This window comes from Apium graveolens, chromosome 9, assembly GCF_009905375.1.
Source record: "Apium graveolens cultivar Ventura chromosome 9, ASM990537v1, whole genome shotgun sequence".
Taxonomy (NCBI): Eukaryota; Viridiplantae; Streptophyta; class Magnoliopsida; order Apiales; family Apiaceae; genus Apium; species Apium graveolens.
In genome coordinates, this window is record NC_133655.1 from 26,477,488 (window position 1) to 26,549,576 (window position 72,089).

Genomic DNA, 72,089 nt, shown 5'->3' on the forward strand with positions numbered 1-72,089 from the left:
CATATGACACAATATATAAAATATAGGTTTGCATGTACATCTATAATGCTTATTTTGTATGCATAAATTTGTGCAATACTAGATGATCTTATTCTTGCTTTCTCTTTTTGCTAACTTTTTAATATGGGATTTATCTAGAAGGTCGTATTTAAGCTGTTATTTACATATACCAACTGAGAGAGTTGGAACATATGATACTCAGGTAATTATTTTTTATAGTATTTTTCAGTCTTTGCATAATATTTCCGGTATGACACTTCACATTAGGCAGGTATGAAATCATTTAGTTTTAGTATTAATCTTACCAAGATAAAAATGATGTTATAAATGAAGATATCACACTACACACATGTCAAGCTACATTAACAGAACCCCGTTTTAAGCTCATACATATTATGTTTAAATAGTTTAGTAATTTTAGGATAATGGTAGATGTGCAAGCCTATACACAAAGGTATTAGTAGTCATTAACTTGTCATCTACGAAATTGATATAAGATTACATGTACTTCTTCTCGCTGACGGTAGTAGGTTACTTAAAAAATGGCTTAAGTTAAGTTTTTATGATTCCGGACAGACTCCAGGACAGTACTATAAACAACACTTCTGCTTTGATTTTGCATGACCACTCCTTATATGTGATATGACCTTTTTATGAGATCAGCTATCTGGAAAAAAATTCTCACCATATTATTGAGGCAACCTTTAAGGCTTTTGCAAGAGCTCTTCGCCAAGCAACATAATATGATCCACGTCATTGTGGGACTGTGCCAAGGTTTGTTCAAACCTGCCTTTTGAAGAAATAATTTGTTAAAAGGACATGGTATGAAGTTGGAAAACCACAGGTTACACCTTTGATATTCGAATGGAATTTAAATTAACTGTCCTCCTTGCCTCTCTTGGAGTAATAAACCTTAACCTGATAAATGCGGGACAGTGGAGAAGTGGTGCTTTTCATTAACTAAAATAAAGTGTGGAGGGACATGTTTGCCAACTCTTTGTTTAAAATATTTGTTCAGTTGAAGGAAAAGCTAAATCTAGCTTATATGCAGACATGTCCGCTATATTTTTTAAATTCATTATCATACATTCTTCTATCTGAAATGGTATACATTATATCTCTTTGCAGCTCCAAAGGGGTTCTCTCACGTTCTTAATGCTTCATAATCATCGGGCAAAGGGGTTCTCGCTCTTCCTCTCTGCAATATTATATTTACTTGTTTACTCATGGAAGGTGTTAAGTGGCATTTATGTCCACTTAGAATGCTTCATAAAAAGGCTTGATTGGTATTTTGTACTCGAGTTGTTTATGTTTTGATACGTTTTTGTAGTGCTTTGCATTTCAGGCATAGATAAAGGAAGGATGAGATTTAACATTATTTTGGTGCTAAATTGGTGTTGAGAAGGTGCATCGGATGTTTACTTGTTGATCGCCATCAAAAAACCAGCAAATAAAATAGAAGTCAGAAGTTTTTCCAGAAAGGTCAGCGCGCCCGCGCTGTGTTAGTGCACGGTCGCGCCGGTTTGTCAGAGTTACAGCGCGCCCACGCTGGGATAGCGCGTGGCCGCGTCGGGTCGAAATCCTGGAATCCTGAATTGATTAGAAGATGGATTTTCTGGACTTCTATTCTGAATGGGCTTGTATATAAAAAATATCTGAAGACGTTTTTTCAGAAAAGAGACTAAGGAGAAGACGACGAGAAGACCTAGGAGCACAAATACAATGAAGGCGAAGAAGATCTAGTTTATTCTTGTGATTCTTTATTTAAGTTTTAATCTTGGATGCTAGTTTTCTTGTTTGTTGAACCTGCTACTCTTGATTGTGTAATTTGATTATTATTCAGTTTTGAAGACTTAGTTTATTATACCATGCTTTCATCGGAACCCGCGGTGATGATGAGTTCGGTTATGAACTATTCATTATCATGGGGTTCTAACAGATTTACTTATGGATTTCAATAGTTAATTTGTTTCGATACCTTAGTGTGTGGTGATTGTATGATTTCCTAATATTGGTTGTGCTTATTCGTCCTATGAGCGTCGCGAACTTGTAAGATAGCGTGTTAATCTCTATTGAAATGAAAGTGAATTTAAGGGTTTATAACTTTCCATGCTAGCATAGGTTCATGCATTTGTTATGCATGATTGGTAGGAAATTTTAACCATCTTACTTGCCCTATGTAATCACAATAAATAACTTGCACTTTAAACCTTTATGTTGTCAAATTCTATAGACATATAGGGTTTTAACACATTTGGTGTCTATTCAGCTTCTATCTCTTTTGTGGATGTCTTGTAGTAGGGTATTCGTACAACGGAAGTTGGCGTTTACTGATTTCATGTTATCTGATTAGTTATCATCACCATTACATGCTAAGGTTAGGAACAATGACTTTGAATGAAGTAGTAATGAAGTTAGAATCCCATGTTTGTCTCCTATAAGTAATTCAACCTTTTATTCTCTTAGTTATGTGCATGTTAGTTAATATCTTAGTTAATCAAAACCAAATTGTTATTCGTCTTAGCATTGTATAATAACCATACCATCGTTGCATAAGTACATTAATTGAAATTAACCTAAACCGGTCTCTGTGGGAAGGAACTAGAAAGAATTCTATATTACTTACGAGCGCGTATACTTGCATGAATATTAGCGCGTGTTTTCATCCTAACATGTTTTTGGCGCCGCTGCCGGAGACTCGGTGTTAATTTTTAATTTATGTGCTTATCATCAGTGATCATTAAATTCATTGACTCAGATATTTTACTTACTTGGGTACTTGTTGTGTTTCAGGTACTCTAGAGAGCGTGTATGCTAACGCGTTCTCGATCTCGCAAGGGAACACTGGATAAAGCGGAGGAAGTAGTTGAAGAAGTTTTTGTTGAGGAGAAAGTTGAAGAAGAAGCTCTTATCAAAATGGGAGAACCAGTTGCGAATCCAAAGGCTTTGTTGGATTACGCTCAACCGAAGATCAATGATATTTAGTCTAGCATTATCAGGCCACCCATCGCGGCTAACACCTTTGAAATCAAGTCGAGCATAATTTAGATGATACATAATTCAGTTCAGTTTGGGGGTTCTTTTATAGAAGATCCCAACATGCACATCAGAGATTTCATCAAGATCTGTGACACTTTCAAGTTTAATAGAGTTTCTAAAGATGCTATAAAGTTGAGGCTTTTCCCATTCTCTCTGAGGGATAAAGCTAAGTGTTGGTTGCATTCTCTACCACCAGGTTCTATCATCAAATGGGAGGATCTTGCTCAAAAGTTTCTAACTAAATTCTTCCCTATGGCGAAGACAGCTGCAATCAGAAACGCACTTACTCAATTTGCTCAACAATCGGGTGAGTCTTTGTGTGAGGCTTGGGATCATTACAAGGAGATGCTTAGGAAGTGTCGTCATTATGGGATGCCTGACTAGATGATAATAAACTGCTATTATAATGGGTTGGGTGCAACTTCTAGACCCATGCTTGATGCAGCATCAGATGGAGCCTTATGGGCTAAAAGCTACGATGAAGCTTATGAGTTGATTGAGCTGATGATTGCTAATGAATACCAGAACCCAATTCATGGAATGCCTCAAGGCAAGATAGCGGGAATTCTGGAAGTGGATACCGCTACCACTATAGCTGCTCAGCTTTAGGCTTTGACGATGAAGGTGGATTCTTTGGCTAATTATGGAGTTAATCAGATCACTAGTGTCTGTGAGCTTTGTGTTGATGCGCATGAGAAGGAGCAGTGTGCTATTTCTAGTGAATCAGATCAGTTCGTGAGCAATTTTGAGAAGTCGCAGCAGCCATTTCCAGCCACTTATCATCCCAATAACCGCAACCATCCTAATTTTAGCTGGAGCAACACTCAGAATGCGGTGCAACAGCCTTATCAGCAGTATGCAGCAAAGCAATACAACCCACCTGGTTTTCAACAACCGTAATATACACCAAGAAAATAACTCCAACTGTAACAATCTAATGAAAAATCTGAATTGGAGGAGTTGAGGCTCATGTGCAATAGCCAAGCGGTTTCTATTAAGACCTTGGAGAATCAAATTGGGCATATTGCCAATGCCTTGCTGAATCGACAACCTGGTACACTCCCTAGTGACACTGAAGTGCCAGGAAAGAGGGAAGCTAAGGAGCAGGTTAAGGCAATCACATTGAGGTCTGAGAAGGTTGCAAATCCTGAAAAATCTTTAGTTCCAGAATCTGAAGTTATGGCTGAAGAAAGCAGAGGTCGAACCAAGGAAGAAAGCTGTTGTCAACACTCATCCTGAGGGTAATACAGGGGAAAAACAAGTCTATCCTCCACCTCCTTTTCCTAAGAGGCTGCAGAAGCAAAAGCTGGATAAGCAATTTGCTAAGTTCTTGAAAGTTTTCAAGAAACTTCATATTAACATAACTTTCACTGAAGCTCTTGAACAAATGCCTAGTTATGTGAAGTTTATGAAAGATATTCTCTCTCGAAAGGTGAAGCTCGATGACTTAGAGACCATTTCTCTCATGGAGGAATGCAGTGTTGTGCTGCAACAGAAGTTGCCTCCGAAGTTTAAAGATCCTGGGAGTTTCACTATTCCTTGCACTATCGAAAACTTGTCATTCGACAAGGGTTTATGTGATTTGGGAGCTGGCATCAATCTGATGCCTTTGTCTGTCTTCAAGAAGTTGGATTTACCTTATCCAAAGCCTACTTATATATCCTTGCAGTTGGCTGATCGTTCTATTACATATCCACGAGGTATTTTGGATGATGTCTTAGTCAAGGTGGACAAACTCATTTTTCTGCCGACTTTGTAATTCTTGATTTCGAGGGGATAAGAAGATTTTCATAATCTTGGGAAGACCATTCTTGGCTACGGGCCGAACCTTGATTGATGTGCAGATGGGTAAGCTCACTATGCGAGTACTGGATTGGGATGTGACCTTTAATATTTTCAATGCCATGAAATTTTCTACTGATAACGAGGAATGCTTAAAAGTGGAGTTGGTCGATTCCGTGGTTACTTCAGAACTTGATCAAATGCTAAGGTCTGATGCAATAGAGAAGGCCTTGTTGGGGAATTCAGATAGTGAAGACAATAAAGGTGATGAGCAGTTGCAGTATTTGAATGCTTCTCATTGGAAGTGAATGCTAGATATACCTTTTGAATCTCTTGGATTGGAAGAGCTGACAAATTCTCCAAAGCGCCTCAAGCCATCTATTGAGGAAGCTCCTACACTCGAGCTTAAACCATTACCTGAACACTTAAGGTATGCTTTTTTAGGTGATACATCTACTTTGCTTGTTATTATTGCATCTGACCTTTTAGGTAGTGATGAGGAAAAGCTCTTGAGAATTCTGAAAGAGTTCAAATCGGCAATTGGATGGACTATAGCATATACCAAGGGAATCAGCCCTTCTAATTGCATGCATAAAATTCTGCTAGAGGAAGGAAGCAAGCCAACTATTGAGCAACATAGAAAGCTAAATCCGATAATGAAAGAGGTTGTGAAGAAGGAAATTCTCAAGTGGCTAGATGCAGGGATCATCTATCATATTTCTAACAGTTCTTGGGTGAGTCCAATACAGTATATGCCGAAGAAAGGAGGTATCACTGCGGTCTCTAATGAGAAGAATGAGCTCATTCCTACTCGAACAGTCACGGGGTGGAGAGTTTACATGGATTATAGAAAGTTGAATAAGGCCACGAGGATGGATCACTTCCCTCTTCCTTTCATTGATCAGATGCTTGACAGGTTGGCCGGGCATGAATACTATTATCTTTTGGATGGCTATTCAGACTATAATCAGATTTGTATTGCTCCAGAAGATCAGGAAAATACTACCTTCACTTGTCCGTTTGGTACTTTTGCCTTCAGAAGAGTTTCTTTTGGGTTATGTGATGCACCTGCTACATTTCAGAGATGTATGATGACCATTTTCACTGACATGATTGGTTAGAATATGGAGGTGTTCATGGATGATTTCTCTGTGTTTGGTGATTCTTTCAACGAGTGCTTTCAAAATCTTGGCGCAGTTCTTAAAAGGTGTGTTGAGACCAATCTGGTTCTCAACTGGGAGAAATGTCACTTTATGGTGCAACAGGGCATCATTTTTGTGCACAAGGTCTCTAGTAAAGGCCTAGAGGTGGACAAATCCAAGGTAAGGGTCATTGAAAATCTTCCTCCCCCAATTTCAGTTAAAGGAGTCCGCATCTTTCTTGGTCATGCGGGATTCTATCGGCGTTTCATCAAGAACTTCTCTAAATCTCTAAATTTTTATGCAATCTTCTAGAGAAAGATGTCGCTTTCAAGTTTAATGATGAGTGCCTAGCTGCTTCTGAGAGTTTAAAGAAGAGCTTGATCACGGCACATGTCATAACTGCACCTAATTGGGATGAACCTTTTGAAATGATGTGTGATGAAAGTGACTATGCAGTTGGAGTAGTTCTTGGGCAAAGGAAGAACAATATATTTCATGCGGTCTACTATGCTAGTAAGACCCTTAATGGTGCTCAACTGAACTATACTACTACTGAAAAGGAGCTATTGGCTATTGTCTACGGGTTTGAGAAGTTTCGATCTTATTTGCTTGGGATGAAAGTGACAGTTTTCACTGATCACGCTGCGATTCGCTATCTCATCTCGAAGAAGGACTTGAAGCCTAGACTAATTCGATGGGTTCTTTTATTTCAGGAATTTGAGTTTGAGATCAAGGATAGAAAAGGTATTGAGAATCAAGTTACCGATCATCTCTCTCATTTAGAAGATCCAAGTGCGTCTTCACAGGATAAGATATTGATAAATGAGTCTTTTCCCGATGAGCAGTTGTTTGGGGTGCAAGAGGAAGAATCGTGGTTCGCAGACATTGTGAACTACCTTGTGAGAAATATTATTCCTCCATACTTATTTTCTACTCAAAGGAAGAAGTTTCTTCATAAGGTGAAGTGGTACATTGGGATGAGCCATTTTTGTTTTAGCAAGGAGCTAACCAAATCATCAGGAGATGTATTCCGTACAGCGAGATGGAGGGTATCTTACAGACTATCATTCGACTATTTATGGAGGCCACTATGGTAGAGAAAAGACAGTAGCTCATATCCTTCAAGAAGGATTCTTCTGGCCTATATTGTTTAAGGATGCACATCAGTTCATTTTGCAGTGTGATCGATGTTAGAGTGTTGGTAATCTGTCCAAGAGGGATGAGATGCCTCTTAATGTGCTTCTCGAGGTAGAGGTCTTCGATGTTTGGGGATTTGACTTCATGGGGCCATTTGTCTCATCTTGCAATAATCGGTATATCTTGCTGGCGGTTGATTATGTCTCGAAATGGGTGGAAGTTAAATCTTTATCGACGAATGATGTGAAGGTAGTGCTTAATATTCTCCATAAGAAGATATTCACAAGATTTGGGACTCCGAGAGTCATAATCAGTGATGAGAGATCTCACTTTTACAATCGCAAGTTCACTTCGATGATGCAAAGATTTAATGTGAATCATTGCATTGCTACAACCTACAATCCTCAGGCTAATGGTCAAGCTGAGGTATCTAACAGAGAGATCAAGCGAATTCTAGAGAAAGTTGTATGTCCATCAAGGAAGGATTGGTCTTTGAAGCTTGATGAAGCTGTTTGGGCGTATCGAACAACATTCAAGACTCTGCTAGGCATGTCACCGTATCAATTGGTTTATGGTAAGGGGTGTCATTTGCCTGTGGAGCTCGAGCACAAAGCATATTGGGATTTGAAGTAATTGAACCTTGATTTGGATGTAGCTAGTAAGAAAAGGATGCTTTAATTGAATGAACTCGATGAGTTTCAACTTCAAGCGTATGAGAAGAACAAAATGTATAAGGAGAAAGTCAAGAGGGGGCATGATAGGGGTCTAGTGCTCAAATCATTTGTGTCGGGCAACAAGTTCTTTTGTTTAACTCTCGTCTCCGTTTTTTCCTGAGAAATTGAAGTCGAGGTGGTTAGGGCCGTTTGTTGTCAAAATTGTGTTTTCACATGGAGTTGTTGAGATTTTTAAGAATGATCCAAGCCAAGCATTCAAGGTGAATGGACAGCGTTTGAAGCATTACTATGGAGATACGGCAAACCGTGAGGTCGTTAGTGCCGTTTTATTGTCCACTTGATCTAGGGATTCTATGTCAAGCTAGCGACATAAACCAAGCACTTCTTGGAAGGCAACCCAAGCTTGTTGTACATTAGTAGAAGATAGAAGAAAGAAAAACCGGAAGAAAAGACAAAAAAAATCAGAAAATGAGAAAAATTCAGTGTCAACTATAGTAGCACGGTGCGCCCGCGCTGGGAAGCAGGGCGGCCGCGCTGAAAGTCCAGTAGTTGTGCGTGCCCGCGCTGGTATACGGGACGGCCGCGCTGGAATTCCAGTAATATGGCGCACCCACGCTACCAGGCGGGGCGGCCGCGCTACACCCCTGTAGTAGAAAAAAAATAGAAAATCAAAAATTCAATACAAAATCACATCAACAGCCGATTTTCCCTCCTCCACTTCCCATAATTCCTTCTCCAAATCAATTCCAATCACCCCATTACTCCCACTATTCTCATAATCAAATCCCACTTCTTTTCCAAAACTAATTCTCAAATCTCTATATATACACACCCTTATACACAATCCTCTCTACCACATTTTTCAATTCTCAAACATAAATCTCTCTTAACCCTTCTCTTTTCTCGAACTTATTCAAATCCAATGGCACCAAAGTGACAAAGGACTCAAGTTAGCAGCAACACCACTGATTCTTCAAGTATTGGGGGTATGAGGCTTAGGTTTGCTACTCCGGAGGCTGAAGCGGAGTATGCAAGGCTGTTGACGAAGCCGATAGTAAAGGAGAGGGATTTTCTGCCATCGGGTAAGGATGGTAAGCTTTTGGAGATGATTCTGGAGATGGGTTGGGTTTCTTTTTATGAAACACCCGTTGTTGTGCCCATTAGTGTTGTTCGCGAGTTTTACGCGAATGCAAAAGCGGATAAGAATGGGTACTCGGTAGTTCAGGGTTTGATTGTGGACTATAGTATGGAGGCTATTAGGAGGGTGATTAACTAGCCTGAGAGATAGCTGGGGCAAGATGATTGGGTGACTAAGATCGGGGAGGATTTTAAATTAGATTTTATTATTGTTATGCTCTGTGTTCCAAGCACTCATTGGAAATTCAAGAAGGGCACGAACGAGTATGCCACTTTCCCTGCCTTTTGCATGAACAGGTTTGCTCGTGCATGGAATTCTTTTATCTATGCGAACATCATGCCTTCTTCACATGTGCATGATGTTACCGTGGATCATGTATGGTTATTATGGGGGATTCTACAGGGAGATTATGTAGATCTCGGGTCTGTAATTTATCAGGGTATTTTGAGGTTTCTGCATGGGAGAACTATAGGGTCTATTCCCTATGCGTCGATTGTGATAAAGCTTTGTATGGAGGTTGGAGTTCATTGGCCCGCACACGAGCATCTTCAGTTGCCTAGTTCCCCCATCGACAGTTCTACAATCTTGAGCATGCAGGAGTGGTCTGGTGGGAAGGTAGATGAGAAGGGGCTTGGCTATACCTATGATCACTTGCTGGGTGGACAGCCATCACCTCAGGGATATGCTGGTGATACGACTCAGGCGAGCAGAGCGACATGGAGACATCAGTTGGGTGAAGCCGATTCTTCACAGCAGCAGTAGCAGGAAGCAGAGGACAGTGCTGGTTTGGGTTCAACATAGTATAGGCGCTTGATGAGGCGGATGGATACGATGCACAACATCCATAGTAGGTTTGCACATAACCTTACCCAGACATTGGGGACAGCTTTTAGAGCCACGGGATTTGATATTCAGTAGCTAGTCTTTGGTGAGGATTCTGTGTATCCGCCTCCAGAGTCTTGACACTCCACCCGCGGAGGGTGATGACCATCCCGATTCCGAGTAGGTTTTCCTGATTCCTTACTATTACCTTCACTGAGGCAGTGAAAATTTTAAGTTTGGGGGTGGTAGTTAAGGAATATATGTTTGTGTGAGTCCATTTAAATATTCATGATAGTTTAGTCCATATAGTTGCATATTTGTCATGTAGTTTTTTTTTAATTTTGCATATTAGTATGTTGCATATAGTTGCATGTGCATTTTAACATGATCCCTTAGGTTTACTTTTCCGATTAATTTGTGATATTAATGCGAGTGTAGTGATGTCGTATAGAGGGAAGTTAAGTCTTAACGAGTTGATTTGCATGCTAGAAACAAGAAAAATTTCACTAAGTCTTATAGGTTGCTTGAGTGCTAGATCATGATCATGCCTTGTTTATTTGTCAAGGTTTAATCACTTGTTTATGTCTAGAATTTATGATATTCTCTTAGTGGCGTAATAACATGGATTTTTAATATTGGAGAAAAATATTGGATTTTATTGCTAGTTGTTGTGGCTAGGTGTCAAATGGCTAGTAGCCGGCTCATATTTATATGAGTAGTATAGGGTTGAGCGAGATGGAGCGAAACACACTTGTTCAGAAATTATGGGAAAAAAATGGAAAAAGAAAAGAAGAAAAAGAAAAAAAAGAAAAAAAATATGTGTTATGCATAATTGATCATGAGTGGGCTCTTTAATACCCGAGTTATTAAGTTCTTAAGGGACTTCGTGCCTAGTGACCTAAGGCTTTTATAGTCTGGGATTCGCTAACCTAACGCTTGCTACATGGGTATTATTGCATAAGTCTTTTGTGGACCTCACTCATTACACGATAAAATAAGCATATTTGTTATGTGTTATAAATAAAAGCATGAATCCTTGTATAACTCCAATTACATTGAAGTGTTGTCAGTCATTTTGAGTTTAGCATTTATTCTATGTATAACCTTGTGATTGTCTTGATGAGTAGTGAGTAATGGTTTTTGATCTAGTTGCGATAGTATATCTGGTAAGCAATTGCACACACACACGTTTTTGGCTTGTAAGTTGAATTGTGGGATTTGATTGATCTTTGTGTGAATAATTGCATTTGTTGATATATTGCTCATTGGATGGTTTAGTTATTCTGAGGGAATCGCTGCATTAATGTTAGTTGCATTTATACATTTTTATTTCTTGTTCTTTGAGTCTGTTTATGCTTGAGGACAAGCATAGATTCAAGTTTGGGGCTGTGTTAAGTGGCATTTATGTCCACTTAGAATGCTTCATAAAAGGCTTGAATTGGTGTTTTGTACTCGAGTTGTTTGTGTTTTGATATGTTTTTGTAGTGTTTTGCATTTCAGGCATAGATAAAGGAATGATGAGATTTAGCATTATTTTGGTGCTAAATTGTTGTTGGGAAGGTGCCTCGGATGTTCGCTTGATGATCTCCATCAAAAACCAGCAAATAAAATAGAAGTCAGAAGTTTTTCCAGAAGGTCAGCGCGTCCACTCTGTGTTAGCGTGCGGCCGCGCCGGTTTGTCAGAGTTACAGCGCGCCCGCGCTGGAATAGCGTGCGCCCGCGTCGGGGCAAAATCCTGGAATCCTGAATTGATTAAAAGATGGATTTTCTGAACTTCTATTCTAAATGCAATGCTATATAAAGAATATCTAAAGACATTTTTTCAGAAAAGAGACTAAGGAGAAGACAGCGAGAAGACCTAGGGGCACAAATACAATGAAGGCGAAGAAGATCTAGTTTATTCTTGTGATTCTTTGTTTTAGTTGTAATTTTGGATGCTAGTTTTATAGTTTGTTGAACCCATTACTCTTGATTATTATGTACTTTAATTATTATTCAGTTATAAAGACTTAGTTTATTATACCATGCTTTCATCGGAACCCGCGGTGATGATGAGTTCGGTTATGAACTAATCGTTATCTTAGGGTTCTAACAGATTTACTTATGGATTTCAATACTTTATTTGTTTCGATACCTTAGTGTGTGGTGATTATATGATTTCCTAGTATTGGTTGTGCTTATTCGTCTTATGAGCGTCGCGAACTTGTAAGATAGCGTGTTAATCTCTATTGAAGCGAAAGTGAATATAGGGGATTAGAACTTGCCATGCTAGCATAGGTTCATGTATCTGTTATGCATGATTCATAGGTAATTTTCACCATCTTACTTGCCATATGTAATCACAATAGATATATTGCGCTTTAAACCTTTATGTTGTCAAATTTTATAGACATATAGGGTCTCAACATATTTGGTGTCTATTCAGCTTCTATCTCTTTTGTGAATGTTTGGTCGTAGGGTATTCGTACAACGAAAGTTGGCATTTACTAGTTTCGTGTTATCTGATTACTTGTCATCATCATTGCTTGCTAAGGTTAAGAACAATGACTTTGAATGAAGTAGTAATGAAGTTAGAATCCCATATTTGTCTCCTATAAGTAATTCAACCTTTTATTCTATTAGTTATGTGCATGTTAGTTAATATCTTAGTTAATCAAAATCAAATTGTTATTCGTCTTAGCATTTAATAATAACCATATCATCGTTGCATAAGTACATTAATTGAAATTAACCTAAACCAGTCTCTTTGGGAACGAACTAGAAAGAATTCTATATTACTTATGAACGCGTATACTTGCGTGAATATTAGTGCGTGTTTTCGTCCTAACAGAAGGTCTCTGTTTTATCAAAATTCGCTTTGATAACGCAAAGACACTGAATGGTTGGCGTGGAAAAGCACGAGTCAGCGGTTTGCTGTGATATTTGCTACAACAATGAAGAGGCAAAAGAAGTTGAAGCTTACTGTAGTCTGCTGCGTTGCGCTATGTCCTGAAAGTTGGTTTTTCCATGCACCGGGAGTTGCTCTTTTCAGATAGTCTCATGGTAGGTTTTTCCATACTTGTATGTCATATCAGATTACCCTGTCTGTGCACATTTAATAAGGCCAACATTTTTCCCATCACAGAAAAGAATTAAATGATTTTTAGCAGTCGAGTTTCTTATACAATATTCCTCAAATAAGCTAGGTAAATTGCGTAAAATATAAATGTCAATAATCTTAAAAAAATTATTTCCAAGTTAAATGACTTGTGAAATGAAATTAAAATTGTGTCACAAGCTGCAATTGACAATTGTTAAGCGAGAACAGGTAAAAAAAATTATAATTAATGAACAACTATGTGAACTGCAATAACTTAATAGTAGATTTGTACAGAGAGGCCTCTGACCTCTTTTTTAAATTGTGCAGATACTTGACAAATGAGTTTTTGACAGGTGACATTATCATTTTTTTTATATTGAATGGGGAGGCGGATACACAAAAGCTGACCCGTACGTAAGTTGAGCTTTGGATGAGCTACTAAGTAGTGTCAACAAGACCATAAAAATTGTACCTACGAATGTGACACGGTTTGACATCATGAGAACTGGATAACAATATCGAGGTCGTATTTGAACACCTGGACTAAAGGTCTGAAGGTATGGTAGAGTACTGCTGGCCAAGAATTACCAGTAAAATTGTAGTCCAGAAAGTAACAACTCGTAAATGGTCCGGAAGTATAACTGGACGGAAGCAACGGAAAAAAAATCTTGGGTGGAAGATATTTGTATAGGTGGAAAGGAAGTCAAATGCACCAAAGAAATATTGACTTAGAACGGTTGTTCTTTTTCTTCTTATTTTTGTTAAATCATAGGAAACTTATGTAGAATATTTTAATATGTAATTTTACTTGCTGGGTTGTTCTTAGTTATGTTTATAGAATTTTACTTGCTTTGTTAATCAATACATTTAATTGGAATATAATGGAAATATAGCCACTGAGAATGAGATTTAAAAATAATAATAATAACTCATTTTGCAATATATTTGAACCTAATGTATCACTCATTTTGCGTTACATTTGGCATTACAGTGTTACATTAGTTGCATGTTGTAACATTTTTATCACTATCACGATAGATCAAGAAAGTGTTACATCAGGGTATCTATTGTAATTCTCGTATACGTAATGCCCCTTGATGTTATAATAGACCTAATCTAACATTTTTTGGGCCTATTGTAACACCATTTAGGCATTACAATAGCCCACCTATTTTAATGCCTAAATGGTGTTACAATAGGCCCAAAAAACGTTAAATTATGTCTATTGTAACACCAAGGGGCGTTACGTATACGAGCATTACAATAGACAACCTAATGTAACACTTCATTGATCTATTATAACAGATAAGAAAACGTTACAATAGGTAAATACAGTAACACTAAAAGGCCCCAATGTAACGCAAAATGAGTGATACAATAGCTTGATCAAGATTGCATAAGTGGGATCCACTGGTGGGGCCATATATCTATTGTAACAGTCTATTTTATCTATTGTAACACATTTTTTATAATTAAGCAACACTAGCATATATAATGTAACACTATGTATAATCATATATTACTTAGAATAGGGGCAAATGTAACCGATAATCTAATTTTTTTGAAAATATGCTTAATTTAAATAACAAACTCATTAGCAACAAAACATCAAAGTTGTCATACATAAGAGTCTTAATATCCAAACCATACTACTAGATAACAGTGTCAACTTCATACCATACTACTGCATTACATCCAAACCTTGGCCAGCATCAATTACTCACACCCCCAACACATATCACAATACGACAAAAGTACTAGATTATCAAAGACTATATTACAACAAAAGTACGTAGACAATAATAAAATTTGAGCAAGATACAAATGTAAAACAATATAAAATAGAATATCTAAGAAGTTCACCGCCTTGACATGAGAGTCGTTGTAGTCTTGAATTGCATAGGGAATAGTGTGTTCACTTCGTATGCGCTTCAACTCTTATTCTTTAAACTCTCGAATATTCATTCTGCAATCTCTGCAAAATTCCTTCTTATTAAACCTGTCATATAAGACCAATAAAATAGCTAGACTTACATTGCTAAAATTGTGAAAAATACTGCTACAAGGACATGCCAGATATAATATTGCCTTGAATACAAAGACCGCTAACTCAGCTTTCCTTTATCATAACACTTAAAACAGAATTTTATCACAAGAAGATAAAATGCATATAGTATTCCACAAAGAAGCCATAACACTCCCAATGCCCTGTATATACAGTTGACTGCACAAGATGGTTACAGAACATGTTAAATTAGCAAAACATTCTTTGTCTTAAAGTTGAATCGTAAGATGTAACTAAGCCCGGGATTTACTTTCTAAGAAGGTAAAAGTATTTTCTTAGATTTCCAGTATAAGGTCCTCCTACCAGTACAAATAGATAAATACTACAGATTTTCTTACATTTTCTTGTATTTACTTGTCCTGTACTGAAAATGACAACAATATCATAAAGTTCAAATAATTTAAACTCGTATATGGCAGATTGTTTATGGTACACAGCTGCAGATGATATGTTCTTACATGCTTTACTTCAATTTAATAAGTAACTGAACAAACTTGAAGCAAGCATGATATGTCTGCTCAATGACATCTTTCACAGACATAGGTTTCAGAAGAGGGATTCAAAAGTACCAGCAGATATTGTGTTGACCCTGATTTTATATTTTCTTCCAGCTTCAAACGCAAGCACCTGAACATTAGCTTAAAGTTAGCCTCTGAAGGGTTAAAACAATAATCCTAACATCAATACATGGATAATATTAGGCATAGGAACAGTTGTATATATAGTTCAGGAGTTCAGATACCAATGAACTTTACCTGACTTCTTCAACTTGATGTCCCGAGACAAAATTAAATGGTGACTTTAATCCAACTGATGCAAACTAATTTTCAATATGCTAATGCTCAAAAGTGTGACTCGGTACTTGCTAGGTATGGGCATGCACCTAATTCGGATTACTAGTTTAAAAAAAAGAGAAAAACCAATAATGAACACTAGATTCACTACTCCTTAATTATACCTCAAACTAGTTTATTTTTCCTGTCAGATTAGTGCAACAGTTAAAAGGGAAATAATATGATTCCTTTGCATATGAAGATCAGCTAAACCATTGTAAAAGTATCTCCGAGAAATATTAATATCAACAATGACCATACTCACATTACAGGGAAAGCGTGCGCTTGTGCTGTATATTTCAGTAAATTAATATATTATATGAATGCAAGTAAGAAATGATGCATTAAATAATTAGAAAACATGTTTTACATCATAATTTTACAGAACCACATAGTGAATTTTACCCTCAAAATGTTTAAGGTTGAAGGGCAGAGTGGGGGTACACGCCATCTTACCCTTGTAAGCCTTCGGTAACATTGACAAAATAAAAACACTAAATTAGTTAAATAATTTAAAAGAAAAATGCAGGCTCATAGTAAGCATCACGGAGCTGTACAAATTGATAAATACTATAGAGTTTCTTACATTTTCTTATATTTACTAGTTTGAATGAAGTAAGAACATATATGTATAGAAAGCTTGGATCAGACTATTGAATAGAGGTCATGCCCGGATTCATTATCGGAATAAAATTCTTTAACAAGGAAATATATGAATAACGCGATGCATATATTGCTACAAGATACCCTTTCCTCGATGTCTCGGGCAGAGGTTTTGTCACCTAATAAAAACTCAATATATGTTCACCATTAAGAAAATCTATAAACTGCGGTATGATAAATAAAGAAATGTACCTCTGGCCCATTAGCAAGTGAGTGCACAAGAATATCAATGCTTCCAAAGTCCTCTTTCACTAATTCTGCAACTTTCTGGGAATTTGATAAACTGATAAGAGAACAACATGTGGCTGTATGATACATTTGACAACTAAACCGATAAGGATGTCTCGATACCGAAAAAGAAAATGATAAATTTAGTCAAATACTTTAATCGATGTTGAAATAAGTTCAAAACTGTTAGACTAACAGATGACTAGAGACAGCATACAATCTACAAACCTGCACATTGAAATTCTCATCTTTTTATCTTAGTATCCATGTCAGAAATATAGAATCTAGTTTGGTTATGTTGCTAGGAATTTAAGAATTATACCAATAACACAGATATAAAATACGTCTGTTACGTGCTGATTCTCAATGATCAGGAGAAGCTCAGGATCTTGTTGTTCTGGATGTCATCAGGATTTGATGCCCATCAGTATCTGCAGAAGCATCAGTATTTGAAGAACAATCTGTTGTGAAGATTAAGTCTGTTCCTTATTTTGAGGGATGGATATCTGTTCGTTCTGAGTGATAGGACTTTGTATATTCAGTTAGAGATATGTATCATTTTCTGTTAGTATTTGATAATGCATATCCTAGACTGATTTGTAGCAGCTGTGTATTATATAAACACAGTTTAGGTTATCACATAGTGATGAACTCGAGCATTATACGACCTAGCAGCTCTCAAGAATATCAGTACTTCTTGAGAGAGTTTGTAACAGTTTTTATCAGAAATATAAAGAACTGTTATATGTTTATACTTGTTCGAAACGTCTATACAATTGTATCTGTAATAACCGCAATTTTTGGAATTTTTGAAGCACGGATGAATAATAACTTTTGCTGATGATGCTGATTAAGGAAAATTATCAGACCACGCTATATAGGAGTACTATTATGGAAATTCTAAGATCGTATTAGTATTCCATAAAGTAAATAAGTGTATGTAAAGATCGTCAGAATCCAAATCCGCACACTTTGATTTTTCCCGAAAATCCACCAGATACCGAAAGAATTGAGTATAAGGTAACATGATAAAAAGGATTTAAATTCAAGGATTTTTAGAGAAGATCATAAAAGGAATATAAAATATTGAGAAAGGTTTAGGGGAACCTAAGTAATAAGATCTCAGGTATGATCCCTCAAACGATAAATGAAAACAAAAGATAAGCGAACCGTATAACAGATCAGCGGTCATTAGCCAAGTAATTAAGGGATTAATCAAAAAGGTAGTGGATGATGATGTCATCACATGACACAAGCTTGCTTGCATAAGCATGACAAAGGAGTTTTGTTTGTTGGGTGATTTTGGGCCATACAAAATTAACCATGGTAAAAAGGTTAAAACAAATTTCAAGACAAAAAGAAGAATCAAACAAGCAAATAACATAAATCAAAAAGAGAAGAGTTGACTTTACAAGAAGAAGCTCTCGGCCAAAATAAACACAGCAACTTCAAACTGCCATATATCCTTCAATACTCACTCAAATGTTGTGTTCTATAGCTCGTTGGAAAGCTATTGAGATGGCCTACAACTCTTGTTCACAAGTATCGTCCAAATAAGTATGGTAAGACCCTAATTTTTACAGTTCTTTAAATCGGACTTTTAGAAACTTCAAAGCCTAACTTTGTGTTCTTGATTTTATTGGAAAGATCAAGCTTGTAGGAGACTTCCTAAGGCTTCCTAGCAAATTAACACCTCCCAAGGAAGGTATAAACATCAAACCCTAGCCTTTACTTTATTTGTTAGTAAGTTTAATTGTTGGTTTTGTGAAATGAGAAGCATAGATTGTGATTATTAGTAGTTTGGTTTGATTTGGAAGTGTTTTGGTAATTAAAGCTTGATTATAGTTCATAGGTCTTGATTGTGGTTGTTTGAGTTGAAAAACTTGGAGGTTATGGACTGATGTGATATGGTTTAGGTGAAGTTTTGTTGTATTGATGGTTATGAGTTGGTTGGTGGTTGATTGGAGTAGTTTAAACTTTGGTAATCGCGTAAACATAGCCGTCGTAATGTCCGATTTACCTTAGACCGTTTTTGTTATTAACTTCAGGACCCGTGAACTCACTTTAAGATTCTTACCATTGTCATGTTTATATAGTTCATATTACGAGCTTCGTTTTGATATGTGGTTCATTTGAATCCGATGTACGGTTTAGGAGAAACGACCGTTTTAAGTAACGGCGTTTCGCGAACGAACCATTACCCCTCGCCTTACTTTGAAACCTTGGTTAAGGACTTTAAATGACTAATTGGGATATGAAACAATTATTTTAAGTGGATTAGGCAGTTGATAAGGTACTCGCGAAAGAATCACCTTAAAACTCTTAATGGTTAATTTATTAAAAATGGTGGAGCTGAGGGTACTCGAATGACTTAGGTGATTCGTTAAGCGTAGGAGTGACCATAAGCGAACGTTAGGGTTCAATTGGTTAAAGTCTAGTTTCTTAAGCGACCGGGGTTTAATTCCAACTTATGTTGTTGTTCATAGGTTATCGGACCCACTCTAAGCTTAAGTCTATCCGGGAGCACTCAGGCAAGTTTTCTACCTGTTATACTGTTGTGGTGATGTATATATGTATATGCATTATCTTGTGATAGATGCATGTTGGTTAATTAGCAAATTTTGCGATATATTGAAGCATGCTGAGATGGTATATATATGCATGTCTGTTTCGTAATCTGGTTATCTATCTGTTGATTTCAATGCTTATAATTGCATAATACCTATGATAGAGATAAGCAGTAGTTGCGTATACCCTTAGTATAGGGGACCCAAAGGTGAACATTTTTTCTAAACCGGGAGTCGATGTTCCCGAGTATAATATATATATATATATATATTTATATATATATATATATATTGATATAGTTTTCAAAACTATTAATCGAATAAGATTTATTCGATAACTTTATTTTATTTTATTAATGAATATTATTTTGAATATTCATTCGAGGGCTTATGACTCCCTTTATTTTATTAATGAATATTATTTTGAATAGTCATTCGAGGGCTTATGACTCCCTTTATTTTATAATGAATATTATTTTGAATATTCATTCGAGGGCTTATGACTCCCTTTATTTTATTAATGAATATTATTTTGAATATTCATTCGAGGGCTTATGACTCCGTTTATTTTATTAATGAATATTATTTTGAATATTCATTCGAGGACTTATGACTTCGCTTATTTTATTAAATAATATTCTTTATTTTGTTAAAGAATAATGTTTAGATAATCAAACTTACTTTTGATTGTTCAAGTAGTATTCAGAAAAGATATAGGTATATTGGAGTATTTTGTAACTTCATCTTTTCAACTTATATCTGGTTAATGATTATCTTATGCATGACAAAGATTTTCACAAAAACGTTGAGACAAGGTTAGATATATGAGATCACCTTGCAACGATATTTTTATACAGTTATAAACTGGAACTCTGTGTATATTAGGCATGGAAGAGGACATCCAAGATTTTGAAAAGTATATAAGTATATATACTGAATATTTTGCGACTTCGTCACATTAAGATATAAAACTTGGTTCATTTCTTCTTGACCAAGACTTTCATGAGTACTATGAGAATGCTCATATATTGTTAATTATTATACATGTTATTTCGGTGGGCTTGTTGCTCACCCTTGCTTTCTTCTTCATCACACAACAACAGATAGAAAAGATAAACAGGACCAAGCTCCCGATTCGCAAGCGGTTAGGAAACGTTCCGCAGTTTCCTGTAGGCGTTGATGCCGTTATAGCCGAGGTAGGATCTACCAATAGGCTAGGCTTTCAACTTTTGATGTACCAGACTTATGTATATTTATGAATTGTAATAATGGCAAGGAAATGTAAATTTATTCAGAAACCCTTTTAAGGTGTAATGGCATATAATTGTGGAATAAAGTGACTTGTATTATTTTTTTGGTATTCATCTCTGAGACTATAACTTGTGGTGTGTGTGTATATTGTGGGGTCACAGTATGTAGTAGTTGGTTGTTTATTAAGATTAAGTGTTATTAAGGGAAATGGAACTCGTGACAACCCGGATCCCCGACCCCGGATTTGGGGGTGTTACAGTATCCAACCCCCTTAAACAATTTTATCTTTATTGGGCAACAATTGGTATCAGAGCACACTGATAAAGTTACAATCAGAAGCGATCTAAACATGTGTCTAAACAAGTATGAAAGTATTAAAATCCCCATTCTGAAAAAGACTGAATATCCTACATGGAAGGTGAAGATGCTCATGCACCTGGAGGCTACAGATCCAGATTATCTCGATGTAATCAATGATGGACCCTATATGCCAACAAAACTGGTGCCTGCAACTCCTACTGTTGCTAAACACTATCAGTTGAAGGAAAAGAGTGAGTGGACACCAGAAGAGAAAGTTGATGTGCTGAGAGATGCAAAGGTAAGAAACCATTAAGGCTGTTAAGAAAGAAAAGAACATAGGACTTTTGTCTAAAAGACAATTGAAAAAGAAATTATCTGAGGTTACTGACAAACCTCAAGTAAAAAGTCCTAAAAACACAGTAATGGTAAGCAAGGTATTTCTAAGGATTCTAATTATAAGGTTATTCTCAATGCTCCTAGAAAAACTTGTTTTAACTGTGGTAATACTAATCATCTTGCTATTGATTGCAGGAGGAGTAAGAAAATGAAAACTGCTATTCATACGTCTGATGTTAAGGGTAGATCAGTATTTTATAAACCACAAAATCCTTGTTTTCATTGTGGTAGTAGTTGGCATTTTATTTATACTTATAGTTCCTATCATAAGCTGTATCACAACTATTATGAACCTTTGCCTAAATTTAATAAAGTTGCTTGTGTTCTCAATTCCTCTAGTTCTACAAAATCTGCTTCTGATAAGACAAATCCTGACAAAGGAAAAATTGTCAGAAGTATTCCTGACTCACAAAGGCTTAAGTTGTCTAAAAAGAGGGCCCAACAAGTGTGGGTCCTAAAAAATCCTTCTAATTAAGTTCCTCTGACTGCAGGGTAACAAGAAAAATACTATTGTCTTGGATAGTGGATGTTCAGGACACATGAATGGAAATAAATCCCCGCTGTCAGAATTTGAGAAGAAGGCTGGCCCAGATGTATCTTATGGAGATGGAAATATATGACACACTCTGGGATATGGCAACTTGATTATTGGAAAGGTAGCAATAGAGAATGTAGCTCTGGTGGAAGGACTGAAGCACAATCTTTTCAGCATCAGGCATATCATTGATAGAGGTTATCATGTGGTATTCTATGACTCACACTGTAAAGTTGTTCATAACAAGTCAAAGAAAATTCTCTTGATAAGATACAGACATGGCAACATATATGAAGCAAGGTTTCATGAAAGTCTTGAAGAAGAAGCTACTTTTCTTATCTCAAAGGCATCAGTAGATGAGAGATAGAACTGGCACAAGAAGCTCTCACATCTCAACTTTAATTCAATCAATGAAGTTGCCAAGAAAGAGCTAGTAAGAGATTTAACAAATATGTTATACTCATCTGATGGTCTTTGTGATGCTTGCCAAAAGTCCAAACAAACAAGAGTATCTTTTAAAAGCAAAACATAATTCTCTATTTCTGAGCCATATCACATGTTACACTTGGATCTCTTTGGACTAGTGAACATAATGTCCATCAACAAGAAAAGGTACACACTTGTAATTGTTGATGATTTCACTAGATATACTTGGGTTTATTTTCTACACAGGAAGGATGAAACTCCAGACATTCTTCTGGATCACATAAGGAAAATTGAAAATGGATCCACCCAAAAAGTGAAAATTCCGAGAAGTGATAATGGTACTGAGTTCAAGAACTCAAAAATGGAGGAAGTCTGCAAGTACAAAGGCATACAATAACAATTCTCAGCTCCTGGTACACCTCAACAAAATGGTTTTATTGAGAGGAAGAGCAGAACCTTGATTGAAGCTGGTAGGACTCTGCTGGAAGAAGCAAAATTACCCACTTACTTCTAGGCTGAAGTAGTAAACACAACATGTTATACTCAGAATATCACACTGATAAACAAACATGGTGTTACTCCTTATCAGATGCTGAAATAAAGAAGCCCAGTCTCAAACATCTTCATGTATTTGGATGTAAGTGCTTTTTTTGAGAACTCATACTGATTAGCTAGGAAAGTTTGAATCAAAAGCTGATGAAGGAATTTTTGTTGGATACTCACCATCAAGAGCATACAGAGTTTTCAATCTGAGAACAAATATTGTAGTTATCTCGATAAATGTATCTTTTGATGATAAGAAGATTCTGGTTTTGAAGAATACACTCATGAAAGTCTAATCTTTGCAAATGAAAATGCATTATTGGAATCTGGATCGAACTCTAAAGAACTGTCAAATCCTAATGATCCAAATCCTGACACTCCTTCAGATTCTGAAGATAATCATTGTACTTATAAACCTGCACATGTTGAGGGGGAGCAACAACAAGGGTCAGCTGATGGTACTAACACTGAAGAATCAACTCAAGGTTCTTCTCAATCTGGTCATTCAGAATCCACTGCTGATTCAATATCAAATGGACATGATTCAAGTCCCAAAACTTCATCAGGAGATAACAACAGAGATTCAAGGGGAGCCTCAAATGCATTTGATGAGGCATACAATTCAGGGGGAGCATCTAGCTCCAGAAGGACACTTCCTAGTTCCAGAAAATGGACTAAAGATCATACTCCTGATCTGATCATTGGAAATCCTGATGAAGGTGTAAAGAAAAGGAGTGCAACTCAAAATGAATGTCTATATCACAATCTACTTTCAAAAGAAGAGCCAAAGAAAGTAGAGGATGCACTCAAGGATGCAGAATGGGTTTTGGCTATGCAAGAAGAGTTGAATGAGTTCGAACGAAATGAAGTTTGGAAGCTGATGCCTAGACCTAAAAACAGGTCAATTGTAGGTACAAAGTGGGTCTTCATAAATAAGACTGATTCTGATGGAACAATTATCAGAAACAAGGAAAGATTGGTGGCCAAAGGATATTCCCAACAGGAAGGTATTAACTATAATGAAACATTTGCTCCTGTTGCTAGGCTGGAAGCTATCAGAATTTTCTTGGCATATGCTGCACACAAGAAATTTAAAGTCTTCCAGATGGATGTCAAGAGTGCATTTCTAAATGGAGAACTTGAAGAGGAAGTCTATATTGAACAACCACCTGGTTTTGTGGATCCTAAACATCCTGATTATGTTAATAGACTTGACAAAGCACTCTATGGACTAAAGCAAGCACCTAGGGCATAGTATGAGACTCTTGCTCAGTTTCTGCTAGAAAGTGGATTCAAAAGAGGTACAATAGATAAAACTTAATTCTATCTGAATCAAGGTAAAGATCTACTTTTAGTTCAAATTTATGTCGATGATATCATTTTTGGATCATCGAATCAAAAACTGTGTGATAAGTTCTCAATGTTGATACAATCAAGATATCAAATGAGCATGATGGGAGAGATGAGTTACTTCTTGGTATTGCAAATTAAATAGATGGATAATGGGATCTAAATTAATCAGTCAAAATACACAAAGAATCTACTGAAAAGGTTTAATATGCAAGGTAGTGCAACATTAACTACTCCAATGGCAACTGCTACAAAGCTTGATCCTCATGAAGGTATAGCAGTTGATGTCTCAAATTACAGAGGTATGATTGGTTCACTCTTGTACCTAACAGCTAGTACGCCAGAAATTATGTTTGCCACTTGTCTGTGTGCAAGATTTCAGGCAAATCCAAGGGAGCCACATCTTATTGCAGTGAAGAGAATTTTTAGATACCTCAATGAACTGTATCACTTGGTGTCTGGTATGCAAGGGAAGCTGATTTTGAATTATGTGGTTATTCAGACGTTGACTTTTCTGGCTGCAAAATAGACAGGAAGAGTACATCTGGGAGCTGCCAGTTTTTAGGAGGCAGATTAGTCTCATGGTTGAGTAAGAAGCAGAAATCTATTTCTACTTCAACTGCTGAGGCTGAATATATTGCAGCTGGGCGTTGTTGTGCTCAGTTGTTATGGATGAGAAATTAGCTCATGGACTATGGATTATCATTTTATAAAATTTCTATTTATTGTGATAATCAAAGTGCTATTGCTATGACAGGAAACCCAGTGCAACACTCTCTTACTAAACATATCAGCATCAGATATCATTTTATAAGAGAGCATGTTATGGAAGGAACGATTGAGCTTCATTTTGTTCCTACTGATCAGTAGCTAGCTGATATCTTCACGAAGCCATTACCTGAAGCAACATTTACAAAGCTTGTCAATGAACTTGGTATGGTTAGTTGGGACAAATAAATTCTTTTCAATTTATATTTGATCAAATCCTGATGTACATTGATCAAATACTGATATGTCCTAAATGTTGTTCAAGATATAAAGCTAGGAATATTTGATGTATTTTATTATATGCATGATGAATTAAGTGTGAATTTATTTTATAAATGTGCATGTATGAATATATTTCATTGTCATCATTGCAATCAGTCTAGGGAGACGCGCCTTAACAAGACATCTTTTGGTTAAATCATTAAGTTAACTCTACACTTAATAATTGATCAGTCTCCTAGTCCTTTGATATTCCTTTTCTATCTCGATTACTTAAACCATCATTCTCATTCCGTCAAATCATCTCTTCCTATACACAAAACACCCTCTTCACTTTCATTTCTCATATTGTTTCTTCGCTTTCACAAAAATGGTTCTCTGCAACATGTTATTGAACTATGAGAACTTCAATATGGAGTTTAGTTGTGACGACTGGCAGCAGGAATGGCACATCACTGCTATTCCCGATGAAGTGTGGAACTTGGTTCCACGGGAGATTCAAACAGATCTCCTGTTCATTGAGATGGATTATCATCTCCATCTCGATCGTCTGGAGGAAGAAAGACGAGAAGTTCTTCGTCAGCAAGAACAAATCATCCGTCTTGTTGTGCTTTTCATAGAGAGTAGAAGGAACTAATAAATATCATCATGTTCTATTTAGACCAGGACTTTCTTGTAATCATCTTTTGCATGTAATCAAAAATTTCATGAAATGTACTCTCCTGAATTATTAATGAAATTTTGTTTATTTTTCTTACAAGACCTAATCTATGATCTTCAATTATGTATGCATGTTCTTGTTATCAACTATAGCTTGTTAATCTCTACATCACACTATTAACATCTATCTTTGATGATTCTTGAGATTAAAATTGTTGTTTTCTGATAAGCTTGAGTTATTTTGACAAACACTGATGAATTTGAATTGACAAATCCTGACGATGTCAAATCCTGACATATAAGAGGTACCAAATACTGATGACAGGTCAGCTTATTTTAATTTAGAATATGATAAAAATGATTTTTGAATTGTTTAATGCTGAAAAAGTGATTGTCTTCTTACTTATTATTTAAAAGTGGATAAACTATTGAACAAAAGCACACAATGTTTTACTACAAGAACAGTGCGTTCTTTGCTACTGATTCCGCACATAATTTCACTTTCAACTCCAATTTTTCAGTAATTATCTACTATCAAAAGTCCAATTCACCAAGCTTCCTTCTCCAAGTGTGTTACATATAATTAAGCTTTATAAACTTCTTTTTGCACAAGAAACTCTTTGACACATATTATCATACACACAGCCTCACTGTTCACATCTAACGAACATATTTCCTCAACACTTACAAACATCATGTCATCTTCTGAGCTTTCACCCCTCTTCAGTCAAACCACTATTATTCATGGTAACACTTTTGGAACCAACAACTACTTGGCTCCCCTCACACATCAGTAGTTTCCTCAATTTTTTCATGATATACATGATTTCTTACTCCTATGTCAAATTGGATATGCTCTCACAAATCCTACTAAGGTATCATACATGGCTGTAATGCAGGTATGGGATACAGCTCTAGTTAATGCAACAAATATTGGCTTCTCTTTTGAATTTAAGGGAAACAGGTATGAGGTTGATGTTGATGTTCTTGTTCAAGCATTGCGATTGCCTGCCTGTGATGGTGCTCCTGACAATTATACAACTGAGCAGCTGTTTGATATGCTCAGAATTCTGAACTACAAAGGTGACATCACAACAATTGGGAAATTGACAAGAACAAAGCTAAAGAGAGAATGTAACTTCTTTTTTTATTGCATCAGCAGATGTTTCTTGAATAAGACAACAAATTTTGGAAAGTCATGTTGGGCCATTATTTTGAAAAGTGACATTTTGAACCATTTCCCCAACTGATATTTAGGACCAATACACTTTTTTGCCTAGGTGAATAGTTTATATTATTTTGTTTTTGAATAAGGCCATCATACGATTTATTTTTATTGGTATATATTTATAATTATATTTAGTTTATTTTTATTTTAACTCATATCAATATAATAATTATATAATTTTCTGCTTAGAAGATTAGAAAACACAGAGCAAGAGGTTTAGAGAGTATCAGGTCACTTGATAAGATCCAAACATAGGCTTTGTTTGGGATTGTTGTTCAAATTTATTGAGCTATTAGAAAAAATAATGGCAAAAAAATGTTGTTCATAAAAATCAGATGACTGTTTGGTAATATTTTTAATACATATACATTTTGATGTAAAAAATTATGAAAAATAATATTTTTGATGAGTTTTAATAGTGAAATCAACATCTATATGAAAAGAATAAGTTTTCAGGTCTTCCCTTCCTGCCTCAGGAGGTCAGGCAATTTCTATTGAGAAATAGACCTACTCCTTCACAAGTGCCTGCAAATCCTGATGCTGGCACCTTTGTTACAATTCCTGATACTGTGGAACAAGACACTACCCATCTTGTTTCTAACCTAAAAATTTCTTCTACCAAACAGAACTCACTCCAGTTCCTAAATTAGCCTCCTCTGATGTCTCCCAAAAGACATTAGTTGTACTAAAGAAAAGGCTGGTTAAGAAATCTGTTCAATCTAAACAGAGAGCTCAACAGGTCTCACTGAGTGAGAGTGAGAAGAAAGAAGAATGCTTTCTAGTACGAAAAAGAAGGCTGATCATGCAAGATGAGTCTAACTCTGATGATCAGATGCCCATTGGACCAAGAATGAAGACAAAGAAATCAACAGTCGTAATTCCTGATGACTCTGTTGACACGACTGGAGCTAAAGAGCCAACTACTGATGCTTGTGCTCTGATCAAAAAGGTTCCAGTGAACAAAGAAACTGCTGAGCTCAAGAACACTGCCAAGAGTATGCAGAAAATAAAAGCAGAAGATGTGGTTAGGTACATCAGAAAGAAGAAAAAGACTCAGTCCTCTGCTATGGATGTCAGTCCACAAGAACCTAAGTCTCAAAGGGACTTAGCAACTGAGGAACATCCAGTACCACAAGAACCATCTTCTCAAAGGGAAGATGAAGACAAAGAGGTTGCACAAATAATTGTTGATTTTGCTCAAGGTGATCTTCTTGCTGATTCTGAACAACTGTTACAAGAAAAGAAGGATTATCATGATGTATTGTCAAAGGTGGATGCAATTATTAATGATCTTATGTTTGATGAGAGAACACAAGAACATTCATCAATGATTGCTGAAGCAACTCAAATTCCTCCGGCCCCACAAGAACCATCAGTTCAAAGTACTGATGCTGGTCTAGTGCATTCTCCTGACAAATCAAATCCTGATCCTACAACAAATCTTGATGCTGACCAACTTTCAATTCAAGCAGCTCCTACTGAGGATTCATTGCTGCTAGCTAGTCTATCAAAGCATCCTGATGCATTATTTGTTCCTCCACTATCATCGCTGCCACTTGAGGACTCACCTTCAGGTACTGATTATTTTTCTATGTTTTTCTCAATGTTTGTATGATTATAAATAGTCTCTTATTTGAGGTTACCTCTATTTATATGACAAGCATAATACTCCTCTCAGCCCTCTCTTATTTCTTTGCAAAATTTGTGATTGTGCCTTTCTGTGAGACTATGTGAAAATACTGTGTGAGAAAATTAAAGTGGCAGTCTCCTGTACTGGCAAAAGGAGAGGTAGTCTTGAGAAAAGAACTTTATAAGTTTTTCTTTGCTTATAAACTTTCTTATGTGAGAAACATATTACTATTTAAAGTAATATATTTTGTGAGAAGTGATGAGATCACTTGAAAAGAAAAGAGAGATTTAGGTGTTACATTGTTTTCTATTTCAGGATCTCATCAGAAACAAATAATTATTGCTAAGAATTCTCTTAAAGGCAAAGCAATTCTACCAAGCTCTGCAAACTCTTCTCAGGGTCTGTCTTGTTTTGATTCTGATGAAGACAGTGATTCTGATGATCCTGGCACAGCTCAGCTGAAGACTGCTATTGGTGCATCTAAGAAGTCCAATATTGGTTCTTCTTCACATTTCAATGCTGATCCCTCTTATTATAATGCTGATGCTGAGCATTTTCGAAAGGCTGAATGGGATTTTGCATGGAGAGATGCACATACTTCTATCTCCTCAGCTGTTGGTATGCAACATATTCACAGGGCATATGATGAACTTCAAAACCCTGACCTCAAATTGCATCTCAAGCCTTCTACCATCTATGTGAAAGGAATTCTCTCTGAACTTGCTGCTATAAAGACATCTCATACCACTTTACAGAACAAAATTGATGCTTTTATAGTTAATCCACTTACTTCAGCTGAACTCATAATGGTGAAGAAAGCTGTTAGAGCTGTGGTTCAATCTCAACAAAGCATGGATACTCGATTTTCTTTCTTGGAAGATAAAATATCTTCAATGGCTGATAAATTGGATGCTATGTTTTCTCTTCTTTCAAATCCTAATACCAAAAAGGGGGAGAAGATAGCTGTCACAAAATGTACACCTGACTCTATTCAGTTGAAAGATAAAAATACTGATGATGATGGTGATAAGAATCCAGTTGCTAATGTTTAAATTGCTCCTGTTGCTCAACAACCTCAACATTCTAGAAGATCTGGTTCTGGACAAGGAAAGTCTACTGGTTATCATGGAGTTAAGCACAAGACTAATGCTGATGCTCCTGAAACTGAAGATGTTAAAATCTATAACTTAGCAGATGTGAAAGGATTATTCTTTCCTTACAGACACAAGGAAACAGGTGAAAAGATTGTTCTGTATTATAAGGATAAGAGGTTTGAGCAAAAGAATGCCAGAAGTGCTCTTGGGTTGATAACTGAAGAATTCCCTGATTTAACAACTGAAGAAGTAGTTATGCAACAGAATGAGTTATTGGCTCAAATTGAAGCTGAAGCAAACACCTCTAGAGGAAGAGGAAAAAGAGGTGGAAGAATTACAAGAGCCAGAGGAAGAAGAGGAAGAGGAAGAATCTCTAATTCAAGTTGAGGTTCTGCAATTGATTCTGTATTTTTGAATGTTCTATTCAGAGAAGGTTTTGTTCCTGTACAAGGAAATGATGTAAAAGAAGAAGCTGAGGATACTGAAGAATTGATTGTCCCCAGAAAGAAGAAGTCAACCACTGACTTTGCTCAAGTTGATGTAACTAATGCAAATGTGTCTCTTGAAGCAGACACCAATCATGAGAAAAAGGCAGATCCTGATGCTGTGAATCTGAAAGCTGACTTTGATACTGATGAGAAGGTGATCAAAGTATTGGATGAATCCGTTCTTAATAAAATAGTTGTTTCTCATGATCTAGAGGCTGATGAACAAGAAAGAACTGACAAAAGGAGAGCTGATCAAGCATGTAATATCTATATGCAAAGAATTCTGAATTCAAGGAGAGAGTTATGGCAGAAATCAAAAGGGAAGATTCATGATTTATCTACGGGGAATGCTCCTCTCAGCAAGAAGGATAAAAGATGGAAAGATATTTATTCATTCAGTTATCCTAGAGGATTCAAGCACATTGAATTTGTGTCAACAGGACTTAGGAATTTTATTTCAGAACAGGAGGATATTGATAAGTCCGTCAAGAAACCTTCTTGGGTGGAACATAATGAAAAGCTAAAGCTTATCAAAACTCGTACTAGAGGAGGTATTGGTCATTCTGAAATGGAGACTCTGAGATCTAACTTGCTTGATACAGATACTCTGACTGACAGTCTTGGAGAGAGAACTATTCCTTCACATCTTGAGAAAGTTGAAGCTGTGAAGATTGTATATAGAAAGATAAATGACAATGATGTCAGAGAGGAGATTATGTACTTCTTGAGAGATGGTAAGGTGAAAAGCTTTACATTGTAGCAACTCTTGTTGAAGTCTGTGACAGAGTTGAAATATATTCACTATCTTCTCAGAGTTGAGGAAAAAGTCACCAGAAACTGGTCTTCTATGATACTTGAGAGTATTAGGAGAAGAGTCACACAAAGAAGACAAATACAATGGTGAGTATGTTCTTTTATACAGAACTTACACTGGTCAATAAATGAAGATAGAAAAGGGAGTTGCGGTTCTGAAAGTTTTTCTCAACAATCCTCAGTTATCTTTCAGTCCTGATCATGAAGATGTCAGTTTAAGCTTTATGTTAATTGGTGATCTTGAAATAACTAAGAGTTCAATTTCTAAATTAAGATTAGCCATTTATCAGCTTGGGGAAGATATTGAAGAGAAGAAAGAGTTGAATAAAAAGCTTGTCAAAGTCCTTCAAGACAAGGAGGAAGAAAGGTTAAACAAATTTCCGAAAATAACTGTCAGTTATCTTAGGATACTGAAGTAAACCTTATTCCTTGTATATTTTGTAACTTGGTTTTGGCATCATTGAGAATGGAATTTATGCTTCATTACATTAAGCATAAATTGGGGGAGATTGTTACGTGCTGGTTCTCAATGATCAGGAGAAGCTCAGGATCTGGTTGTTCTGGATATCATCAGGATTTGATGTGCCATCAGGATTTGATGCCCATCAGTATCTGCAAAAGGATAAATATTTGAAGAACAGTCTGTTGTGAAGATTAAGTTTGTTCCTTATTTTGAGGGATGAATATCTGTTTGTTCTGAGTGATAGGACTTTATAAATTCAGTTAGAGATATGTATCATTTACTGTTAGTATTTGATAATGCATTTCCTAGACTCATTTGTAGCAACAATGTATTATATAAACACAGTTTAGGTCATCATATAGTGATGAACTCGAGCATTATATGACCTAATATCTCTCAAGAACATCAGTATTTCTTGAGAGAGTTTGTAACAGTTTTTATCATAAATATAAAGAACTGTTATATTTTTATACTTGTTCGAAATATTTATACAATTGTATCCAACCCCCCTTAAACAATTGTATCTTTACTAGGCAACAACATCGCGGTTCACTAACTCAACCACAGTTCCGAATGATGGAGCATCACATATTAAGTTTTTACAGAGCTTGCTACCCATTGTTTTGTTAAATTTTCATTATTCATGAAACATAATAGAAAGTGAGTCCAATGCAAATGTACCTGAACAATCCATTTAGAAGAACTAACATAACATTTATTCGCTTTTATCTGCATGATTGTTGTCATATTAATTAATCAAACGACTAACAAATTCCGTAAAGCATTTAAAAATTCTAAAGTATATTACATCTTCAGGTACGTCCTCAAGGTTGTCAAATACAACATCTAAAGGATATACTTTAGTAATTTCCATCAAAGAACCATCTGGTAACCTGGAATGTAAAACTTTATAAGATGACAACAATCCTATCATAGTATGTTACGCCAATTAAAAATCATATTTGTCAAGAAATAAGAAACTTTCTACCATCACCAGAACTACACAAGTAGATCCTACCAGCAGCTACCAAGTATGAATAGTTAATAATCTTGGAAACTCAGTAACACTACCAACGGCTAGTCAAATCTATCATTAATACAAATCATTTTAACACTCAGTAACACTTACAACATCTATATTTGTGGTATTCATATGCAGTACTACCAAAATCAATCAGCTTAATGACGCTTGAATTTGGCAAGCACCTGAAACGCGTTTGCTCTGAAGAAGTCCTCTGTACCATTTTAAAAATTTATTTAATATAACACTTTAGTACCCGAAGAGAACCCAGTTTCCATGTGCTATTTGGAAGATTAGTAATGTTCGCACAACTATACAATCGCTGATGTTCCAAATTACTCATCCGTCCAAACAAATTAGGTAATTTTTGAAGCTTAGCATAACCTGCCATATTCAACTCATCCAAACTATTCAAGGCTACAAGATAATATGGCAGTATCCTAATTGCACTATAACTTGCATCAAACGTCCTCAAGCCTTCTAAATCCCCAAATTGTTTAGGTAACATTTCAAGCTTAAAGCAATTCCTCAATTGCAATTTAACCATTTTACAGTAATTATCACCGCAAATTGCAACCACCAACATTACATAACAAATACAAGAACACAAAAAACTAATGATAGAATATACAAGGCGGGTTGAATATTCAGTAAGAACATAAGCAAGATAATACAGTAATTATGTATACACATGTAGATACACACACAGACCATATTTACAGTTGTAAGTCATATGTCATAGGCCTATTTGTATATTCGAGGATTCAACTCAACTCAAATAAGAATATAATAAGTAAATAGTGGATCTACCGTCACAGAGATCTCGCAAAGTAATATCTGTCAAAGGATTCAGAAACAAGGTTCATCTACAGACTTGAGGAGTTAATTCACTGGAAGAAGTTCAAAAAGTTGATCATGCCTCAGTGATATAAATCAAGATCGTAGATTTAATCAAGTGACAGAGATCTCGTCAGTGTATTATCATTAATTACAAGGATTTAATCTGAAGAAAATCAAAGTGTCAAAGTCAAGACATGAAGAAACGTCACGGAAGTTAGTCACTCATGAACCAGACAGTACATCGAGTGTCAACATTGAAGTGGTGGAATTGATTCATAATTTCAGTGATTTTCAGAAGATATTCAGAAGATTGGTTGCTGCTCAAGATTAGTATTAATTCTCTATTAATTAATTAAGTCATATAATTTAATTAAGAAAATAAATTATATCTGCAAAGATTAATTTATTGATTAATTGAATTAATTGATTAATTAATTCTGAATTAATATTAAGGTTTTTCAGAATTTTAATTGGATTAAAATCTGCATTAAATCAGCAAGACAATTGAAAATGAACTAGCATGACAATCAGGATTGTCATACCGATTGTCATGCTAGGCCATTTTCAATAGTCTCACCGAATGTCCTAGCAGCTAAGAGGATTGTCTTGCTAGTTCATTCTGATAGTCTTGCTAGTTCATTTGATTGTCATACCGAAAGTCTTGCTGAGCTCAGGATTGTCATTCCAGTTCAATTCAATTCTGTTGAATGAATTAAAAAGAAAAAAAAAGCAGCAGAAAGCAAATATCATCCAATACACAAGTCAAAAACAAGAACACAGCAGCCGTAACAAATATTTCATTTTCATCTGCTTTATTCAAGATCAATTTCTAGATTGTAAAGTTAAATCCAATCAAGTAGAAATCTTTATCTTGTTCTTGTGTAACAATCTAGCGGATCAAAATTCCTAGAACTTAATCTCAAATTGCGTTTAACATTTGAATCTTTTTATTACAAAAATAGAAAAAGTTCATGTCGAATTTATTCTAGATTTGTGATAATTAATTTGAGATTAATTCCTTGTAATCGATACAGTTGTTGTAACACCTTTCAAGTTTAATAATATTTTTATTTAACTTGAATTTTGTTTCACATTTTTTATTCCGCATTTAATTCGATTATTCGGTACTGTTTGTATTCAACCCCCCTTCTACAAACATATTGGGACCTAACAATTGGTATCAGAGCCTTCTGATTAACGAACAAATCAAGATCCTAGACTTTTGTGATTTTTCAACTCCTTGAATTTTTATTTATTTAAAAAATTCATAATGACTTCACAAAAAGTTGGAACCGTTAAAATTCCACTATTTGATAAAGAAAATTATATCATGTGGAAGAAGAAGATGCTATTATTTTTACAAGTTGCAAATCCTAAATATTTGAACTTGTTAAAGAAGGGTCTAAAAACTCTGATGGTTATTGAACCAGAGGTGATAGTAGATGATGTTGTGATTACCAAAGCTAGAACCTATCCAAAAGAGCCTGAAGATTTTACTCCTGCTGAGAAGGAAGAAGCCTCCTTGGATGCCAGCCTTCAATTAATATTAATTGATTCCCTTGATCCCTTGATGAACAGACATGTGATGAACTGTAAAAATTCCAAACACATGTGGGAAACTATTGAGGTGATTAATGAAGGCACAAAGGAAGTTAGGGAGAACAAGTTGGAGATCCTAACCTCTGAGTATGAACATTTTAATTCAAATCCAGGAGAAGGAATTACTGAAGTGTTTGAGAGGTACAATGCGTTGATCAACAACCTGAACATAAATGGAAAATTTTATTCAATCAGGGAGGTCAACAAAAAGTTCCTTTTAACATTGCCAACTCATCTTGAACATAGAATCACTGCCATTAGAGAAGCTAGAGATCTGAGTGAGATTTCTTTGGACAGGCTCTATGGAGTGTTAAAAACCTATGAGTTGGAGCAGATTCAACAGAAGGAAGTCTACGGGAAGGATAGAATGGTCAGCACATCTACTGCACTTGTAGCTGAAGGTCAACAACAACAGCAATCTCAACAATTGGAGAGAATGGTACAGTATTCCAAGGCTGAGGAAAATATGTTAGTAGCAGAATATGATCCTCCTACTACAAATCAATCAAGTGATGATTTTTATTCCTTGGAAGAGCTGGAGCAATTGGAAGACGAGTCAATGGCCCAAATTATCAAGAGATTCTCCCATGTCAGATTCAAGAGGAATCCCAAGCTTAAGTACAAGTCCAACTACAACAAATTCCAGAAAGGTGGATCTTCATCCTCTAACACCAGCAGTGGTGGATACAAAACAGGGATGGTTGATCGGAGCACCATTAGATGCTATAACTGCAATGAGTTGGGACACTTTGCCACAGAATGTAGGAAGCCAAAGCAAGTAAGAAAGAACTCTGAAAGGGCTTATCTGGCAAAGGGAAGAAGCTGGGATGATACTGACAGTGAAGATGAAGATGAAGGAAATCTTGCTCTTATGGCTATTGATGGAAAAGCTTCATCGTCAAGAATAGAGGTAAAACTTTCTGATGCTGAAATGGTTTATCATCTAAGAGGTAACTTAGATTGTGCACGTCGTGATAATGAACTGTTAAGTTTACAGATCACAGACCTTGAGAAAGAGGTCAATGAATTAAGACTTGTGCACATTAATCAAGACAAATTAAAAGAACAAGTATCTTTTCTAGAGAATAGAGTTGACTGTTATAGAAAACTCGAAACTATTCTCAAAGATAAGATCACCGGTCTTGAGACTAAGGTTAGAGCCTACTTCAATTCTTGTTCAAAGGCTAAAGAGTTCTATAGTAAGCAATCTGTTAATCAAACATCTGGAATAGGTTATGATTACAATGTTGCTATTGGAGAATTAGGCATAAACTCCCCTCCTCATGTATGTGCTAAAGGGAGGGAAGTACCACATGTGCTTAAGGGTGTTGATGAACCCCTCTATAAACCATCAATTGCTGAACCATTTGATGCGGCCTCTTCTGTTATTCAGGAAGAAATATGTGCTGAAGATCATGCTAATGAGAAGGTTGTTTCCAAGTCAAGTGTGTCGAAAGTTCCAGTCAAAGTTGTGAAAGCAACTGAGACTAACTCGGACACACATGAGTTGGATAACAAAAATGCCATGTCTGCCATGCATAAATTGCCTACTATTAATCACTCTCATAAAGCATGTGGTGTTTCTAATTGTATGTCTTGTGCTTTTAATATGATGTATGCTTATTTTAATGGTAAGCATATTTCTAATGATAAGACTACTCCTCGTCAGCATGTGAATAACAAGAAGCATGATAGGTCTAAGACTGTTAGTCCTTCTAAGGCTAGAAAGGAGACATTTGTGCCTAAGCTTAAACAGAAATTTGTTAAGGCTGTTTACAAGGTCAAATGTTCAGTCATTGAGAAAGTTGAGGCAATTAAAATTAAAAATGTTGTTTTGCCTGACAAAGGACAGTTCTACAAGTATGTCGGGCCCAACCAAGTTTGGGTTCCGAAGAAGGTCTAATCCATTTGTAGTGCAGGGCATTAAACAGGTGTAACCGGTAGTGTGGATTCTTCACAGTGGATCATCAAGACATATGATCGAAGATAGAGCCATGCTATCAAATGTGGATTGAGAAAGCTGGCCCCCTAGTTATCTTTGGAGATAACAACAAAGGTTTATCCGAGGGATATGGCTGTTTGCAAGCTGGTAATGTTATCTTGAACTTGTAAATAGTTTCTATATTTTTGCTATATTTATATAAGTTTGTATTTGTATTTTTTTTGTAATTGTAAATATTGTATGATATATGAAATTGGATGTTGATATCTTGTTGATAGATATTTGGTATTTAATTCATTTATATTTTATTTTTATTATTTTATTTTTATTTTATTTTAAATATTATGCAACATAACAGTTGGTATCTAAAGTACTTGACAAGTATCGGTCAATGATATCTTGTTAACATTATGTTGCAGATATTTGTAAGCTTTTGACATGAATGAGAATTACTTAGACTTTACCCTAAGTGATCAATGTTTTATCAAAAACTCATTCATATTGAAAAATAAAATCATACTTCTTTCTACATTAATGATTTCTTATTTCATGTAAAATCTTTTGAAATCACTATTATAAATCATTTTCTCTCTATTACCATATGTTATGTGTTACAGGTTCAGTCTCCATTGACTTTCTTTCATTGACAGTCATGAGGTTGAAAACCCACAACGTCTATCCCAGACTGTAAAGACAAACACAAAAACAGAACGAACCAACACTCTCTTACCACTAAATGTAGTATGAATGAGTGTGAGGGAGATAGTGCCTTAGTGCACCACATAAGGAAGGTTCTGTAGTCAACCCAGTAGCTCTGTCTCCTACATAGATGAGTAGTATTTAAACCGAGACAACTGCTAGCCCCCATACATCTTCTCAAAAAGATGTAATGGCTAAAAAGGCACAAAAACAGTTACTAGATTCATTCTCTCAACAGGGTGCGTCTATTGAAATTTTGCCTGTCGGCCAAGGTATCCGATGTAGTGTCACCACCTCAAATATAAACAATTCTTAATGCACAAGGAAAGGTTACACACACAAAGGATGAGTTGACGGAAACAAGAGTTTCGACCATTTTAAGGTCAGATTCGATTGTTCAAGGTTCGTTAATGGACCAATTGCCTTTACAGGTGTTAGGAGAGGATACTGATCCAAAAGCCATATGTCAATGGTCAGTGTCTACCTCCCCAGGCTTAAATCCCCTGGATGTATCTGCGGATAGTGGATTTGACATAGGTGCAGATCGGCAACTTGTTGACAATGATTCAGATATTACCTGATGAGTCACAAGGAAATGTCTTCACATACATTAGAAGGGAACTTTGATCTTTATGCTAAATTCGTTGGATCATTGTTTACCTTCCCAGAATTCAAATCTGGAACCCTAAAAGGGAAACTAGCAACTTGTAGATTATGACTCAGATTCATCTGACGAGTTTAACAAGGATGGGGATTTGCGAACTCCCATTGCACCACCTATGACCTCCTTAAGGATGGCTAAGGTGATTTTCCTTGCAGGTACAGCTGGAATATGGAGCTATGAGAGTAGTGATACACTTGTGAGAAAGAGTGTAAATACGAGTGGAGAGAAGAGTGAAACACATGTGAGGTACACTAAACAGAATCACACACTCACAGTGAGGAAGAAAGAGAAACTTTTTGTTATTTCTTTTCCAACCAAGTGAAATATGAGAACTCCTTCAGACGACGGCATACATTTCTTCTTTAAGGGGGAGATAAAAGCTTAAGTAATAGTTTGGAGGATTCCTCAACTAAGGGGGAGAAATAGCAGGGAGGAAGAAAAAGATCATATGTACACTACACCACACCATTGTTGTTTGTAACTACGGATCCTATTGTACGGGAGAGGTGATAAATACAAGGTGATTTTCTAGTAAGGGAAGAAGCTGTTTTCAAAAGGGGAGTACCATTGGTTTTTATCTGTGGATCCTATTGTACGGGAGAGGTGGTAAACGAAGGTGATCTTCTTTAATCAGTTGATTCTCATAGGGGGAGAAGCAAGAGAGATATGGGCTTCTCAACAGGAAATGTGGTTGTACAAATGAAGATGGAACTACTTGAAGATATGTTCAGTCTAGAGGAACATCTACTTGGAATCTGGAAAATGTTAAATCTAGTCCAGAACTTTTCTACTATTTACTTTGCATTTCTGTTTATATCTTTTTCTTATTTGTTAGTTGAGTTATTCTCTAGGTATTTGTGTGTTATTGCCTAACAAACAAATAGGGGGAGATTGTAAGTCATATGTCATAGGCCTATTTGTATATTCGAGGATTCAACTCAACTCAAATAAGAATATAATAAGTAAATAATGGATCTACCGTCACAGAGATCTCGCAAAGTAATATCTGTCAAAGGATTCAGAAACAAGGTTCATCTACAGACTTGAGGAGTTAATTCACTGGAAGAAGTTCAAGAAGTTGATCATGCCTCAGTGATATAAATCAAGATCGTAGATTTAATCAAGTGACAGAGATCTCGTCAGTGTATCATTAATTACAAGGATTTAATCTGAAGAAAATCAAAGTGTCAAAGTCAAGACATGAAGAAACGTCACAGAAGTTAGTCACTCATGAACCAGACAGTACATCGAGTGTCAACATTGAAGTGGTGGAATTGATTCATAATTTCAGTGATTTTCAGAAGATATTCAGAAGATTGGTTGCTGCTCAAGATTAGTATTAATTCTCTATTAATTAATTAAGTCATATAATTTAATTAAGAAAATAAATTATATCTGCAAAGATTAATTTATTGATTAATTGAATTAATTGATTAATTAATTCTGAATTAATATTAAGGTTTTTCAGAATTTTAATTGGATTAAAATCTGCATTAAATCAGCAAGACAATTGAAAATGAACTAGCATGACAATCAGGATTGTCATACCGATTGTCATGCTAGGACATTTTCAATAGTCTCACCGAATGTCCTAGCAGCTAAGAGGATTGTCTTGCTAGTTCATTCTGATAGTCTTGCTAGTTCATTTGATTGTCATACCGAAAGTCTTGCTGAGCTCAGGATTGTCATTCCAGTTCAATTCAATTCTGTTGAATGAATTAAAAAGAAAAAGAAGCAGCAGAAAGCAAATATCATCCAATACACAAGTCAAAAACAAGAACACAGCAGCCGCAACAAATATTTCATTTTCATCTGCTTTATTCAAGATCAATTTCTAGATTGTAAAGTTAAATCCAATCAACTAGAAATCTTTATCTTGTTCTTGTGTAACAATCTAGCGGATCAAAATCCCTAGAACTTAATCTCAAATTGCGTTTAGCATTTGAATCTTTTTATTACAAAAATAGAAAAAGTTCATGTCGAATTTATTCTAGATTTGTGATAATTAATTTGAGATTAATTCCTTGTAATCGATACAGTTGTTGTAACACCTTTCAAGTTTAATAATATTTTTATTTAACTTGAATTTTGTTTCACAATTTTTATTCCGCATTTAATTCGATTATTCGGTACTGTTTGTATTCAACCCCCCTTCTACAAACACATTGGGACCTGACAACAGGGAATTAGGGAGGAAGGGGGATGGAGAATGAGGGAGGGAAGGAGAGAGAAAGAGAGAGAGAGAGAGAGAGAGAGAGAGAGAGAGAGAGAGAGAGAGAGAGAGAGAGAGAGTATATGAGAAGCAATTTGTTTGTCAAATTGATGTTGGAATGGGGTGACTCTTTCAACTTCGTCACACTCCATTATAAATTCTAAGATCTGAAGAAGCCCTGCACACATAAATAGAGAGCGATTAGTTGAATTTCAGGTAAATAGAAGCTCTAATTATATTCAAAAGTGAAGAAATATATATTTGAACTTAAATTCAAAACCCTAATTTCAAAAACCAGCCTCATCCCATGAATTAATTGAGATCCTAAACATACCACGAGGTTGTAGAGACAGTACGATGAGGTTGCAGAGAGGCGTGGTGCAGTGGTCGATGAGGCTCGAGAGAGGTGAGTTCAACGAGAAAGAATGTTGGGGGGAGAGAGGTGAGTCTAGGAGTTTTAAGGAGGGAGTTTTGTTTAACTCCAATCAATCATTTAGGGGGGAATGCCGCCCAATAATTCACCTAGTACACTATATATCATTTTTTATTTTTTTATTTTACTTTTTAATTTTAATTATTAAAATATTATTTATTAAATAAAAAATAAATAAGTAATTTCAGTATTTATGTATAATTTATTTTTATAAATTATATTATATTATATATTATATTTTTTATTCATAAATAAACCGAAATATAATTTTAATACTAATGTATGATAGTTTTTTCATTTTAATATTTTTTAAAACTAAAAAAGTAACTAATGTAACACTAGCTGCTGGTGTTACATGTTGTGCAACACCAGCATTTCTGTGCAACACTAACTTTATAGCTATTGTAACACTAATTGAGAGATGTTACAATAGGACAAAAAATTTATTAGCAAATGTAACGCTTCCTGTAACACTTGTATTATAGTAGCCCACTTATGACGTAGTAAATGCATGTACAACATGTAGATAATTACAAAATATTTTATTCTACAAAAGATGTTTAGTTTGTAGAACATTTGTTCAAATTACAGAACTTACACATTATACTTATTAAATTTAAATGATCTTCAACAGTTACAATGAATTAGTGATATTCGTTGAATATACTTCACAAAATAATATATTTCATAATATTTTGATTGCAGAACATAGGTGGTCTCTGAGGTCTCCGATAAGAACGTGGTCTCCATAAAATCTCTCTCTCTCTCTCTCTCTCTCTCTCTCTATATATATATATATATATATATATATATATATATGTTGTTTATATGGTCGTTAATCAACACAATATAAACTTATGTGTGTATGAAAATGGTTGTGGGGTACGTATTTCTTGTAGTGTACGAAAATAGAATTTATATATATGCTAATTAAACATATGTTTTCAAGGCCTCATAGTCCAAATCAATAGCTATATTAGCACATGGTTTATTTTTCTCATGATATTGTCCAATCAACCGAGATGCATTCTTGTATGACTTTAGCTTCAAATCATTTTTCTCAATCTTCTCTCTCAACAATGCTTCTACTACTTCTCCAGCACACTTCAACTTGTTCTTGAGATACTCATTTTCCCGTTTGATTGTTTCAAGACCAAAAAGCTGCAGTTATAGCTCCTGTTTTTCTATCTCAAGCTTCTCATTTATTTTTTACTGGTCCATCTCATCCAGTTCATTAAGGGTGTTGAATTCATCCTCTTCTAGTTCCAATATGACTTGCTTATATGGTTTCTTATTTTTCTGCTCAACAGTTTGAACAACTGGACTCTGAGCTTCTAGTTCATCTTCAAAATGATTTACTGTCATTGGCAGCCAAGGCACTAGTTCCATCAACAATATGTCCTTGACCAACGCTCAATGACTTCCTCTTTAACATTTCCAGCTCATAAGTCTTCAAGATCCCATACGAGACTTCCAGAACCATTCTGCTTAAATCTCTTACTTCTCTAATAGCAGATATATTTTGTTCCAAATGGTCAGAAAGGGTGAGAAAGAATTCAAGGTTGACCTCTTCAGTTTCATAATACTTGTCATGAAGCTGCAAATCATTTATCAACTTATTGAACCTTTCAAAAACATCAGTTATAATTTCCTTCGGTTTAGCAATAAAACCCTCATTCGGTGACACCAAGATCCTTCTGTGATTAGATCTAACCTTTTATGTTCCCTCACACAGTATTTCAATTTTCTCCCAGATCTGTTTAGCAGACTCACAATTGATAATGTTATTGTACATTACAGTTATCAAGAGACCCAATCAATATGAGTTGTAAACTGCTATCCAGTGAAACCTTTTCTTTTTTAGGCTCTATGTAGGTTGAGGGATCTTTAAGTGCATAGTGTGCTGGTATGACCATGTCTTCATTTGTAGATTCAGAAACCCTCTCCATAGGAATAAAAGGTCCATTTTTAAGAATCTGAATGTATAAAGGGGGTCATCTTTATGAACAACATCATTTTCTTTTCCATAGTGTGTAGTTGATCTTGTCAAAGAAAGGTATCTTGATACTGTTTAATTTATGAGCACTCATTCTTCCAAGATCTTTATCTGTTTTCGTTCAGATTTTGCTCTGATACCACTTGTTAGATATCGAGTGCAATGAAATATAACACATGGGGGTGAATGTGTTTCTTGGATTATTTTTTACTTTTAAAAACTGTTTGGATTATGAATGAACAAAGCAGTTAAGAATTGTAGAGATATAATGTTAACAGTAAACACATAAAACACAATATATCAAAAATTCACTTAATTGTATTAATTAAATTTGTCTTGCTACGAATCTGTGTTCTTAGAAATAAGAACTCAGCTACAATCTTGAGAGAGAATACAAGATTTTTCTAGATCTGTTTGTTACTTGTAAACTAAGGACCCGTGTATGCTTTATAGACTAGCAACACGGGTTTACAAAACTTGCGCTAAAATGTACTAAACCATTTTCTAAAGCAACATTGTCTATTTCCTTTTCCGGTATTAGCAAATCTGTGCAGAATCTTGCAGGTTTGTGACCATCCTTTGTCTAGTGAATCTTGGCCCTTGATCTTGTATTCTTCAAGCTGCTTTTGTAGTCTTTCCAATTCAGTAAATAAATTATTTGTTGATTGTAATCTTGAATCTTGAACTTGTCTTTATTCTGAATTTGAGATAGTTTGTCGAGATCTCTTTTTGTTCTGTAGAGAAGTGACATGTCGATAAGTATAATGACTTATCGGTATATTGAGTTCTCTACATGTATATTTAACTTGTCGAGGTTTCCAGTTCTCTACATGTAAAATGATTTGTCGACATCTCTAGTTCTCTGCATGTGCTTTTGACTTGTCGACATCTTGAGTTCTCTACATGAAGAATTTGACTTGTCGATTTCTCTGAGATCTCTACATGGAGAAATAACTTGTCGATATCTCTGAGATCTCTACAAAAGAAATTTGACTTTTCGATATCTCTGAGATCTCTACATGGAGAAATGACTTGTCGATATCTCTGAGATGTCTACATGTAGAAATGACTTGTCGATATCTCTTGGGACTTCTCTACAAGTCATTTTGGACTTATCGACAAACTTCTTTATATCCCTTGATCTGTGACTTGTCGATATATTAACTTAGAACATTTTTCCTAGAACAGTATTATTCAACCCCAAGCTGCTACACTTCTCTCTGAGGCATGATCAGGATTTGATCTTCTTCCAGAGTGTATTATTTAGCTTGAAAGCTGCTCACAGAAAAATCCCCAAGTCTAATCTACTAAACATTTTTATTGACTCAAGTAATACAATGACATAATACAAATATAGATTATTATACAACTTAATCTTAGGATTGTCAATATGACTTAGTCTTGTTATATGCAGGCATGTCTTGCACAACAGGTGAGCATTCTGAAATTTTATAATATTAAAAAATTTAGAATTTTGGGAGAATGAGAAGCTGAAGTTTGAATAACTTAGAACACATTTGAAGCAAAATCGACTATATAGTGATTGCGGGTTTTTTCTGTGACTTTTTCAATTTTTCAGAAAAATTGTCAAATTTTGATTTTTTTAAACGAGTAGATTATGATGTTAAGTTCGAAATAAACCTACATATGTTGGTTTATATCAAAAATCGAATAAATTTATGAATTATGTGTACAGCTAACACTATCGCATTTATCCCATAATTGTTGACTTATTTAATTTTTTGCGGTCAATTTGGTCAAATGACTAACAAATAGCATTTTATTTTCTTAAAATTATATTATGTATACTTTCTAACAATATAATTTTTATTGAATAAACACGTATTGTAAACTTTTTTTTCCGTATTAGTGTGAACTTGATTATTTGACATTATTAATTAATATCGTAGATTTTAACAAGATGATTACTTGAAAATCGTAGATTTTAACAAGATGATTACTTGAAAATATATTACATTATTTACTAAATACATGTTATGTCTTAATTTATTTATATTTTTCGTATAATGGTTATCTTCATATGTTAAATATTGGTCAAAATTATTAATCAAATTGCAACTTTAATTAATTAAATATATATAGCTAACTAAATGAATATATATGAACGGAAAAACATGACAAAAAAAGTTATTTCATTAATTGCAGTAAGAAAATGAAATTTTCCTCTTTAGCGAACATATTAATTTTTTGATTTATGATTCAAAACTTAAAAGACATAGTGTCATGGTGATATTGGAGTGTCACAACTAATCGGTAGACTGTGGTTCGATAACCGCCAACAACAATTTTTTATTTAGTTATGATAGTCAAAGGGACAAATCCGTCATTTAACTGAGAATAAAAAGTCTTACTAATTGTATAGCCATGTTGGGCTATTATATATAGAAGAGAAGAGGTAATGACTCTATCATGATTATCAATATTTTTAGGATATTATAATATTAAGTATCAATTTCAACTTTCGAGTAAAGTAATTTTTTTATTTTACAAAATTTTATATATTTTACGTGTATGAAAAGTATTTTGTTAATAATAATAATTTAAGATAAATATTTTAATATACTAACTTTTAAAGTATTCATGATCAATGTAATTGTCTCGTAGATTGTCGTAAATTTTAAATTTTGGAAGATATTTACTCTATGTTACATAGAGACAATTACATGAATATATTCGAGAACGGGAACGAGAAATGACAATTTTTAAATTATAGGATACGAATACGGGAATACATATATTAATATAAATATTATTTATACTTCAGATGTAAAACAATATTTAACATATAAGAAATTAAAACACAAAAAAATAACATGCATTCTTAAATTTTAACATTACATGTTTCAACTAACTTCTTATTTCATACTCATAAAATAAAATTAATAATATTTTTATAAAATTAATAATTTATTCTTAAGATTGTCTTTCTAGTTTAACCATATTTGTAGCAACTCATCTCAATCACTTTATACTAAAATAATGGCTTAATGAATTAATACTTTTACTTTATCGGGGACGGTCATTTAGTCATTTGGAGACTGAAATGTCGTCCATTTGTCTATTCCAAGATTTTCAGGGACGTTCCCGACCATCTCGTGCCCGAAACGTCCCTAAACATGGGTAGATTCACTTGTAGGCGTCCCAATGCAACATATTTTATTAAAAAAATAATCTATACTACATTATAATATACGAAACATTAAAAGTTTTGTAGTTGGTCGGTCAGTACTTGCTGAAATTACTTAATTACCCTTATTTAATTATTTAATTCTAATTACTAGGTCGATCAATTTCAATTGTAATTGATATTGAAGTCAACTTCCTCTACTATTTTACCAATTTCAAATCTATTTTATATCAAATTATTATCATTATAATTTATATTAAATTCAACTTCTTCTACCAATTTACATTTTAATTCATATCGAGTTTTGTATTATTCTAAATTATTACTTGGGGCTAAATTAAATTTAAGCAGACTAAATATAATTTTTAAGATTTAGTTGATATATAATGTGAATCGGGTTAAGATAAAATAATAATACTATCAATCCCCAAAAAAAATATACTAATGAATTTGGATAAATAAAATAATATATTTTACTTATACATGATAAAAATATATATTATACAATTGATTCAGACTAACACAAAACTAAAATAAAAATACAATTCGACCAACAAAAATAATATCATGCATTATAATTATTCAATCTAAAATAAAATTATCTTATTGTTCTAGACTTTAAAAAAAATAAAATTAAACTAAAAATAATTAGTTTGATTTGGTCAGCGTATTGGGCATTGGGCTAAAATAAAATAATGTAAACCACTGGTCCGAGATAAATCAAATTAATATTACACTAAATACAATTCGTATCCTATTGATATGAACTAAAAAACAAAATTTAATTAAAACATAAATATTATTTTTTTTTAAAAATACACATAGAATTATTAATAAAACTATATCGTTCAATCAATAATATTGTCTTTTTCCAATATCTTTTATAGAGTTATAGTTAATCGTGAAGGGTTTTTAGCACATAAACGCAGCGAAAACGTAAATTTAAATCTTAAAAAAAACGAAACCCTCCGCAGGATCCATGCGAAAAATAATATTTAATTCATAGTTCAGTATGTTTACCTTAAGAAGTTTTACGTAATGGAAAGATGGAGGTATTTAATGGCGATCCAAAAACGATGAACGGAAATTCCTAGCAGCTGTTCCTCAAGTGTGAAGCACTCCACCGGTATCCACCAAGAGTACAATGTGATGGAGGAGGAAGAGGTTGAGAGAATTAGTTGCATCCCCCTTGTTCTACTTCAGAATTAGGGTTTTGTAAATCTTTTTGGTTGAGGCAAAAATAGGGTCTATAATAATATATTTATAGGCAAAATTTTCAGCTGAAAATTTTCTCATAAAATATTATTATTATTAACTCTTTATTATTCTCACTAATAATTAAAACACCTTTTAATTATTAATCGTTTTTCTAAACACTTTAGAAATAATTCTCTCACTTGATTTAATTTCCAAAAATTAAATTCTTAATTAATAATATTAAGAACTTTTTCTTAATTAATTTATAATCAATTAAATCTCATTTAATCAATTATTAAATTTGCCAATTTATTTATTTCATAAATAAATAATTATCAGCCATTATTAATTAATTTCTCCACCATTAAATCATTCTCTTTTATGGTGTGACCCTGTAGGTTCAATATTAAGCCGGTAGTAGAAATAAATAATAATAAAACTATTTTATCATTAATTATATAAATTCTCTAATTCATTAAATATGATTAATTAATTAATCATATTTATTCTACATCGTGAGGGATACTTCTCAGCATATCGCGACTATCCGGATAATACGAATTCACTGCTTAGAATACCAAGAACCTATTCAGTGAGTAGTTACCGTACAATTAATTCCTTCTACCCTGCAATGTCACGATTAAATACAAGGCATGGAACTTGTGTCAAGCCTATCTTATTTAATCACTTGTTTTCCCATTCATTATGCTTAGTTCTATTTAATGTAAATTAGAAACTCCTTTCTAATTTCATTCACTCTGGCCAGAGATTCCTGAACTAACATAAGTGGATCAGCATTGAACATTCTCTTCCTACACTGGAAGGGGTAGATCCTTTATTGATCATACACTATCTTCGTGTACAAATTCCTATACCCAGTAGAGCCCTTATAATTGTCCCTTGAGACTAAGAACTAAACCAAAGCATAGTTCAGTGTACACAAGATGACTATGATGACCTCAAGTTGTTAGGGCGAAAACACGCGCTAATATTCACACAAGTATACGCGTTCATAAGTAATATAGAATACTTTCTAGTTCGTTCCCACATAGACTCAGACTAATTATGTTCAATTAAACTCACTCAACAATGTATGATTACTTCTCAATGTTAAGACAATAACACTTAGATATGATTAACTAATTATGAACTATAATTAACTACTAGAATTAAACACTTAATTAACACTTAGAATTAACAATATTAAAACACTCATGAAATCGCAACTTCATTACTACTTCCTTCAGTAGTCATTGTTATTACCCTTAGCATGCAACAGCGATGATATTAATCGAATAACACGAAACTGATAAAATCCAACTTTCATTGTACTAATACCATTCTACCAAACATCCACAATTAAGATAGAAGTTGAATAGGCATCAATTATGTTGAGTCCTTATATGTCTACAAAAATTGACAACATAATGATTTAAGAACAAGTTATTCCTTTTGATTACACAAGGCGAATAAATTGGTTAAAGTTACCCACTAATCATGCAGACTCGTACATGAACCTATGCTAGCATGGCAAGTTCTAAATCTCGAGATCCACCGTCGCTTCACAAGAGATTAACACCCTATCTTATATGTTCGCGACGCACATAAGACGAATACACACAACCAATACTAGATATCATACAATTATCACACACTAAGGTATTAAACAACTAACTAAAGAAGTACATAGTAAATCTGTTACGACCCCATGATCACGATTAACTTATGTTAGCACTCATCGTCATCATGGGTTCATATGAAAACATGATAAATAAACACAAAAGAATAATAACTAAACTAATTATATTAAACCAGAGTACGTCACAAGAGTAAATAGGTTCAAAGCAAAGAAAACTAGAATCCAACGTTACAACGAAATAAAGAATCACAAGAAAATATGCTTCCTCTTCATTGCGATGTGTTAAAACGGTCTTCTTCCTTATCTCCTTCGCTCCTTGATTAATACAACGATCCAACACACGTGAAACGTCTCTGAAATCTACTTATATAGGAGTCCCATAAAACCCAGATTACTCAGAAGTTAGAAGCCAAATAGAATTAGAAGTCTAAAATATTAAATCTGAAATTACGACCCTGCGCGGCCGCTCAGCATAGCTGAGCGGGTGCTCAGACCCCTTCTGGAAAAATGGTCTGTTTGCTCCATTTCTTCCCTGTAATCTGCTCCTCTCTTCCCACTCGCAATGCTAGACACATGCTAAGGCCTATTATTGATGAATTCTCCCCCGAAATGCAACTAATACCCTGAAATGCACAAACACTAGAAAAACGCATCAAATACACAAAATACTTGATTTCAAGATACCAATTTAAGCTATTATAAGACGTTCTAAGTGATATAAAATGCCACTTATCACACCCCCAAACTTAAATCGATGTTTGTCCTCAAGCGTCACAGACTCAAAAACAAACTAAAAATATGCATGAATGCAATCTATATGAAATGCAGCGATCCCCCTTACTACGACCAAACTAACCAACTCACGACATCTCAACAAATGCAATTAGGCGAATAAAGATCAATCGAATCATACAAACTAACATACAGCCAGAAACGTGGTGTGTGCAGATGCTTAACAGATATGCTTCGCAACTAGATTAATTATCATGACTCAACTATCATCCAGGCAATCGCATGATTATACAAAGAATAAAAATTCTTGGCACAAAGTGACTTATAACACTTCGAGAATCCTGGAGCTTATGACGGAATCATGCTTTTTATTTATAACAACAAATGCTTATTTGACCGTGTAATGAGTGAGGTCCACAAAAGACTTATACAATGGTATCCATGTAGCGAGCGTTAGGTTAGCGGATCTCAGACTATAAAAGCCTTAGGTCACTAGGCACAAGTCCCCTAAGAACTTAATAACTCGAATACCAAAGAGCCCACTCGTGATCAATTATGCATTAACTCTTTATTATTATTTTTATCTCTTTTTTTTCTATATATATATTTTTTAAAAATTTCTGAGCAAGTGCGTTTCGCTCCATCCTGCTCAACCCTAGACTACTCGCATACACATATGAGCTGGCTACTAGCCAATTGACGTCTAGCCACAATTAACAACGAATTCCATTTTTTACTCCATATTTTTTCTTTTCATGCCTTTTATCACTAAGAACCTATTATAAAATTCTAAGCATAATAAATAGATTAACCTCGAAAACCGTCGAACCATAACAACAATCTAGTCCTTAAGCATTCTCTAAGACTTAGTGAAATTACAAGTGTTTCTAGCATGCATATCAACCTACACGATTCAACATTACTTTAATGTTATCACTACACTCGCATCAATATCACAAATCAGTCGGCAAATCAGCGCAAAAGGGATCATGGCAAATGCATGAGCTACATGACATGATAAATAAATAAAGCTATAAATAATAAAAAAAACTCTATATGGCAAAAATTAGTCCTTAAGCATTCTCTAAGACTTAGTGAAATTACAAGTGTTTCTAGCATGCATATCAACCTACACGATTCAACATTACTTTAATGCTATCACTACACTCGCATCAACATCACAAATCAGTCGGCAAATCAGTGCAAAAGGGATCATGGCAAATGCATGAGCTACATGACATGATAAACAAATAAAGCTATAAATAATAAAAAAAACTCTATATGGCAAAAATTATGCAATTATATGAACTAACTATCATGAATATGCATCTATATGACACACACACAAAATATTCCTTAACTACCACCCCCAAAATTAAAATCTTCACTGTCCCCAGTGAAGGTAGTAGAAAGGAACACAGGGTATACCTACTCGGAGAGATCATCATCATCATCACCCTCAGTGGGTGGTGTATCAGGAGGCGGATATGTAGAGTCCTCACCAAAAACTGGCCACTAGATGTCAGCTCCAAGGCCTCGAAAAGCGGTCCCTAGCGTAAGGGTGAGCTCCTGAGCAAACCTGCTCTGCGTCTCGTACATAGCATCCATCCTCCGTGACAGCCTCCTATACTGGGCATCAGCCATCCTAGCACCCTCCTAAGCTCTAGAAAAACCAGCCTCATCATGCCTTGGCCTCGCCATAGTAGCACCTCGTGTTGGACGCCCTCCTAGAAGACGATAACCCAGCCCATGCTCCTCGGGCTCACCACTGGTCCACTCCTGCATCGCATTCAGAGTCCTGAAATCAATAGGAGCGGCCGGCAACTGCAACTGCTCATGAGACGGCCACTGAACTCCCACCGCTCGGCAAAGCTTAGTAACCGTGGATGCATAAGGGATGTTCATGTGCTTAGCTCCCCTCAAAAACTTCAGAATTCCTTGGTAGATGAACTGACCAAGGTCCATATAGTACTCCTCATTCAAAATTCCCCACAACAATTGTGCTCTCTCAACTGTGACCTCATGTGCATGTGAAGAAGACAGAATATTAGCACAAATAAACCCATTCCATGCACGGGCATACCTGTTCATTACGATCACCGGAAAGTGACGATACTCATTAGTTCCAGTCTTGAAAGTCAATACTGTGCCCGGCCTACAGAGAGTAGCACAAATCAAATCCAAGTCAAAATCCTCAGCAGTCTTCTCGTTCCAGCTCTCCTCCGTGGGCTTCCTCTGTCTCTGCCCAATCACACGGCGAATCGCCGCTGGGTGATAATCAACCGTCATCCCCCGGACCACAGAAAACCCATTCTTCTCGGCCTTCGCGTTCGCATAGAACTCGCGAACCACGCTCATCAGCACTGCTTCAAGCCACTCACAAAAAGATATCCACCCCTTCTCAGCAATCATAGGCAACAACTCACCATCTCTCCCCGATGGTAAAATGCCCCTCTCCTTCAGAATCGGCTTCCCCAGAAGCCTAGTATACTCCTCCTCAGCAGCCCTATCATTCAAACGAGGCCTCGCAGCAGTATCCCTCGAAGAATCAGTAGTAGGGACAGTGTTGCTGCTATCAATAGTCCTTGCTCTCTTGGGTGCCATCGAATCTGAATATAAGTGCTTGAGATTTATGTTTTTGTGTTTGGGAGAGAGTTGAAGTGTAGAAAGAGTATGGGAGATATATGGGATAGGTGTATGTATATACAGGGTATGGATTAGGGTAGCATTTGATTAGGAGTGGGTTTAAGGGTTAAAATCATGGGATAATGGGGAAATAGGTCATGGGTTTATGGGCTGTATTTTATTTTTTTATTTTTCTGATTTTTTTAGATTTTTATGGAACTAAAAAATTTTCTCCCAGCCGACCCCTAAGCGGTCGCTCAGCAAAGCTGAGCGGGCACTCAGCTTTCTGAGCGGGCACTCAGCTTTCTGAGCGGGCGCTCAGGAGGCTACTGGAAAAAAAAATTTGGCCCAGTTTTTCTGATTTTTATGTGGTTTTGGATAGGTTATTAACTTCTAAGGGTTCCTGTAACAACAAATCATGGGTTGCCTCCCACGAAGCGGTTCTTTTTCGTCATTAGCTTGACGTTGCGTACCTTCCTTAAGTTGACAATAAAACGGCACTAACCACTTCTCGGTTTGCCATGTCCCCATAGTAGTGCTTCAAACGCTGACCAGTACCCTTGAATGCTTGGTCCGAATCATTCTCAAAAATCTCCACCGCTCCATGTGGAAACACAGTTTTGACAATAAAAGGTTCAGACCACCTTGATTTCAACTTCCCGGGAAAAAGTCGGAGACGAGAGTTGAATAAGAGAACTTGTTGCCCCGGCACGAATAACTTAGGATGTAGCTTCCTATCGTGCCACCTTTTCACCTTTTCCTTGTACATTTTGTTGTTCTCGTACACTTGGAGTCGAAATTCATCAAGTTCATTAAGCTGAAGCATTCGCTTCTTTCCAGCTGCATCTAGATCCAGGTTTAACTTTTTCAACGCCCAATAGGCCTTATGCTCAAGCTCCGCAGGTAAATGACATCCTTACCATACACCAGTTGAAACGGGGACATACCAAGTGGAGTTTTGTATGTTGTTCTGTAAGCCCAAATAGCTTCATCGAGCTTTAAAGACCAATCCTTCCTTGACGGACAAACAACCTTCTCTAGAATGCGCTTGATCTCTCTATTAGATACTTCCGCTTGACCATTTTTTTGTGGATGATAGGCAGTAGCAACTCGATGATTCACGTTATAACGCTGCATCATAGAAGTGAACTTACGGTTGCAGAAATGCGACCCTTCATCATTTATGATTACTCGAGGCATTCCAAACCTTGTGAAAATCTGCTTATGAAGAAAATTCAACACTGCCTTTGCATCATTTATCGGTAGAGCTTTGACTTCTACCCATTTTGAGACATAATCGACTGCGAGCAAGATGTACTGATTGTTGCAGGACGAGACAAAAGGCCCCATGAAATCGATTCCCCAAACATCAAAGACCTCGACTTCAAGCATCACATTTAACGGCATCTCATCCTTTCTCGTCAAATTTCCCAGTCTTTGGCAACGATCACACCTTAAAACAAATTGATGAGCATCCTTAAACAAGGTAGGCCAGAAAAAACCTACTTGCAGAATACGAGCTGTCGTCTTCTCACCACCATAGTGTCCTCCATAAAATGTGGAGTGGCAGTCTCGTAATATCCCCTCCGTCTCACAAAATGGGATACATCTCCTGATAATCTGGTCAGCTCCCTATCTAAACAAATACGGTTCATCCCACATATACCACTTCACCTCGTGCAGAAACTTTTTCTTTTGAGTTGTGGTCAAATTAGGAGGCATTATATTGCTGACAAGATAATTCACAATATCTGCAAACCATGGCTCTTCCTCCTGAACTGCGAACAACTGCTCATCCGGAAAAGATTCGTTGATCAATGTCTTATCATGTGAAGTAGACTCGGGATTCTCCAATCTAGAGAGATGGTCAGCTATTCGATTCTCAGTACCTTTTCGATCCTTGATCTCTAACTCAAATTCCTGTAGTAAGAGCACCCAAGGAATGAGTCACGGCTTCGAATCCTTCTTGGAAACCAAATAGCGAATGGCCGCATGATCAGTGAATACTGTCACTTTTGTCCCAAGCAGATAAGATCGAAATTTTTTGAAACCAAAGACTATAGCCAAAAGCTCATTCTCAGTAATGGTGTAGTTCATTTGGGCCCCATTTAAGGTCTTGCTAGCATAGTAGACCACATGAAAGAGATTATTCTTGCGCTGCCCAAGAACTGTGCCTACCGCATAATCACTCGCATCACACATCATCTCAAAAGGCTCTGTCCAATCGGGTGTTGTAATAACTGGTGCAGTGATCAAACTCTTCTTAAGAGTCTCGAATGCCGTCAAACATTCATCATCAAATTTGAAAGACACATCCTTCTCAAGCAAGTTGCACAGCGGCTTAGATATCTTCGAAAAGTCCTTGATGAAATACCGATAAAAACTCACATGACCAAGAAAACTACGGATTCCTTTCACAGAAATAGGTGGTCGAAGATTTTCAATGACTCCCACCTTGGCTTTGTCCACCTCAAGACCCTTGCTAGAGACCTTATGCCCAAGAATAATGCCTTCACGCACCATAAAATGACATTTTTCCCAATTGAGCACCAAATTAGTTTTTACACACCTTTTGAGCACGGCACGAAGATTATTCAAACATTCATCATACGAATGTCCAAAGACGGAGAAGGCGTCCATGAACACCTCAACATTATTGCCAATCATGTCAGAGAATATAGCCATCATACATCTCTGAAAAGTGGCCGGTGCGCCACATAACCCAAATGAAACTTTACGAAAAGCAAACGTGCCAAATGAACAAGTGAAGATAGTCTTTTCTTGATCTTCTGGTGCAATAAAAATCTGATTATACTCCGAGTAGCCATCTAGAAGACAATAATACTCATGACCAGCCAACCTGTCAAGCATCTGATCAATAAACGGAAGAGGGAAGTGATCTTTCCTCGTGGCCTTGTTCAACTTTCGGTAGTCCATGCATACTCTCCATCCTGTGACTGTTCGAGTGGGGATGAGCTCGTTCTTTTCATTTGCTACCACAGTAATACCTCATTTCTTAGGCACACATTGCACGGGGCTCACCCAAGAACTGTCAGAAATAGGATAAATAATTCCTGCATCGAGCCACTTCAGAATTTCTTTCTTCGCCACCTCTTTCATGATAGGATTAATTCTATGCTGTTGTTCAACAGTTGGCTTACTACCCTCCTTGACCAGAATCTTATGCATGCAATATGAAGGGTTGATCCCCTTGATGTCTACTATGGTCCATCCAATAGCCGATTTGAATTCTCTCAAAATCCTTAAGAGTTTGTCCTCCTCACTACTTGAAAGGTCAGATGCAATAATAACAGGTAATGTAGATGCATCACCTAAGAAAGCATACCGCAAGTGTTCAGGCAATGGCTTAAGATCCAAGGTGGGTGCTTCCTCAATTGATGGTTTGAGCTTTCCTTCAGCATTTTTGAGGTCAGAAGTACCCAGAGATTCAAACGGTATGTCCAGTTTTCGCCTCCAGGGAGAAGCATTAAGATATTGTAATTGCTCATTGCCATCCCCATCATCACTGTCAAAATCCCCCACTAAGGCCTTTTCTAATGCATCAGACATTAGCATATGATCGATTTCTGAAGTAACCGCAGAATCAATCAAATCCACTTTTAAGAACTCCTCATCTTCTGTAGGGAATTTCATTGCTTTGAATATATTTAAGGTCACATCCTGATCCTGCACCCTCATTATAAGTTCACCTTTCTGCACATCTATCAAGGTACGGCCAGTAGCCAAGAAAGGTCTTCCCAAGATTATGGGAATCTTCTTATCTTCCTCGAAATCCAGAATAACAAAGTCTGCAGGAAAGAAGAGCTTATCCACCTTGACCAGCACATCCTCCACTATGCCTCTTGGGTAAGTAATAGAACGATCAGCCAATTGTAGAGACATGTAGGTGGGCTTTGGATCAGGCAAATCCAACTTTTTAAAGATCGACAACGGCATCAGATTGATGCTTTCTCCCAAATCGCAAAGGCATTTGTCAAAAGACAACTTGCCAATGGTGCAAGGAATGGTGAAGCTACCTGGATCTTTAAGCTTTGGAGGTAACCTTTGCTGCAGCACAGCTTTACATTCTTCCGTTAGAGCAACGGTCTCAAGGTCATCCAGTTTCACCTTCCTTGAAAGAATACTCTTCATAAACTTCGCATAACTAGGCATTTGCTCCAGAGCCTCAGCGAAAGGTATATTGATGTGAAGTTTCTTGAACACCTCCAGAAACTTACCGAACTGCTTATCCAGCTTTTATTGTTGCAATCTCTTAGGGAAAGGTGGTGGAGGATAGAGTTGTTTCTCCCCTGTATTACCCTCAGGCAGAGTGTGTTCAACAGTAGTCTTCCTTGGTTCCACCGCTTTCTCCTTTTGCTTAACTTCTTCATCTCCAACTTCAGCTTCACCTTCTTTTGCCTTTTCAGCATCAGCAACTTTCTCAGACCTTAAGGTAATAGCCTTGACTTGCTCTTTAGCTTCCTTCCTGCCTGGCATTCCGTGTCACTGGGAAGTGTGCCAGGTTGGCGATTGAGCACTGCATTGGCTATTGGACCGATTTGATTTTCCAAGGTCTTGATCGACACCGCCTGACTCTTGCATAACAAGTTAAGTTCCTCAAAATCAGCACTATTGGGTGCAGCTGCACCTCCCTGTTGAGGATATGATTGCCTTTGAGCATACTGCTGTGGTTGCTGGAATCCAGGTGGATTGAACTATTTACTCACACCTTGCTGATATGGTGGCTGAATAGCATTCTGATTATTACCCCAGCTGAAATTTGGATGATTTCTGTTGTTAGGATGATAAGTAGCTGGCACAGGCTGCTGTTGTCGCTGATAATTGTTCACATACTGAACAGATTCGTGAACAAGAGAACACTGATCCGTAGCATGAGAACCTGTACAAAGATCACAGACCATAGCTATTTGATTGACTCCATAGGTAGCTAGAGAATCGACCTTTATATACAACGCTTGGAGCTGCGCTGCAATAGCGGTGGCTGCATCGACTTCCAGAATACCTGCTACCTTCCCAGGCATCATCCTTTGAGTTGGGTTTTGATGCTCATTTGCAGCCATAGTCTCAATAAGATTATAAGCCTCAGTATAGCTTTTGGCCCACAAGGCGCTTCCAGCTGCTGCATCGAGCATGGGCCGAGATTGGGCCCCTAAACCATTATGGAAACCAGTGATCACCATCCAATCGGGCATTCCATGATGTGGACATTTTCTCAACATTTCCTTGTAGCGTTCCCAAGCTTCGCACATAGATTCTGTAGGTTGCTGCGCAAACTGAGTAAGAGCACTCCTCATAGTAGCAGTCTTGGCCATTGGATAAAACTTCACCAGAAACTTTTGCGCAAGATCTTGCCAAGTAGTGATGGACCCAGCTGGTTCAGAATATAACCAGTCCTTAGCTTTATCCCTCAGTGAGAATGGGAAAAGCCTCAGCTTGATAGCCTCATCAGTCACACCATTATATTTGAAAGTACTGCAGATCTCGACAAAATTCCTTATGTGCATGTTGGGGTCTTCAGTCGCAGCTCCTCCGAAAGAAATAGAGTTCTGCACCATCAGAATAGTGCCCGGCTTGATTTCAAAGGTGTTAGCTTGGATAGCCGGATGAAGAATGCTTGACTGAATGTCATCAATTTTAGGCCGAGAAAAGTCCATAAGAGCTGGATCTGCCGGAACAATACGATCACCCATGATTACTGGCTCTTTCTGCTCACTTCCTGAATCCGAATCTTCAAAGTCTATCTTCTCCGGAATATCAAGAACTTCGTCTGTCTCCCCAGCTGTATCTAAAGTCCTCTTGCGAGTACGAGAACGAGTTTGCATAAACGCTCGCTAAAGTACCTGAAACACAACCGGAAACAATAAGTAACACGTCTTAATCACTAAGTCCTAACGACCAATGATGGTAAGTACATAAACTAAACAAATACGCCGAGTCCCCGGCAGCGGCGCCAAAAACTTGTTAGGGCGAAAATAAGCGCTAATATTAACGCAAGTAGACGCGTTCGCAAGTAATATAGAATACTTTCTAGTTCGTTCCCACAGAGACTTAGACTAATTATGTTCAATTAAACTCACTCACCAATGTATGATTACTTCTCAATGTTAAGACAATAACACTTAGATTTGATTAACTAATTATGAACTATAATTAACTACTAGAATTAAACACTTAATTAACACTTAGAATTAACAATATTAAAACACTCATGAGATCACAACTTCATTACTACTTCCTTCAGTAGTCATTGTTATTACCCTTAGCATGCAATATCGATGATATTAATCGAATAACACGAAACTGATAAAAGCCAACTTTCATTGTACTAATACCATTCTACCAAACATCCACAATTAAGATAGAAGTTGAATAGGCATCAATTATGTTGAGTCCCTATATGTCTACAGAAATTGACAATATAATGATTTAAGAACAAGTTATTCCTTTTAATTACACAGGGCGAATAAAACGGTTAGAGTTATCCACTAATCATTCAGACTCGTACATGAACCTATGCTAGCATGGCAAGTTCTAAATCTCGAGATCCACCGTCGCTTCACAAGAGATTAACACCCTATCTTATATGTTCGCGACGCACATAAGACGTATGCACAACCAATACTAGATATCATACAATCATCACACACTAAGGTATTAAACAACTAACTAAAGAAGTACATAGTAAATCCGTTACGACCCCATGATCACGATTAGCCCATGTTAGCACTCATCATCATCATGGGTTCATATGAAAACATGATAAATAAACACAAAAGAATAATAACTAAACTAATTATATTAAACCAGAGTACGTCACAAGAGTAAATAGGTTCAAAGGAAAGAAAACTAGCATCCAACGTTACAACGAAATAAAGAATCACAAGAAAATATGCTTCCTCTTCGTTGCGATGTGCTAAAATGGTCTTCTTCCTTATCTCCTTCGCTCCTTGATTAATACAATGATCCAACACACGTGAAACGTCTCTGAAATCTACTTATATAGGAGCCCCATAAAACCCAGATTACTCAGAAGTTGGAAGCCAACCGGAATTAGAAGTCTAAAATATTAAATCTGAAATTATGACCCTGCACGGCCGCTCAGCATAGCTGAGCGGGCGTTCAGCTTCCTGCGCAGCCGCTCAGCATAGCTGAGCGAGCGCTCAGACCCCTTCTGGAAAAATGGTCTGTTTGCTCCGTTTCTTCGCTGTAATCGGCTCATCTCTTCCCACTTGCAATGCTAGACACATGCCAAGGCCTATTATTGATGAATTCTCCCCCGAAATGCAACTAATACCCTGAAATGCATAAACACTAGAAAAACGCATCAAATACACAAAATACTTGATTTGAAGACACCAATTTAAGCTATTATAAGACGTTCTAAGTGGTATAAAATGCCACTTATCACAAGTCTAAGGATACTTGTACAACTATCAATATGTGAACAACTGCTGACACGTGAGTGAACTCCATCAGTTGTTCAGCTGTGTTAGTCATGTTCAGTGAACTTATTCTATAATAAGCACCTACATACTAGCTATAGTGTCACCACACAAATGTCTATGAGAACAGACATCCTTCATAATGAAGCAAGCATAGTATGTACCGATCTTTGCGGATTATTAATTACCAGTTAGTAATCCTATGACCAGGAACTATTTAAGTTTAGAGTTATCATCTTTTAGGTCTCATTATTATGATCTCATCACAATCCATAAAAAGCTTTACTCTAAACTGTGGTATATCTTATTTAAACATTTAAATAGATAGAGCCCGCAATAAAACAAGTCTTTTATTAATATCAATGAAATCAAACAGATTACATAGAAGTTAATCCTAAATCCTCATACATGATTGGACTTAGGACATATCTCTTTCAATCTCCCACTTGTACTAAAGCCAATCACTCTAGTATCTAATACCTATCTTGTCTTTATGACGATCAAAGTGACTCTGAGAAAGTGGCTTTGTGAGTGGGTCTGCTACGTTGTTATATGTGTCAACTCTCTCGACGTTGACATCTCCTCTATTTTCTACTCAGATTCACCACCAAAAACAAGAAAACTGTCCTGAGTCCTTCGCAAGTACTTAAGGATGTTTTTCACTGCTTTCCAGTGGTCTTCACCTGGATTGGACTGATATCTGCTCATCACACTAATTGAATAAGCAACATCAGGCCTTGTACACAACATCGTGTACATGATATATCCTATTGCTGAAGCATAAGGAATCTTACTCATACGCTCTCTTTCCTCAGGTGTCTTAGGAGACATTTTTTTCGGAAAGGGACACTCCATGGCTCATCGGTATGAGACCTCTTTTGGAGTTTTCCATGCTAAACCTTTTAAGCACTTTCTGGATGTATGTACCCTGGGTAAGACCTATCATTCTTCTAGATCTATCTCTATAGATCTTCATACCGAGAATGTAGGATGCTTCTCCCAAGTCCTTCATGGTGAAGTTCTTTGATAGCCATACTTTGACTGATTGTAGCATCGGTATTTCATTTCCTATAAGAAGTATGTCATCCACATACAATACAAGAAATGTTACCGCGCTCCCACTAACCTTCTTTTAGACACATGGTTCATCTATGTTTTTAATAAAACCAAACTCTTTGATTGTCTCATCAAAACGGATGTTCCATCTACGAGAAGCTTGCCTTAAACCATATATGGTTCGCAGCAGCTTATACACTAGGTGTTCATTTCCCTTAGAAAGAAAACCCTATGGCTGTGTCATATACACTTCCTCCTCAAGTTCCCATTGAGGAAGGCCATTTTCACGTCCAATTCCAACTTCTCACATTTTATAGATAACTTTCCTAGTGCAGTTCCTATGTTCATTTTCACTATTTTGCTTCTCGCTTGCCATTACATTTGCTTTTCCTCGTGAATACCTACTTCAAATTCTTATGGTCCGTATAGATCTTACACTTTTCTTCATATATATCATGTTTTCCCAATCATTCAAAGAGAATATTATTATTGATAGTCCCAAATTGTGAGTAGGATACTACTGCTCGTAAGGTTTTGGTTGTTTGGGTGCATATACAATAACTTTAGTGTACTGCATCAACACACATCATATTCCCTTATGAGAAGCATCACTATAAACTACCAAACCTCCTTGGTACTTTCGAAATGATAGAGCAGGTGCTGTAACCATTCTCTTCTTTAACTCCGTAAAATTTTCTTTATCCTTCTCCATTTCATATCAACTTCTTGCTTTTCCGGGTTAACTTCATCCAAGGTATTGCAATTTTCAAGAAATCTTGCACAAATTTTCAATAATAATCGATTCATGGTAAAACTCCTTGCTTTTATTGGTACTTTTTGGCCTTTCTTTATTCATAGTAACTTTGATTTCTACTGGGTCTCCTTTGGTCTCCTCCTCACTGATTACTTATGCTTTCTACCATTAAAACTTTCATCTTGTAACTTTACATACAATTTCTTTCTTCTCCGACTCCCCAGTTATCATTAAATGCTTCGCATGGTCCTCCGTTGACTTTAAGTAACACAATTACAACTCTTCCAGATATTCCTTAAAAATTATGTCCATAGATTCAATCTCCAATTTGTAACGCCCAAATCTTAAATCAATTTTAGAAAATACTTTGCTTCTTCTGTTTGATCAACAAATCAGTAGTTCGAAGTAACAGATACTTATTCTTGATAGTAAATTTGTTGAGCTTGCTTTAGTCAACGCATAATCTTATACTTCCATTTTCTTATTAACAATTAGTACTGGTGCGCCTTTTAGGATATGCTGGGTCTAATCGCTTCTTTTTCGAATATCTCTTGCATCTACTTTGCTAACTTCCTCATTTTAACTGGTGCCATTTTGGGTAAGGCCGTAGTCACTGGCTTCGTCTCAGGCGCTAAGTCAATCGCGAGCTTCCATTCTCTATCGAGATGAAATATTGATAACTCATCTGGAAATATACCTTGAAACTCCTTAATTGCTATAGAATCTTTAAAGTTTGTTTGCTTCTAACTCTTATTTATCTCATAATCACCGTAATGCTCACATCTTGATCACCGTAATTATCATTAACAAATTCTTAACCCTTCTTTTCCTTTACACCTCATCGTACCTTCATTTAACGTCTTCAGGACTATTTCTTCATCACGACGGTTTGTCTGGGCATCATGCTTCCATAGTTAATCCATTCATTAGAATAATGTCAAGTCCTCTTGTCTCAAATGATATCAATTCTTCACAACTTATTGCCAGAAATCTCAATTCCATCACTGGTATCACTTATGTAACAATTACACGTTCTTGACTTACTAGTCCTTTAATCATAATCTTACCAATTCAACAGAGCAATTCATCTCATCAACAAAACCTTAAGAGATAAATAATTAAGTTTCTTGCATAAGGTATTTACCATAATCACCCATGTCATCACGTCCGTATTCTGAACAACGTATTTCACAGGAAAATCGCATATTCTCGTTCTCGAAGATGTATTCCTTATTGGAGTAGATTCCCTTGACTCTTAGTGCATCCCTGACTGGGGCTAGTGATGTGCAATTCTCATCATATGCCCTTGTTTGCTTTCCATGCATGAGAGGTAGGTGGAACTTTGCCCGCTTGGTCCATAATACGTTGATTTCTGTTGGAAAAACTCTTACAAAGAATGACAGTACAATGAAACAACTAGAAGGATTCACAATTCAACAAAAATTAGAGTTGAAAAGAAAGAAGAAACAAGGATTTGAATATGAATGAGACAATCACATTGGTACTCAAGATGGCCAGTCTTTCATACCATATGGTATACAACGCATGATTAGGTGGCGTCCCACCCGACTCTTCGTCATTCTGACAAAGTGTCTCACCATAACACTGTTTATCCCAACCAGAAAGCAAAACTTAAGGGAAGCAAATAAATTTGAAAGGAATGGAATATCCTCCCTTTTCAATATCATAGAAAAGAGTTTATTTGAAAAAAGAAGTTCATACATTTTTAGGAATTGAGAAGGAATATACGCTGTAATATTGAAAACTAGAACGATACCATTGGTCACCATCCACATTTCACTTGTATTCATCTTTCGAGCTTGTTCGATCACATCCCAATTGCATCATATAAGAACTTTAGAGGGTACACTGAAATGCTTTTGCAAATTAAGCATTATGGTAGATTCCTACTTGTCACATCTTGCGCCTTTAATATCGTGAAAGGAATATGTCCTAAGTCCAATCATGAATTAGGATTTAGGAATAACTTCCTGTGTAATCTGTTTTGATTTCATTGATATTAATAAAAGACTTGTTTTGTTTTTATTACGGGCTCTATCTATTTAAGTGTTTAAATAAGATATACCATAGTTTAGAGTAAAACTTTTTATGGATTATGATGAGATCATAATAGTGAGACCTAAAAAGATGATAACTCTAAACTTAAATAGTTCCTGGTCATAGGATTACTAACTGGTAATTAATAATCCACAAAGATCGGTACATACTATGCTTGCTTCATTATGAAGGATGTCTGTTCTCATAGAAATTTGTGTGGTGACACTATAGCTAGTATGTAGGTGCTTATTATAGAATAAGTTCACTGAACATGACTCGTACAGTTGAACAACTGATGGAGTTCACTCACGTGTCAGCAGTTGTTCACATAGTGATAGTTGTACAAGTATCCTTAGACTTGAGGTCATCATAGTCATCTTGTGTACACTGAACTATGCTTTGGTTTAGTTCTTAGTCTCCAGGGACAATTATTAGGGTTCTACTGGGTATAGGAATTTGTATACGAAGATATTTAATGATCAATAAAGGATCTACCCCTTCCAGTGAAGGAAGCGAATGTTCAAGGCGGATCCACTTATGCTAGTTCAGGAATCTCTGGCTAGAGTGAATGAAATTATAAAGGAGTTTCTAATTTACATAGAACTACGCATAGTAAATGGTAAGCAAGTGATTAAATTAGATAGGCTTGATACGAGATACATGCCTTGTATTTAATCGGGACATTGTAGGGTAGAAGGAGTTTATTGTACGGTAACTATTCACTGAATAGGTTCTTGGTATTCTAAGCAGTGAATTCATATTATCCGGATAGTCGCGATATGCTGAGAAGTATCCCTCACGATGTAGAATAAATGTGATTAATTAATTAATCATATTTAATAAATTAGAGAATTTATATAAATAATGATAAAATAGTTTTATTATTATTTATTTCTACTACCGGCTTAATATTGAACCTACAGGGTCACACCATAAAAAGAGAATGATTTAATGGTGGAGGAATTAATTACTAATGGCTGATAATTATTTATTTATGAAATAAATAATTAATTGGCAATTTTAATAATTGATTAAATGAGATTTAATTGATTATAAATTAATTAAGAAAAGTTCTTAATATTATTAATTAAGGATTTAATTTTTGAAAATTAAATCAAGAGAGAGAATTATTTCTAAAGTGTTTAGAAAAAGGATTAATAATTAAAAGGTGTTTTAATTATTAATGAAAATAATAAATGGGATAATAATAATATTATTTATGGGAAAATTTCAGCTGAAAATTTTGCCTATAAATACACTATTATAGACCCTATTTTTATTCCAACCTGCGAACCCCAAAAACCCAAAAAGTTTGGACAACCCAATTCTCTCCACCTCCTTCCTCCTCCTTAACATCATTTTCTTGGTGGATACCGGTGGAGTGCTTCACACTTGAGGAACAACTGCTAAGGATCTCTGATCGTTGTCTCCGAATTATTTTAAAAGGTTAGATTCGATCCCTCGAATTTTTATTCATGATCTGTATGCTTTTATTTGGATTTTATATGTGTAAAAGTGTTTTGCCATGCCCCCACTGCGTTTAAAATCCATCATATCGCACCCACACGGATAATACTTTAACAATTCGATCATAATGGCGTTCCTACCAGATAACTTAGAGTTTCCTCGTTTTAATTTAGAATAACCACGAATCATTCAACATAACGATCTTTTTATTAATAATACTCTTCTTTTAGGAAAGTCTGGAAATCTTCCCAATCTCCTTCGATCACACCCAGGCTCTTCTTAAATCGATAAATTCTTTTAAGCTTTAATGGTCTCTGCAACTTGATGAATAATCACTCCGTACACGGATTCTATTATTAACCTTGTCAAACAACATTTTCACCTTACCGATAGGAATAATCAGCTTCTTCATAATCACAGGTTATTTTGTTCTCGGAATTAGCAATACTAAGTCTGAAACAGCATCCTTCCAGGTGATCCGGGCTTTCTAACAAACAAGAAATTCAAGTAGTATCTTGACAACCAATATTTAAAAATCATTGTATTTGAAAAGGGCTTTTAGAAATTTGTAAAGGAAAATCTTTTTCGAAAACTTGTTTAAAAAAAATTTGGAAAATCACAAACCTGGTTGTCCTTACTATATGAGTTGGTTGTTGTCCTTCCGACCTATAACAAGGTACCAAATTAATGGAATGATCATATAAAGGTCCATTCACTTCAATCTGTCTTCTCTCTTTTATTGGGTCCATTTGCCTTCCTAAATCGACGATCACTTCAAGTGTTGTTACATGTTATTATATTCGTAGCTTTACATTAAAATTTCTATACCGGTAATATTCCCGTTATCAACTTTGCAGTCGTTAAGTGGAACAGACTATCCACTAATCAACAAGTCTATTTCATAGAACCAAATTTGCTCATATCACATCACATCACTATTTTACATATCGCATTTATCATAGCACCATCATTTAATTCCATCAAAAATTCCAGATTTATACCTTTCTCTCTAACTCTTTCAAAATTCATCTAATTCACCCCATACTTATTCACGAGTGGCTTAGTAACTAATGGCTTCTTTTAACCCGATAACAGCTATCCTCTGAAATACTTAAATCTTCTCTCTAAACTTCTTCTTACCTTTATTTACATCTCAAGCGCTCACCATTTACTGTAACCCTCGAATCCATCCTCGTAGGTACAATCACTTCATAGGACAAGTTCTAAACTGGGGGTATAGAACAGGATGTAGGGTAAACTAAGGAGATACACTCATAGCCGAATGTTCAGTGAAACAAGAATAAACAGATGGAGGTTCTTAAATAGGTAATCTCATATCAAGAGGTGGAAAAGTAGCGTAGAATAGCTTGAAAAAGTGCAGCCGTTATGATAGAAGGTAGTGCCATTAACACTGGTGGAGGAACAAGGTGCAAATCTATCTAAAAGAAGATGACGATCCTTGAACGAGAAGCTCCAAACGATCAAATGATATAGGGAAATCGGGATCTGCCATTGCCGTTGTCTGGAAATCACATCGCAAGCTAAGAATCCCGAATCGTAACACAACCGTGCCAGAGACCTACTATATAGTCGCACTCATCCTCACGCCGTCTTATCTTTCTATTTCCTATTCCTAATCCTAACCCTCTACCCAATCCCAACAATCTAGGCTTGTTTCAGTGACTTATAACATGTGGCTCTGATACCAACATGTAGCACCCTCCAAACCCGGGTCAGAAGTTTGGGGTCCACAACACAAACACAATATATTTACCTGTATAAGAAATATTATTTATAATGACCCTGCTTCATAAAATCACGGATCGCAATAGGTTAAAGTATGAAAACAAGCCACAATCTTAACCTTTATTACAACGTACCAAATCCCAACTAGTTTAACTTACAATTGGAATAAAATCATTCTTACAATCTGACTAACTCTCTACCGCATGAAGATTTTGCTAGCTCGATCCAACTCAACTGGAACCTTAGCCCCACTTTGGACTGAGGAACTTTACTATCATCCATATTCTTTTCAACTGTAAAATATATAAAAGAATCGCAAGGGTGAGCTAACTAGCTCAGCAAGTCACAATAACGATAACTGAGGTTAAACAATAATCAAATGAGATGATTCCGAGGAATCAAGTTTCTTTTTAATTAGTCATTAGAATTGGAAATTCATTTTAAGTTTTAAAAACCAAGGTTAGGCTGCTGATCAGTCACGCACTAACCCCGAGCAAGCACACAGCACTGCTCTAATTACTGGATCCAAGGCACACATTGGCCTAACTTGACCATTGGTATGGTGTGACCACGAATCTGGTCCACATATATAAAAACTATCCAATCCTAAAGGAGTTCAATATGATAACAATATAATTCAATAAAACAAGATCATAATCAATGATGGTTAAACATTTGAATAAAACGTAAGGAAACTCATGGATATCTCAAGGGTATATCATGGTATGTATAAGAAACGGTTTTCAGTTTGTACAAGGGTCAGGTATCAGACGAGTAATGATTTTTCAAGGTATAGTTCTTTGATGTTATTAAGAATGATTGGAGTATAAAAGTTTCTGTGTTTTCAAATCATTCTCTTTCAGTGTTTGGTGTTTTGTAATTATATCTTTGAAGAGTAGTATTATATTTGTATGGTTTGGTGTCTGAGGATCAACAACGGACAGTTTGCAAAGAATAAGGCTTACGGCTTAAGATAAAAAAAAGAATCAGGGTTTAAGGGTAAATAGTTTGAAGCATATGCATTATAAACAGGAGTTATATTTTATAATAGTAACATGTTATGAAACAGTTCGAAAACATTGGTAATATATCTTGAAGAAAAGTTCAGAAATACTTGCCTTACGAGGCTTTACAACTATTACTGATCAACTCTGAGCCGACTTTGTCGCTCAGGCTTTAACGTCCAACCACTAGATCCCATTGGATTCGACTTCGACACTCAGGTCTTTCTGTTGAAACTCTACTGAGATCGTCGACTGACCACTAGGTTATCTTTAGTCCATCTTCCACTTTTAGGTTCCCGACTATAACCTACAGGGTCGAAATACCCTACGTTAGATGTCTAGGTATGCTTGACATATCCTCGATACCAATTATACCCAACTATTTTTAAACCCGACTCGTAATTATGTATATTATGATAACACACGCAACAAGTAGGGTTCATAATCTCGAAAATCGGTTCGGTGTTTGCTTTTGGAAAAAACATAAACTCTTTATTTTACGAAATCAGGATTATCGATTTGGTAAAATATTTTATCACATCATACAATCAAGTTTCGTATAAAACACACACACACACACATATATATATATATGTATATAGTACAATCAGGCGGCACCATACCACCGCAACACACACCACAGACTGATGCACACACCTACACCCACGAACACACACTTTCGGTATTACACACAAGCACATATATACGTATATGTACCTATATAAACAGAATAAACATGATTAAAGCTTAAGGCAACAACCGGAACCTGACTGGGCACAGGCAGCGATGGCGTTACAGCGGGGCGGAGGCGGGAACTGAAGAAAAAGAACAGGAGAGGGAAGGGATTGAATTAAATATGGATTTTACAAATAAAAGCAATCAGAAAATCATTTAGAGATAAATAATTAATGAAATATTGATTTCTCAATTTTATAAAATCCTAAAAATAATTATTGTAATAATAAAATCATAAAAACAATTTTAGTAATATTCCCAATATTTATGCAAATAAATTTGCACTAAATCCACTTTTGAAAGTGAAAACAATTCAATATGATCCCTTAATTAATCCCGCAGACAACCCGATACATCATAATTCACACCTAAATAATAATCAAACAACACATAGCGGTCAAAATCAATACACATATTTTAATTTACTAATTTCAATAATAATCACATATTTAAATAATTCAAAAATACACGAGTCGTTATAGTTGTTCAGTCTGAACAGGTGTTTCCACTTGATCCGTAGTAGTTTGTGCTTCTTAAACTTCATCAAGTTCAATTTTGCTCCCACTATTTCCTTCAAGAATAAACTCCTTTTCCAAGAAGGTAGCATGTCTGGAGACAAACACCTGATGATCGGTGTAAAAGTAATACCCCAAAGTCTCTTTAGGATATCCCACAAAATTATATTTTACGGATCGAGATTCCAGCTTATCTGGGTCAACTTTCTTGACATAAGCTGGACATCCCCGAATCTTAACGTGTTTAAGACTCGGTTTCCTTTCTTTCCATATCTCATATGGTGTTTGAGGAACAGATTTGGAAGGTACCTTATTCAGTAAATATGCTGAGGTTTCCAATGCATAACCCCATAGGAATACTGGAAGATTCGCATAGCTCATCATGGACCGAACCATGTCTAACAAAGTTTGATTTCTCCTTTCAGATACCCCATTTAACTGTGGAGTATATGGAGGAGTCCACTGGGAGACTATACCATTTTCTTTGAGATAATCTAAAAACTCTCCATTCAAGTATTCACCACCTCGATCTGAATGAAGAGTTATAATACTGTGTTTGGTTTGTTTCTCCACTTCATGTTTATATTCTTTGAACTTTTCAAAGGCTTCAGACTTGTGTTTCATCAAATACACATATCCGAATCTAGATCTATCATCTATGAAAGTAATGAAATACGAAAATCCACCCATGGCTTGCGTAGACATTGGTCCACATACATCTGTGAGTACCAATCCTAGCAAATCTGCAGCCCTCTCTCCATGTCCACTAAATGGAGATTTGATCATTTTACCCAATAGACAAGACTCGCATGTAGGATATGATTCAAAATCAAAGGGGTCAAGTAACCCTTCCTTATGCAATGTCCACAGTCTATTTTCACTAATATGACCTAGCCTACAGTGCCATAAATAGGTCAGATTTTCATCATCTCGTTTTCTTTTATTAGTTTGTTCAATCTGAAGTAAATCATGCTCTACGTCACATACATACAGACCATTATTTAAAATGCCACGTCAAAAAAAAACATTATCTCTAAGGATAGAACATTCATTATTCTTAATAATAAATGAAAAACCATCCACATCCAACATAGGAATAGAAACAATATTCCTCACAATAGAGGGAACGTAATAACAATTATTCAAAATAATAGTCTTGCCCGTAGGCATATGTAAACTAAATGATCTTACAGATATGGCCGCAACCCTTGCTTCATTGCCCATACGTAGAATCACCTCATCTTTTTCAAGAGTCCTACTTCCCTTTAGTCCTTGCAACGAATTGCAAATATGAGAACCACAGGCGGTATCTAATACCCAAGTAGAAATTTGACCTAGTGACATATTAACTTCGATCATAAACATGCCTGAATCAGAAGCGGTAGTCTTACAACCCTTCTTCTTCAATTATGCAAGATAAACCTTGCAGTTCCTCTTCCAGTGCCCCAACTTGTTACAGTGAAAACAAACAGCTAAATTAGGACCAGTCAACTTGTAAGCATCTAGTATGCTCCGGAGTGATAGTGCAGAAGACATGACGAATATAGTAAATCTGTAAATGATAAACACATAACAACACTTAGCAAATATCCAATTTCATTTCAAAATACTATATGAATCGGGTCTTTATTCATAAGTGTCTCCCACTAGTTTATCTAATTTTTTTTTCAACCCCCTAAGTGAAAATTAAGCATTCATAATGCTAATGGGAATAGGGATCATACATTCCATCACACAACCTCGGTTGTGGCACGAAACGTCATGTGATGTTTAATAGGCAGACAACTCTTGTCAATTACATCTTATGTTATTCCCTAATATAAGTTTAGCCTCTTGAATAATTGAGTCACGGTTGTGGCACGACAAACTCAATATTCTATGTCAAGTCTAACCCAACATTTCGTACAATTGAATCAGTCTCCAATGGCTCACGGCTGTAGCACGTACCGACCTCTAGATTCTAATTCAATGTACACATCTCTATGTAATAGACAAGTATTTCTTATTTCGAAATCAAAGCCCTCGGCTGTAGCACGAAACGACAATGATTAAAAAAAAGAACCACTTTCTACCATGTTGGAAGGCTATGACCGACACAAACCCGTTGTGTCATTGGCCAATTACTACTTGATATTATTTAATTTTAGAGGGATTATATTACGTTACAATCATAATCATATTATAAAGAGATTTTTCCTTTTAAATTAAATATTTCAAATCAATAATCGATAATCAGATGATTCCCAGATCGGGTGGAGCATTGTCAAGAGGCGTCACTTAATAACCCTTTCTTACAGATAGAAATCTATTATTGACAGAATCATCATTTCTCTCAATATTGAAAATTCATATTCAATTATGTGTTTCATAAACACAAGAATCTCATGATCGTATTTATAATATTTATTGTTAAGGCAAGAAACGATTCCTATTCTAGATTTTCTAGAGCATGCCTTATATTGATTTAAGTTCACCTAAATCTATCATCGCATGGTAAACATAGGCATATATCTCATATATAAAATTAAATAAACAAGTAAATGTAAAGTGCAATAAAGTAAATATGTTTGGTTATGGCCCCATCCTATGTGATCTTTATCAAGCTCATGATAAAGATCAATGTTAATCTAATATGGTGATGAAAATAGATACAATACTTATTACATAAGTCTTCTTCTTTGTTTAGACTTCTTGTATGCCTCGTCTTCTTCTTTGTATCACCTCCATTGGATAGCCTTCTTGAGTCTTCAATTACATTACATGATTGAAAGTAAAACTAATCTAATGAACTTACAAGAATAACTCGAGTTACATTTGAGATTTATGATTACAAAGATTGATGACATGCAAGTCGTATTTAAAACCAAAACCAAAACCATTACACTAAGGTCGAAAGGCCATAACCATCCACCATGCTCATACAACACATAAAAGCATGTTAAAACACATAATCTGATCTTAACATATCATATTATCCATGATCTAATCATAAAAAGAAAATATGACAAAAATCAGAAAAATCAGAATCAAATCAGAAAAACAAGAATCACTGTTTACGGGCAGTAAACGACGTCAAACGCCTTACAGACGAGTCGTTGATAGATTTAGCTATCAGTTTTGTTCAGACGCTTGTTTACCTATGGAATAGGGTATTCGTTTGCGTAAATCCGACACCAGAACCAGATTTCAGCAAATCTGCAGCAGCCAATTC

At 35.8% G+C, this 72,089-nt stretch overlaps 2 long non-coding RNA genes and 2 other non-coding genes across 6 annotated transcripts; 2 read left to right on the plus strand and 2 right to left on the minus strand.

Annotated features, from left to right (window-relative positions):
* Window positions 1–3,306: 3,306 nt before the first annotated feature.
* On the minus strand, window positions 3,307–3,413 carry LOC141687947 (small nucleolar RNA R71). Its single transcript, XR_012561422.1, has one exon. It is a non-coding gene; the product is annotated as a small nucleolar RNA R71 (small nucleolar RNA).
* Window positions 3,414–14,434: 11,021 nt separating this feature from the next.
* On the minus strand, window positions 14,435–16,890 carry LOC141686756 (uncharacterized). Of its 2 annotated transcripts, XR_012560796.1 has the most exons (4): window positions 16,831–16,890; window positions 16,567–16,657; window positions 15,448–15,505; window positions 14,435–14,812 (listed from the first exon to the last, which is right to left on the minus strand). It is a non-coding gene; the product is annotated as an uncharacterized LOC141686756 (long non-coding RNA). The 2 variants fall into 2 exon arrangements; XR_012560795.1 differs by lacking the exon at window positions 16,831–16,890 and having other exon boundaries at window positions 16,567–16,824.
* Window positions 16,891–18,002: 1,112 nt separating this feature from the next.
* LOC141685569 (uncharacterized) lies at window positions 18,003–22,990 on the plus strand. 2 transcript variants are annotated; one of them, XR_012560723.1, is made up of 4 exons: window positions 18,003–18,164; window positions 18,250–18,307; window positions 20,273–21,018; window positions 21,252–22,990. It is a non-coding gene; the product is annotated as an uncharacterized LOC141685569 (long non-coding RNA). The 2 variants fall into 2 exon arrangements; XR_012560722.1 differs by lacking the exons at window positions 20,273–21,018; window positions 21,252–22,990 and adding an exon at window positions 19,089–19,147.
* A 34,301-nt stretch (window positions 22,991–57,291) lies between these two features.
* LOC141688680 (small nucleolar RNA R71) lies at window positions 57,292–57,398 on the plus strand. Its single transcript, XR_012562113.1, has one exon. It is a non-coding gene; the product is annotated as a small nucleolar RNA R71 (small nucleolar RNA).
* Window positions 57,399–72,089: the final 14,691 nt, after the last annotated feature.